A 72089-nucleotide genomic window follows, 5' to 3' on the forward strand; every position below is an offset into this window, starting at 1 on the left:
AATAAGTGCGTATTCTTTTTCTTCTTTTCTCACAACCAACTTTTGTCTTTTGAATTTCTTTACAGATCAAATATTTAACAAATTTCTTTCTGCTAGGACGTTTTCTGATAATCATAAAAGGCAAGCGTCTGATAAACCATGGAGTTAAAAAGTGCAGCAAAACAATGACCCCGAATCAATAACTAACTTGTTTAGCTTCTTTGGAAGAGGAAGGGACCATGTGGCTTACTGTTTTGTTGTCCTGGAGTCCCTGTCCCAATGTCATGTTGCCAGTCTCGGATCACATGAAGAGATAAAAGGGAATTAAACTGTTTAATTTAGACAAAAACTGCAGGTTCTGACATTTTTGGGATAACTTAACTGTGTGGTTGTACCTTGTTGCTGAAAGGCACCAAAAATCCTGTTTGCAGTTAAATCCTCTTACATTATAAATTAAACACAGCCCGTAAAGCACAGTAGATACTCATTTCTACACATTCAAAACAAACATTTTTATTAAATGACTTACCTTTCTGGTCTAAATCTCATATTGAGGTCATAATACACTGAATTAAGGACCATTTGATAATGGTCTTGATCATCTCAGTGGCAGTTACTTCATGTAAATGTACAGAGAGGTGTTTCATTTAAAGAGAAAGATCAATATTTTTTCCCCACCCTTATGATACCCAGCTGATCTGGAAACACCTCAGGCTTCCCCTCAGGGGTGCTGGAAGAAGTGTCCATGGAGGAAGTCTGAGCTTCTCTACAGGCTGCTGCTCTTATGACCCAATCCCAAACACGTATGGATGGATGGATGGATGGAACTTTTTTCCATTTTATATGCAATGATAATTAGCTGTCTCTTTTCAAAGCTCATGAATTTAGTGTTTTTGTTGTTTTTATTGTTTTTGGGATGTTGACACAGAAATTTGGATAAATGAAGTGTATTTTCCAACAGAGCTTGATAATACTAATTACTTAAAATTACACCGGTGATGTGTTTTGTAGGGTAGATTATCAGTTTTTTTCCACGTCTGTCACAAAACTGCACTGATAAGATCTTAAAAACACTTAAAGGGATTTCCTTTCTTTGTAGAGCTTAAGAGCAAGTCATTAAGTTGTGGACACAGTAAAGCCAGTATCAACACGTGGACATGTGGGAAAGTTAAATGCTGACGTAAGAACATTGTGGAGAAATAAAAGTCGCCCACCTCCTGTTGTTTCATGTCTAGGTTTTCCAGAATTTCACTGTATGACCTTTTAGAAAATCAAACTCTGGCATATGGAACTGATTGTGAGTCAGTCTCATTTCAAAGAACGTAATGTTTATTCTCCAGGGTTGAAATGATAATCAATAACATACGATAATCTGGATGTTGTTACTATGACGCATTTTCAAGCTGTTAGGATACTTCACTTCAAATATTTAACAAGCAAACGAAAGAGTCATACGTTGATGGAAAGATACAAATAAAAAGTGAAAAGTTAAAAAAATTTGGTCAAGATAAATAAAAAAAAACAAAATTGTGAACAATAACACTGAGGGTCAATAGTTAAAAAACAAAAAAACAAAAAACACCCTCTAGAGTTAACATAGAGTCACTAGAGACATTGTGGAAAAAGGGCTAAAACACCCAATCAACAAAAAAGCTGGTATAAACTGAATTGACTTAATAGAAAATTAAAACAAACAGCAAAAGGACAATCCAAAAAGCGCGCCAGCCTGAGTCGTCTTCACAGAAGTAAAAGGTAAAAAAAAAAAAAAGGCGCACTGGCAAAATCTTCACTGGAAAGGCAAAGCAGCAGTCTCAGTTTCCTGCCTCAGAAGAGGCATAACAGTAACCTGCATCTCACATATCAGCTGTGGAAAAGTGGTCAGCCGGGACTGCTAAGGCTGACTTAGCTATCACACATATTGATCATATATTGTTTGTCACATATGACTGGATCCACTGGTGGTTTTCACCTGATGTTAAACCTTTTAAGCATTGTTTATCTACAAACCTGAAAAGTTCTAACCTACCAGCGATGTCCAATAGGAAGGCACAGAGAAGGACAGCCAAAATGGATTTGCATCAAATACCAACATTTTCTTATGTTTAACAAGTGTAGGAGCAGTAGCACTGACCAAAACACAGAGGACAAGCATACCTGCAGGAGCACCGGAAGTCAGGTACGGGGGTGTGCCACTGTGTTTAGGCTGAATAGATAAGGGCATGATCTTCTGGAGGAACCAGTTGAGGTGGCTCGGGCATCTGGTCAGGATGCCTCCTGGACGCCTCCCTGGTGAGGTGTTCCAGGCACGTCCCTCTGTCACGTCCCTGGACCCCGGGGAAGACCCAGGACATGCTGGAGGGATTGTATCTCTCGGCTGGCCTGGGATTTGACTGAAATATCAAGATACCGAATCCCCATGTGTGGGAGCAACCATGATGACCACGAGGTGTTTGATTTCTGCTGCAGGGGCAACAGGGTTCAGGTATGCAGGTGTGCCACTGCCTTTAAGCTGAACAGGGCGGGATTCCCTGGAAAGCCTCAGCGGTTTCTCTTACCACACTTTGCAGATAAAGACTTTTAACGAATTTCCAGATGTGTATTTAAAGCCTTCAAAAAGGATTTGGACTCTTACAAACGTGAGCTGATGTTCATTTCCAAACCAGGAGGGTTTTTTTTTAATTGTCTCAAATTATGGTGCATTCTTCTGATGATACTTGGAGGTTTATGTCTGTCTAGGACATAAGAAAATCATATCTTGCTCTTAACCTGCTTCTATGTACGTTCGTATTTTTTTGCTGGATCTACAGACAGTGCAAATCCACAAGATTTACAATGTTTAATCCATTCAGTTTATTAATTTATTTCCAACATTCCCTCTTTTAATCCTTTTTATAGCTTTGTCTTATTGTGCATTTATTTATCCTGTCTGAATGAATCATCATTGCTTTTGTATATGGGCATCATTTTTAAGTGTTTAAGAATGTAGAAACTATATGTGGTTACAAATGTTTAACGCTAATATTATCAAAAGGAGATGAAGAAATTCCATCAGCTCCAGACAGACCTCCAACATGGAAAATAGGAAACTGAGCTTCAGCCAAAGTTCGAGAGTGCGTCTGATCCTATTGGCTGAAAGTTTCTCTGTAAGTGCTGCCCATGCGTTGCAAACAGCAACTCAGAGTTCTTTTTTTTAATTCAGAGTTTCAGAAGAAGAGTTAAGAAGGGAGAAGTTTTGGAGAAGGCAACAAAGAAAACTAAATGACAAAGTGGTTTAGAAACTGAGAAAGCTTCAGAGTTCATGCTGAGGAGAATGCAGGACTGACTGATCAAAAGAAACAATCACTGAGGGAGTGACAGGAAACCACAAACTTTTCTGTACTTGTTTTCATTTTTAATGTCTTTTTTAAACTAAGTTTAGCTCCTAACATGATCCTTTATTTACTCAGTCCACAGTCTAAAACAGAATTTCAACTGTATTCCTATAAAGTTTCCACTTTAGACGTGTATTTCATAAAGCTCTAGCATTTATTTTTGATAGTCCCATATGAGCTATTCTGTTCATCAATTAGCAAACATGATGATTTAATTACCTAATGAAAAAATTAAAAGTTATAAAATGAGGCAAAGTTAAGTTGCATACAGTTTCTTGACTAAAACTTTAATATTACATGTACCTGACTGGCTTCCTGGAAGACGTTTTCTCGGCCGTTTTCAAATGTATAATTCAACAGTGACTTGTGAAGGCTCTTTTTGATATACTGATGGGAAAGACTATCAGTATCCAGTAAAAGCTCAAATAGTTTGAACATTGCATAACATGCTCCAAGTCATTCTGCAGAAGTCATCCTCCTTTCACTGGCTGCTGCTGCACTTATTGGCTTAAAACATAAAACTGTACTGCAAGTACATTTTCACAAACACTTGACTAATTAATCTTTGTTGACATCTCAATGGTCCTGACATCCTTGCACATTCAACATCAATTCATATGTATGTATTCATTTACATGCAATTTTGTGAAGTTTGTCAAAACAGAAGCAGGCAGTTCCCAGACTGACTCATATGCTCCCATAAGTCATGTGACCAATCATTAAATATCAATGGAGTCTTGCACTGTACAACAGTCATACTTTAGAAAGTGATTTCCTGTCCAACAGGACACAGTCTGACTGAACCCAGCATACAAATTTTACCAGGGAATAATCATTAAAGAAATTCAATCATCTTAAATAAGAAAAGAGAAAAAGCTTCCAAAATCTCAGCTAAGTCAGCCTTAACAGTCCCGGCTGACCACTTTTCCACAGCTGATATGTGAGATGCAGGTTACAGCCTGGACAGATTGGCAGTGCATCACGCAGCCAAAACAGAGGGACAGCAACCCCTCTCACTTTCTTCTTAGGGAGAATTTGGAAACGGTGCATGCATGTTTTTAGTTAATGGGAAGAAACTGGGGGCTGACCACCACAGTATGTCTAGATTATTTTCCTCATTCTGAGACGTCACTCAGCTTTTAGTCATCCTAGATTTTAGGGAAAATGTTTATTGTTTGCCAAGGAACTTGGTCCAAAGCCCGACAATAATCATTCATCCTTGCACTCAGTCTTTTGTCATGAATAATACTCGGCCTCTGTTGTAAATGCAAGCAGGACACTGTAGTTCTCCGGAAACATTTCCTTTGATGAGTTCATACCTTATCAATGTTCAGATCAAATCTTTAACATGCTGCTTTTAAATCCCATTTACATCCATAAAAACTGAAATTTGCTCTCTTTGTCCCTTCTCTTGGAGGCAAAACAGACATCTGGCTCCAGAAAAAAAGAAAAAGTTTAACTGGATTATTGACGTGCTAACTTTCATTTTTGTCTATAACAGTTTATAGAGGGTAAGGGGGCATTAGCTGCATTTATCATTACCCCCTCCCCATAAAATAAAAAAGTGGAGCTGCTGTAAAATACTTCTACTCTGTCATTCAAAAATGTTATTATTAATCAAATATGTATTTAACTAGCTTCCTGTCTCCCATAGCATCTCAGACAGTGTTTTTGGGTGTGAGATGGGCAGAGGTAAAGGGGTGGATGTGTGGAATTGGAGGAGGGGGGTCAGCTAAGTGAGTAAAAGATGAGTCAACAGCACTTCACTATAAGATGTTCTAATGGAGCCTAAGGGTGGCATACACTCAATTCCCATCCAAGGTAAGCTCAATTTTCCAGACCATCTCTTTGCATGTCTTCACCTCCTCAAATCAGGCTTTAGATCTCATTAATGTCACCGCTATGTTTTCCTTTATCAGTTATCCACCTTTTAGGATGTTTCTTTACAAAATAAAGTATTAAAATATGTCATCAGGTAAATTGATGCTATCTGCTGAGTTTCTGAAAGCTCACCGATCCTGTTCTTTGAAGAGTTTTGTGAAATAAAACTTGAGAAAACAAAGAGTTAACTGGCATTTAAGATCTTTTTAGTTGTGACACAGAAATCAACGTTTCTATTACGAATACTCGCTGTAACAATCAAACATGTTGAGCAAATTACTGGAGGAAATGTTGTATATGTGTAAATTCAGAAAATAATTCATTCAAGCTAGTCTACCTGCAATAATGTTGCTCTTTTCTTGTGTCCTAGGGACTATTGCTCTTCTGCATTCTTATTTCCAAGGAAATACTACCATTATGTACTACACCCTGGTTCTCCTGGTCTCTCTCTTCCAAGTTTTAAGAGTAGTAAAAACTGCTCCACTACCAAAGGAACAGATCAATGTAATATCTGTATGTGAGTTGATTTCTCAGCTGCAGATTAGGTTGAAGGACCAGGAAGAGGGTTCACAGGTAAGTTTTCCAGTTTTTTTATGAATGTTTTGTGGTGTTTTTAAAAGTTTGTTTTTGACTGATTCATGTCCCTCTTGCTACACAGGATCCAGTGACATTCACTCCAAGTGAAAATGAAGCGAGTATGGACTCAATAACGAGGAACTTGGAAGCTTTAAACAACCTGATCGAGGAGAATTTGAGCGATGTGGATCAAATCAAGAGCGATATGTTCCAGCTGGTGAATGACCTGAGAACAATACAGATGAACTGCAACGAGCTGCAAGTAAACGCACCAAAACCTGCTTGGCTGGAACATCTGGAGAATCAAAAGAGATTTTCTATCAGTATATTCAACATAGTCGTCAAGAGAATGATGCACCTTCTTAAAGTGCTGGAACAAAAATTGAACCAGCTTGCAACTTGCTGACAAAATTATTAGAACCAATATTTGTAAGTCTTTGGCGCATTTATTGGATGGTTTGCAACTTCAGAATTTCCACTTGTTTAAATTATGGATTAGTTGTCTGAATTTTGTACCATATCAGGTTTGCTGCATCATATATGTTTTCACCAAGATGCTTATTCAGAACCTTTTGCATGCTTTGCACACAAGGGAATCTAAGAGGACAAGTACATAAATACATAAATTTATATACATAAATTTTATGTATATTCAGTCACAAAATTTATTCTGCTGTATAAGCCTTACTGTTTTGCTGGGAAATTTTTGAAAAGTGGACTGAAATATACCACAGATGCAGTTTTTGTGCAATATCAGCTGTTCAGTTCAGTTTCTATTTTTGTACCATTCATACTATTTCTTTTACTCCTGGATGAAACTATTTATAAATATTAAAGAATGAATTTTTCCCTATTTGACAGTGTTGTGTTTTGAGTTTGAAGATGTGCTGAGGAAAACAGAATAGAAAAGGTGATGCTGATACTTTTTACATTGTAAGAGCTTCATTTGTCTGGCTGCACTTGTGTCTTCCAGGTCAAGAACGGAGTGTTTTTATGAATATTAAAACTTTACGTTTCACTCATGTTTAAATCTAGAATGAATAAAATGAGCTTCATAAGGTAATAAATTTATCTGTGAATTTAGGGCAAATATGGTTTATTACAGCATTGTAGAGATTAATGGTAAAACAACTTTCAAATTTTTAAACACAAAAAGAGGTTTTGTACATATTCTCATAGTAACCATAGTAACTAGTTTAAAAAGATATAAACAGGCTTAGAAAAACAGGAATAGATTAATTTTCAGATTTGCAAAATTTTTGTCAAATAAACAGGGTCACTTCATTCAGTACAGTTTTGTCTTCCAGACACACACCCACACACACATATACACACACACACACACACCCACACACATAAAATTAACTTTCAAACCACTTGCTTCTTTTTATTGTTGGATTCTTGTTACTGTTGTCTATCAGTTTCTTCTTATACTGCTCCACCAGGCTCTCAAAACGGTCCCCATCCCTGTTCTTGTACGGCTGCCTCTTTGCAGTTTTTACCTTAAAAAAAAAAAAGACACTTTCTTGTATAAAATGTTTTTCACATTAGATTTATCAGACAGTTCTTAACTGTTTTTTTTTCAATTATCTGAAAGTTTACAGATATTGGAGCTTTTTAAGTGTCATAATGGTTTATGAGGGAAATCCTACATCCTATTCTCATTAAAGCCACTAAATCTCACAGTTTCAGCTGTTTTCAGAGATCAGTGCTCTGTCCAGAGCTTAAAGAAATCATGACATTTATATACCTGATTTCTGGGTTGCACAGGTTTCTCAATCTTCCGCCTCTGATGCTCGTTCCATTTGGTTCCAGGCTTTGCTTTCTTGGGAGGGAGGCCCTGTTGCTTCCCTTTGTCACGCATTCTACAAAGAACAGAAGTACATGATCTGTAGCTCCATTATGATGTTGTTGTTTGTTTTTTTTTATTTATTTATTTGTTTTGTCTGTTTTAACCCTCCTGACACAGTCATCAGTAACTTGAGTTCAGAACAGGGTTTGCAAAGTGACTTACTTAAACCTCACTGATCAAGCTCAGATACTTGTGGTGATTCTCAGACTAGAGTTTGGAGTGGATGAGTGTGTGTGTTAATCTAAGTATCATAGTGTATAAAAGTGAGTCCAAGAGGTGGCAAGCTAATTATTCCAGCTGTTTGGCTTGAAACTGTTCAGAAACAATAAAAAAAACATTGAAAAGATTTTCAAACTAATAACTCCATAGTTGCATTACATAAAACTTCAAAATGACAGAATTAACTTCATGAGGATTTATGAGTGGATATGAAGTTATGAAGAGTGCATTGTAAATAATACCTAATCTTAGGTCCCCGACGAGAGGGCATAGGTAGAACTTTCTTCCGTTTTTTTCCATTCTGCAGCTCTACATACTCAATTTCAGAGTTGGTCTGGAAACCCGAGTATTGTCCATCTTGTTTCTGCCTTTCAGGAATACCTGATGAAGAAGTGAAGTCAGGTCAAGTAAGAACAAGATGAAGAGTGATAGAAGAAAACCACTCAAAATAAAAAATCTTGTACATCTTTTGTAAAAGGATGGATAAGAAGATAAATTCACCCATTAACAGCAGATAATGTTCTACACAGGTCTGTTTTCAATCAGATTTAATCTAGAAAGCATTTTTTTAATGCAAGAAGTACCTTACCTAATAAAAGTAAAACTTCTATTAAAGCACTGTTTCAATTTTCTATAACAATGTAAAAGAAAAAAAAGTGAATAATCAATAGTGTTAAATAAAGTCCAGCAAACAGATGTCACAATGCAGAATGGAGAAAAAAAAAAACTGTCAATGCCTCAGAACAGGACAGTACTGCAATATAAAAAAGTCAAAATCTAAATGACTGATTATTAATCAACATCTTTCAAAGCATCAACTGTAAAATTTAACAAACTGACGAACTTTGTGTTGTATTTAAGGTATGTGTAGTTATGGCAATAACTGGTAATATTAGTCAAAAAACGTTGTGTGCTTATAATTATAAAAAATTCTTGATGAAAACCTTTCTGTGATCAGAAGATTTGGCACTGAAACAGAGGTTTTTATTCCAGCAGGACAAGAACCCTGAAGTTTATTAAATCCTGCATGAAAAAAAACCCAACAAAACATTGCAACATTTTTTTAAATACAGTACTTGACCTCAACAGAATATGAAATGATACTTTGTTTATTAGTGACATTTAGAATTTATTGTCATTTATTATTTATATTAATTCATTCTCTAAAATATTTATAAAATAATAAATAGTCATATTTATATTATGTAAATAGTGGTATCATTTTCTTTTCCTATTTATCGTAAAGAAAAACTTGCATATTTACATTACGTTCAAGCATTTAAGAAATTAATTTATTCTCCAGTGAGTGGAAACATATTGGATGACTCACTAACATCCACTGAAGTGGTTTATTTACAAAAATACCATCCTCATTCATGAATATGCAATAAAAAAAAAAAGGCTTGTAAATAAGTGTCCACTATATAGCCACTATGCATAAAAGGATGAAATCCGTTGTAACTGCCTAGTCAGAGTTCACACTTCAACCCAGATTGGGATTATGTTGCATGACTTTAAAAGTGTTGTATACGTTGTTATGCACAAGAAAAGGGGATATAAAGCGGAGGGGGACACTGTCACTGAAATGAGGATAAGCCAATAAAAAGACCAAGATTGGGATGCAACTCAAAAAGATGAAAGCAAAGGCAGAAAAAGAGAAACATCGACTTGATAATTTTTCTAAAACAATCACTACTTTTTTCTACCTTGCTCCCTCTGTGTGTCTGCTGTGTTCCCACCCTTCCTTGGTCCTTTTCCATCTGCAGATAGTTGGGACTGAGGTTTTGCGCTTCTTTTTAAAGCCTGATTTTGCAACATTTCCTGCAAACAGAAACAAAGCCTTACTTTCCATTGCAGAAATAAAAGAAGTTGTTGTGTTTCTCTAGTTATTTGAGAAAGAATTTTAGAACATTTAAAACTGCAAACACCTTGTTCTGTTGTTGTCGCTTTTCTTTGATTTTGAGTTTCCTTGAATCCTCCAGGGAAAACTCAACAATGGGCCTCTGCAGAATGACACAAAAGATTAAATTTACACTTGATGAAAACATTCTTATTTGTAAACATAGAAAAAGAAAACAAAATCAATACAAACAAGTGGCGGCAAAGACACTAAACATGATCTGGAAACAAATTGTAAAAATGTACCTTATGTGAGCCAAAGATGTCAGGGTTGTTGTTAAGGTAACGGAGAGTGCTAAGAGCATGCTCATGGTCCTGAAACTGAACAAAGCCAAAACCAAGTGACTGTCCCATCATCTGGCCCTTCACTGGCTTTTTATCATACATGACCCGGCACTAAAAAGAGAAGCAGGAAGCAGAAACAGATGTGTGAAAAAAACAAATGAGAACAACATCCCTGACAGGTCACTAAGACACAGTTTATCTAATCACACAGCTTCCAATTCCTCCATATAACCTACTCATACAAAACAACTGCTGAATAATAAATTGTCAACCACTAATGTAGAAGCTCACCTCTGTTATCCGAGCTCCCTTGACTCCCTTTAGAGCTTGAAAGCAAAGTGCTTTAAGTTTCTTATTGTCCACTGACTTTGGCAGGTTATGGACACACAGGCGAGTCTTTGACACAAACACATTAATGTCCCGAAGCTTGGCTCGCTTTACGTCTTCAAACTAGAAAAACAAGGCAACATCAGTAATGAGTCAAAGCGGGAGTTATAAAACAAGTCTAGAATGGGAGATGAAGCATCATGCAGGACTGACACACATACTCTTAAAAAAGTGTATTTGAAAAGTGTACTCACTCGAGCTCTTTTGGTCATGTCTGCTTCAGATACTCCCTCTGCAGCCTTGCTTCCAGAGCGGATCACTGAGCGTTCAGAAGAGAAACAAAAAAAAGAAAGATTTTGGAGCTCTTTAATCCTAAAAAGTCCTTTTTAAAGAAGTGGAACTGACTGGTAATAGGAATTTTGTCTCCTAATTTAAACTTTGATCTATTTATCATTTAAAAATAAGCAGCTCAAAGCACACAGACTCACATCCCTCTCTGGCCAGGTACAAGTTTCTTATCCCCGTCTCTACTTTTGTCTTATTGGCCTTCATCTTAACAGCATCTTCTCTGCTCACAGCTTCAACAATAAACAGCTTTCTACCATCCACACGGATGCCGCCATTCTGCAAGAGAACATCCACGCAACATATCACTGAACAGAAGCAGCTGATGAAACAGTGGTAGACACAAGACAAACTTTATACTCCATGCATGTCTCATGGTATATTACCTGTGTTTCATCTTGTGCAGCAAGCATGCATTTGTCCGCTGCCTCCTTTGTCTTAAACTGAGCAAACGCACAGCCTGATAAAATATTAAATTAAAAAAGACAAAGCTTCATCAACCAGTGTTCTGTAACAGAGGAGCATCTGACTCAAGCGCTGCTGACTGACCTTTTGAATGTTCTGTGTCTGGGTGGAGAACAATCTTTATATAGTTAAGCTCTCCGTACTGAAGGAGAACTTCCTCGAGACCCTCCTCGTCTGTGTCAAAGGACAGGTTCCTAGATTACAGATGAACAAATGATAACTTAATAAACAAATAGGACTGCTTGAAGAGTTTGTCTCATGTGAAATGGACATGGAAGAAGAAAAGATTGGAAAGATAAAGAAGAAAGCAGATTTACGGGTAAAACAGACAAACCTGATGAAAACTGTTCGGCCTTCTTTTACATCTGAAGGCAGAAGTTTCTTTGAAGTTTTCTTTTGCTCTGGAAATAAAAACCATTTTAAAAGATACAGTATGGATTTTTTTTTTCATTAAAGAATAAACTGTACTGAGAAGAAATATTAGGATTCGTACTGGACTGGTCTTCTTCATCCTCCTCATCCTGACTGTCATCTTGATCGTCATTTGAATCAAAAGTATCACTCTCCCCCTCATCCTCCTCCTCCACTTCCGACTCCTCCTCCTCATCATCATCTCTTTCTTCTTCATCCTCTTCACTGTTATCATCACTTGACTGAGACTCCTCCATCTGCTGCACCGCTGCTTCTGAAACAACTCTTGACACAGTAAAAAAACAGCGACGTTACTCAGTCTGTAACGCTGGCTGTCATACAAATTAGAGATATTTGTAAAGAATGCTTCACACTTTTTCTTCTCAGGCACAGCTTCTTTCTTTTCCTCATCCTCATCTTCAGTCTCACTTTCTACGTCTGCTTCTTTTGTACTTTTGATGCCTAAGAAGAAAATAAAATATATTAAGACAAACTTACACTTCCAACAGCAAAGTTTGTATACACAAACATATGAGTAAATATCCAGATGCAAAGGAAACATTGGAAGAAGACAAGAAAAAGGTTGGAAAGTGAAAATTCACACTTCATTCCAACTGTGTGATGGACCAAGCAAATTAATGCAAACAAAGTTTGTTTCTTAAGAATCAATGCCAATTAGCTGCTCTTTTCCATCCCAGTGCTCATGTGTGAAAACAAGGAAGCAGATTGTAGCATTAAAAAGAACCACATACAGCTTACAGGCTGCTGTCTGTATTCAACAACTGCACTGGTTTGGGAACATGGATGGAAAATCCACATATTGGTTCTTAGTGTTAACCAGTTAGTGCTTCTATGAACAAATGCAAAGTACAGTGTGAATTACAGGTGGACTTTAGTAAAAATTTACCAGAACTTGAAGGCTGCTGTGAGGTGGTATACTTGTCTTTTGGCACAGCCCAGTCAACTGCTACTTGACGACCTTTTAATCAGAAAAAAAAAACATGTAAAATAAAAAAGTATTAAATTTAACCTGCGAGTGCCTCTCACATACATCTGTTGTGTTGACCGACCTTTAATCTCCTTCAGATTCATGGCTTTAAGCGCCTTTCCAGCCCCCGACATGGTTTTAAACAGGACAAATGCAAAGCCACGCATCTTCCCATCTACAAAAGCAGGAGAATTTTTAACATAATAAAACTGTTCTTCTTCAGGATTAGGTAAGAATATACATGTTTGTCTGTGTGTGCTTTATGTTTTTTTTTTTTTTACCAGGTTTTAGAGGAATTTTGGCCTCAATGACTGTGCCAAACTTTTCAAATGCTTGTTTTAGATCATCCTCTGTGCACTGTAACAAAAGGCAATATCATCAAATATCTGTGTCACAGCTTGCATGTTACCATCATGCATTACACGTTACCTTAAAACTAAGATTTCTTATAATAAGTCTGGATTTCAGAAGGTTTTTCTTCAGGCCTTTATTTTCCTGCTCATTTTTATGTGGGACTGCTGTTGTCTCTTTATCTGTCAAAAGAAAAGATGTAAATGTTATTATATGTACAGAAACCAAGGCCAGATTCCTCTTCCTCACTCGTTATTACACGTGTATTCATACAAACCTGACTTGTGTTTATCATTACGTTTCTTCTTCGCCAAAGTCAAAGACAGCTTCTTTCCATCGTAGTCTTTTATTTCTTTCAAGGCTCGCTGTACATCTTCTTCCATGGAATATGTGACAAATCCAAAACCCCTGCATTTCTCTGTACCTAGTTTAGGAATTTAAAAAAAAATTACTGAGATGTTTTCTGAACCATCAGGCTCTGTATGATACATGCACACACACACATATAAATATATATATATGAGTGTGTGTGTGTGTGTGTGTGTATGTATATGTATATATATATATATATATATATATATATATATATATATATATAGTATAGTATATATTAAGGCTGTGACGATAGGCTTTTGTCCCGATTCAATTCCGATTTTTTTGGCTGACGATACGATTTGAATTGCGATTCTCAAAATTCTTCAATATTTCTGATTTTTGTAGATAAAAAAAAAAAACAAAAAAACTTTATATATTTATATATATATTTATATATATATATATATATATATATATTTATATATATATATATATATATATATATATATATGTGTGCGTGTGTGTGCGTGTATATATATAAATGTACAGAGAGAGAGAGAGAGAGAGAGAGAGAGAGAGAGAGAGAGAGAGATTCTACTGACTACAAGCCTAATATGTTAACGTTTGTTTCCAAACAATAGTAATAATAAAAAAAATGTGACAACAGTACCTTTTTCTCTGACCACGAAGCATTGTTTAACCGGGCCGATCTCTGAGAATATTTCTTCAAGGCGCTGGTTTGTAGCGGAGTCTGGTAACGAACCAACGAATATGGTCTGAGCAGGCATGGCTCTTCCAACAGCTAACCGCTAATGCTAACCGCGAAAAAAAACTCACAAACTAGTTTGTTAACAAGTCGGGGCAGAACGTTACTGTCAAATTATATGGCACCACACGATTTAGCGACAAGCAAAAACACTATGGACATTATTTATTTTTTACTTGAAAACCACCAACTACCAACTAAGTCGCATGTTTACATGTGAGGGCAGCCATCTTGAATACTAAGCGGAAGCTGAACAGACTCGTTCAGAAAAAGAAAGAGCCGCTTCGCCACCATAGTTCATATACGCCACCTACCGTCCCGGAGGTTACACGCACAGCGCTCCAAATAGCACTGGTTAAATGTTGCGCGACAACTCCTTTACCCCTTTCTTTGGTTGTTTTTCGTCATATGCAGAAATAATTACTAATAACAGCTGATGTATGTCATGTGAATTGCATCCACAAATAATTGATTTTGCAAATAGATACAGAAGCAATAAAACTATAATACTGTGAAAAGGTGAATCAAATTTTCCAAAAAATAATTCATTAATGAATTTTCTAATATTTAAAGTACTTTACACTATCCCATTGTACATTCTTACCAACATCATGTTTGTGCGTGAGTGATGTCATTGTAAGCGCTAAAATGATGCTCTAATTATATCTGCCACTAGATGGCGCCCACGTACAAGTCAAGCTTGTTAGTCTGGTGCATACATGGGAAAAGGTAGCTTTACACATAAATCTCTTTGGATTTACACTTACACACACTTAAATGTTTACATGGCAGCTTTTTAGCATGCCCATTACATTCATTAAAGTTTGTCATTACTGCTGATGATCAAATATAAACCTCTTCCTTCCAATAAATAGATCTGGAGATGTACAGCCGAAGACAATGACTGCAGTTTTTTTTTTTTGTTACTGTGAAATTATTTATATATACATAAATACATATATTTATTATGACTGCTTTTTAATTGCACAGTTTTCAATCAGTTTTAATCTGTCTTTTAATAATAACAAACAAAAATCATTAAACTATTATAATGAATCAGTTCATTCATCCATCCCAGTGCAAAAATTCAAATCTCTTAATTGTGCAATCATGTGTTTCAGTGTGTATTTTCTGGTTTTGAACAGACAGTCTCATGTGTGAGCAACGCTTCCTTATTTAATAGAAAAAAAACAAAGGCATAGAAGCACAAATACAGATTTAAACTGTCGTGACCCCTACTGCAGTGTATAAACTTTATTTTATTTTATACATTTATGAAATCACTGAGTTTACAGATTACAGATCATATAATTGTTTCACATATCAGAAATGTTCAAGTACGACACAAAGATTTACTGTAAAACATCAAAGGCACAACTTTAACATTTTCAATAGTTTTTCATTTGTTAAACAAGTGAGGTTTTATTAGTTTTGGTATTATATGACAGTACTCCTTAAGTTTACACATGCACTACTGAGTTTAATATCACTAAAATTACAATTAATAAATTATACGTTTGTTTCTCTTAAATGTATTATTACATATATATTATTTGTTATTTATTCGTTGGAATAATATGCTGTCTGTTTACTGGTATAGTTAAACACACAGGGACCTGACGGTTGTAAAATTCAAGTGCAAACTTGTGAAAATTTGCTTTGGTAAATGCCTGTGTGACAGGTTTAATTAAAAACTGTCACTGAAAGATATTTCAACTTCCCACATGTGAAGGCACAGAGTTAAAACATCAGATTAACAGCAGTGTGACATGATCATCCCAATGTTTTGTAGCATACAGCACTGTGAACAAATACCATGAAATGGAAACAACTAATCTAACCCCTGGTAAACCATCAGGAATAAAAAAAATCAATGGTACCTGGAAATATGAGAAGTTTTCTGTGGGGAAAAAAAATCTGTCAAGATGTCGTCAAAAAAAAAAAAAAAAAAAAAAAAAAAAAAAAGACGATTTCCAGTAATCTTCTCCAGTTTTCAGCATCACAACATCAAAGTGGTGTGAAATGTAAATATACTGAATTAAAGAGGAAGAAACTTAAAGAAAAACTTCCAAGTTTACATCCTGAGATGGTTAAAAACATTGTTGCGGAACTGCAGATCTACAAACCCTTTGTTACTAGCGACATTCATTGCATTTTTTCTTATTTTCCTTCTGTGTTTCGACCTGCTTACAACAAAAGTAACTTCATGTTTGTTGTTGATAAACTTACGGTTCACTTCACAATGCAGCCTCAGTGTTATAAAATTGTGAGGAAAAAAAAAACAACTGGGTACAATGATCATCAATTCTAAAGCTTATAGGTAAAGTGTGTACAAAATGAGTACCAGATGGCCTCAGATAAATACACACATAGTTGTTTGTCCATTCAGAGACACCATATTCAGGTCCAGTATTAATATGTAAATTCAAAACAGATAAATGTAAATAAATATATATTTAAGTGGTAAGAAGAGCCTAATATTCATTCACCTTTTCTTTAGGTCAGTACAACAAAGCAGCTACAAACAAGTAGACATAAATGCCTAATTGTACAAGAATAAAAAAGTATTTTTGTAGGGTGATTACATACCAATAGAAACACAGATTTCAAGGATATTTAACATTTTTCTGTCATTGATCTTTGAATTTGTTACATGCTGCATCTTTATTGATAACTTATTAAAGATGCTTTGAATTAAAAACTCATAAATGCAAGTTGCCTAATAAAAGGAGAACTTTGAACAAACTGCAATTATTAAAAAGCTGAAAGAATAGAAATTCTCACATATTAAGTGATCATCTCTGTTTCGGCTGATGTGGGAAGATGTTCATGTAAAACGTAATGAAATTTGTCAAGACAATCCATTATAATATTTTATCTTAAGTGTACTTTCAAAAAAGAGTAGGCTAAAAACTGATGGAATTTTGTAAATATAAGACCAAATGAAAGACAAAAATCCCAAGAATGCATAAAATGAACACATTCACAGCTTAAACCTTCTGTGTGCATCTCTTATCTTTGTATACCAGTGCAGTCATTGTAACGCACAATCTTCGAGCCTCACTGTCACCATTTATAACAAATAATTCCAGCCACACTCCCCAGTGATTTGTTTCGTTTTATTGGTACCACATTAATCATCTGAATGCTGATCCGGATGGTAAATGTGTCTGTGTAAACATAAAAACTATAAAAATTCTGACTTTTTAACAGTTTTATGTCAAATTCTATTAAACAAATAGTAAGATTAAACAGTCCCTCCTGCTTATGAGGGTTCCTCGCTGAATGAAATGGCCTGAAAGTAACTGAGCAGTAGCTGTGACAACTGCTGCTCGAATGTGAGAAATTCTATTGAGTAGATCTTTATCACCTCCTTTTAAAATCTCATTTAGAATAAGAAACATGAAGTAGCATGTAGTTCAACAAGATATGTTTTCATCACGAGGTATCTAAATCTATATTTTTGTAAAATATTTATAGAATAACAGTAGCTTAAGTGGGTGAAATCCCATAATTTTTTTCACATTTTCTCACAATTACTGAATTTCAGAATAATACGAAGGAGGGAAAAACACACAAAACAACGTGGAACCAATTTGGGGATAAGATTGTCGAGTTTACATCTTTGCCTTCAGTGGGGTGATATGGAGTGAGTGGAGGAACGTGTCTAAGGTGGTCAGATACTCCTGTGGGTACCTCCTTAAATGGCATGCATGTGCTGAATCCTCCCACTTCTTTGCCGTGACGTTCATCCCCCGCTTCTGCCAGTAAACCATCAATTCCTCTACAGTTCGTGGGTCGCTCAACACATCGTTCTCACAAAAGAAGAGCAGCACAGGAGTCGTGACTGGAGTATTCCAAAAGACATCGATGCCTGTCTTGAAGTAGTCCACTGTTTGCCGTTTAAATATGCTGAAGTATAGCAGGCTTGCTTGTTTTACTAATGTTTCCCAACGAGGAAATATAGTTTTACCCAAACCTAAAAGGAGAAAAACACTTTATCTGCAACAGATGACTTCTGTTTTTCCCCACACATATAGAGTTAGGTAAAAAAAATGTGAGTAGTGACTTACCTATGGCCATTTGCTCCAGTGAGCCCACAACCAAGCTGTCATAAACTTGACCTTTGATCCTGTTTGTGACTGCCTGATATGTCTGTTTATCCTGGGACATATGTACCAGCAGCTGAGCAAATGTATATCCGCCAATAGAGAAGGCATGAACAAGCAGGGGACGGGACATAAAGCGCTCACTTTGGAGCAAGTCCAGCAGCCTCTTTCCACGATCCAGACCCCAGCGAGGCCACAGGAAGTCTTTCACCTAATTGGAGAGAAAAGCAGCATAAGCTAATCAGACCACTATACGTTTTCAATGTAGGAATGTGTTAGCTTTAGCTACAAACTACTACAAATTATAAATGGTCAAGAAGGTTTTTGTAACTTCTATGTTCACTAAGGCTGTGACGATATGCTTTTGTCCTGATTTGATTCGATTCAGATTTTTTGGGGGTGCCGATTCGATTTAAATTGCATTTCTCATAATTCTTTAATACTGCTGATTTTTGCAGATTAAAAACAAAAATAATGTATAAAACTTCTTTTTTGCTCATCATTTTATTTCTTTCAATGAGGAAAAAAGAACCCAGTAGTCAGACCATCATGCTGCTATAACGTCCAAGAAGACAAGTGAAAAGATCAATAAAAACAATAAAAATGACTAATTTTATAATGCATTATTTTTGTTTATTTGAAAAAAAAAAAGATTTTTTAACAAAAAAAAAAAAAAATCGATTTTAAAATTGTGACGCAAGAAATCCTGATTTTTCGATTTTTCAATTTTTCCACCCCTAATGTTTGTCGTTTTCCAAAAATATGAACCAGACATTACTCATTATTTAAGTAATCATTCCACCCGATACTTTTATACTTCAGCAATTTTTTAAACTTGTTCTTGAGTATTGTTTTTTTTTTTGTTTTTTTTTTTTAAAGTAAGGCAAGGGAAGTTTATTTGTATAGCGCATTTCATGTACAAGACAATTCAAAGTGTAAAAACATTACAGCATTACAGAGATGGCAGAGAGCATTATAACAAGCAAACAAACAAGAAAAGTTAACAAAAGTGATCAAATAAAAAGAGAGGGAATGAAAATGCTTTGAATAAAAATGACAGTGTGAGGAATTAACAGTTGCTTTGATAAAAGTCAGCAAATAAAAAAGCTTTTAATCTTGATTTAAAGCAGCAGAGAGTTTCAGCAGACCTGCAGTTTTCTGGGTGTTTGTTCCACAAGTGAGAAACGTAATAACTGAACGCTGCCTCTCCATGTTTGGTTTTTACTCTGGGAACAAAAAGTAGACCTGTTCCTGATGACTTAAGAGATCTAACTGGTTCATAACAAACCAGAAGATCCTGAATGTATTTTGGTCCAAAACCATTTATTTATAAACTAACAGCAGGATTTTTAAGTCAATTCTTCAGACAGGGAAAGCTCTGAGGACTCGAGTTATATGATCCACTTTCTTGGTTTCAGTGAGGACTCAAGCAGCAGCGTTCTGGACAAACTGCAGCTGTCTTATGTTTTAGGGAGACCTGTAACGACAGCGTTGCAGTAGTCTAGTCTACTAAAGATACTGAAAATGCATGGACAAGTTTTTCTAACTTGACTAATGAGACGTGAGTCCCTTAATCCTCGATATGTTCTTTTAGTGATAAAAGGCGACCTCACAACTGTCTTAACGTGGCGGCTGAAGTTCAGGTCTGGGTCCATCACTACACCAAGATTTCTAGCTTTCTCATTAGTTTTAACGTAGCTGCCTGAAGCTGATTGTTGACTTTTAATCTTTCTTCTTTGGCTCCAAAGACTATCATTTCACTTTTGTCTTCATTTAGCTAAAGGGAGTTCTGGCACCTTTCAGGTTTTAATTTGATCGATGCATTTGATCAGAGTTTGGATTGGACTATTCTCTCCTGGTGAAATGGTTATGTAGATTTGTGTGTAGATGTTAAACAGCAGTAGCCCCAAGATGGAGCCTTGGAAACTCCAGAGGTTATTTTAGTTCACTAGATTTATAGTAACGTATCGACACAAAGTAGTCCCTGTCCTTTAAAGAAGACTCAAACCACTTAATTGTAGTCATCGAGTCCTACCCAGTTTATTAGACAGTTTAGTGAGACGTTATAGTCAGCTGTGTCACTGAGATCTTGTAGTACAAGGACTGAAATTTTGCTGCTATCTGTGCTTAAGCAGATGTCTTTTAAGGCCTTAACTAGAGTTGTCTCAGTGCTGTGGTGTGGCAGAATATACATAGGCAGTCCAGGATATATGTATGTTCTTCTGATTACTGCGTTTAATGCTCCAAAAGAGCTTCTGCTACTAAGTAACCTTAGCACCACTGGTTGTGTATACTGCACTTATTATGTGTAGAAGGGTTGCAGCAGGTCAGGCAAAATTAGGTCATGCCGAATGTTGGCTGTGAGGGACTTACAAATACAATGCTCTTACTTAACTCACACAGGTTAACATGCAACTCTTTATCTTGTTTACATGTGAATGGGGAGTTTAGATGACCATCATAGTCTATTGTCCAGAATCCAACTCCGCATGCATACATAACACACTCCCCTATAATGTTATATTCCAGGAACAATATGAAAATCAGAATGATTTATGAGACACAAAAGAATAATATTAAGCTATAAATGATCTACAGGATATACATTTATATAACTTGTAGAAAGTCCTGTTTGTATGTGTGGTTTATTAATTAAATCTACAATAAAAATGAACCATTCTTCTTTCTATTGGTCTCACCTCGCTCTCCACTACAAGCACATCAAAGCCAGTACGGAAGTAGATTTCGCAATATTTGGCCACAGCTTGGGGTTGTGAACCCAACCACGGCAGCATCAGCATGAGGGGTTTATGATCCTCAGAGATCTGGCTCTGGCTTCGGCTTCCTGCAGACTGAGACGTTAACTCATTCATGTAAAAGGTGACATTCTTACAGAGGCGGTGGGCACGGATGCCTTTGCTAAGAGCTGTCTTCATCATATTGCAACTCCTGCTGGCGGGTCTTCCAGCAAATCAGACTGGTGGATTGAAGATGAAAACACTACCTGCAAGAAAAAGAAAGAAAAAAACCACCATAATTAAATCTGAGCATGGCTGTGCTTGACTATTATCCTTTTATTAAAACATTATCTCGAGATAATAAGAAGATTAAGGGTTGGTCAAAAGTAGGTAGTTACTTTCTTACACTTGATTTCATTAATTAAAATAGACCCCATGGCAGCTGGGGAGGGGCTACAGTCATGGTCTGTTATGTTATTCTGTGAATGAGTGATTTGTACAATTTAACAGTCAGACACTAACAATGTCAGTCTTTGTCAGGCTTGATGAAAATAAAATTAGATGCATTGGTTAGTGATGGATGATCCTAAATATGATGCAAGCTTGTGTCTTTTGCAGGCTACACTGCACTGGGGCAATTCAGTAAAGAACAGCTCTGTACTGGGATTGCTCTTTGGACCCATTAGCTGGGGTGTTAGGAGAGAAGAAGATAATGGCAAAGCACTAGAACAGTCTTGCATGTTCTTCCCGTGCATGCGTGGGTTCCCTCTCATAGTGCAAAGACATGCAGCTTTGGCTGATTCGAGTCTGACTGGATGTTTGTCTGCTATGTTACTTCTGTGAAGGACTAGAAATGGACTCACAAGAGTTTGATATAGAAAAACCATCCTGTTAAAACGAGTGTTAAAAACACACAAACACACGCACAAAAGAAATACACGAACGAGTACAACTGGCTTCCGTAAAAATCCACCTTAAAGCAAAGTGAATACTGTAGTCTATGGTAGAAACTGAACTACGTGACATTTTACTGACGTCTGGCGCAAACGTCAGTAAAATGCATTTTTAGTTAGATTTCCTCAGGAGGTGCTCAAAGAAAAGTTAAGTATGACTAAGATATTAGTTACATGTTTTTCAGAACCAATCAGAAAGCTTCTTTTAGAGATAACTTTAGGTTAAACTTGTCGCTCATTTGGATAGACTCAAAAAACGCGTTACTTAACGTGAAATGATCAGTTTAAAAGGACTGGAAGAGTGACTGACCTCTTCTCACTTTGGTCGAAGATGCTTAGATAATAAATACGGTTTTAACTGATCACATCGTTACCAACAGGACGAGGTAAAGATACATTTGACACGCATATGGCAGCAAACATTATTGAATTAGTCAAACTTTTGTCGTTTACTTCTCTTTGTTCCGCTGTTAAGGTTTTCGTGTTGGCTTCTTCTTCTTCTTCTTCGTCTCCCACTTGTTCTTCTTCTAGTGTTTATGATCACTGTGTGGTTCTCTTTACTGCAGGAAAACAAGGAATTGGTGAATTACTGCCATCTACTGCTATGTATATATAAGTAAATATATATAAATATGTATGTATGTATATATATATATATATATATATATATATATATATATATATATATATATATATATATATATATATATATATATATATATATATATATAAAACTCCACTCTCACCCCTCCCATCTCCCCAGGGCAGGGCGGGTGGCAACTTTCTAATATTATTGCTTGTTTCATCACTTCTAGGTTGTCTAATCATTGTCCATTTTTTATGTTCATTTTCAAGCCTAGAAATCTATAATTCTGTTCTACTCCAATCAAGTATTTTTTTTTTTTAAAGTAATGCACATCACTAGCAAATAATAGAAAAGCAAAAAGTTAAGAATATACGAGAGAGAGAGAGGGAGAGAGAGAAGTTGAAAGTGAGCCTTGCATGGCACCCTGCGACTACCATGCTTTATCTTCTCTGTCTTTAATGTCATCATGTAATAACACATGTGTAGCTGTTTAGATTTGACAACATCGCGACATAAGCTGGGAACAGAGTAAGGAAGACATGAAGTTTCCTTTTTTTAGCAAATGTTGTGTAACAATATTTGTGTTGTGAGTTAACATAGCTGTAACATGATCTGTTATAAAATCAGATTGGTCGCTAATACCAGCGTGGGAATGAGAATGATTGCTGTTGCTCCTGTTAATGAGTCCTCTGACTGTATAAAGATGTAAATGGTTAATATGAGTTTTCTCCCTGCAGTTATAATATCCATGAACTACAATTCTACTTTTATGATTATATCAAGTTGCTCAATGGTTTAATTTTTTTCCACTCCCACATCAACCACAGTCAACAACAAGTTATTTCTCAAAATGCAGCATTTTTTTGCATCAGTTTATTCACTACGGTGGCATTTTCCTCATTGTAAGAGCTCGAATAAGAGTTTGATACTGCCGATTGCCAATCCATTAGGGTCATAATACACCCCTGAGTTATTCTTGCTTGGATTGAAGTATATGAACATTTTATATAATTTTATATTATTCTACATGTCTATTCTCCATTTTTCTTGTGACAAGCACCTCATCATATGGACTTTCTAACCAAAAAGATAACGGCATAACAAAATGAATAAATAAATCAATAAAACCGGACAATGCATTATTTGTTTGAAGATGTTTGGTTGGACTGAGTGTAGCCTAAAACTTTATCTTATGCCTTTGAACTTCATCTCTTGCAGGGACATGTCTTTGTCCTCTTCTTTGCTTTTGCAGCTTTGTTTCTGTGTCTTGTCCTGACTGTCCTCTTTCCCAGCTGGGACCCAATCCCTGCTGACTTTGACTTGTTGGAGGATGATTTGTCTAAACAGTAACCTGTTGCTCAATGTATTCAAATAGCAAGTGTGAGGCGGTAATAATTTGGCCATGTCCCTCACTGAGCTCATATGTTTGCCCTGTCATTGTTCCTCTGCAGTCCTTTTAGTTACGGCTGGGTTGACGCTTTCCTGATGCTTTCAGACACCGGGTTAATCGGACCCCTGGGGTGGAAGTTCCTATCTGTACTTTATGAATGGTTCAATGATTTATAATGGCCTTTACAGTCTCGCAGGCTGTAGCTATGTGAAGGTAAATTATATTGTATGAGTAACACATATGTTTTCTAATCTGAGAATTTTATAGACAGGTAAGGTGAAATTTGAAAGCTGGTTTAGTATGTCCATCCCAAATCCAAAGTTTTTAAGTCAAATATGTATTTTTAATGGATTGATTGTCCTGAAGTTTGATCTTTACACATTAATTTTTTCTCTGAATACAAGTATAATGAATGTGAATTTTGCAGATTATCCTTACAGCAGTCACCACCAGTAAAGAGAAGCTTTTCAGATTCTTTCATCAGACAGGCATAAAAAGTGCACAATGTCTGTCTGTGCTTCAAAGTCACTGTTTCCAGATGCTTCCAAAGGTATGTGGATCAGAGTCTATTTTAGAAGTATCCATGGAATTGAATTAGGTCACAAGGTTACTGGATTTCCCCCACTGGGTAAAAACAGCTCACGTGAACAAGTCTGATAGTATTACACATGTTAAGATGACACTCTAAAAGTCTTGCAATAGACTTTTATAATTTGCATTGAGTCATCTGAACAAGAAAAACAAACAAGCGAAAAAACGAGAAAAAAAAAACAAAAAATTTTTTTAAAGACTTAAAATTCTTTATGCCTTAATAGGAAATCAACTTATGTCCAAGAGGCAGGAACTCAGGCTTTGTGTTCAACTAGCCAAATCTAAAAATAGTTTTGTCTTTACTTAGCATTTGCTGCAAAAATGTTTTATTGGTTGTTTGTTTCTCTGTGCTCATTTCATGATTTGAATGGCAGGGTTTTTTTGTTTATTTATTTTTTCAATCAAAGGAAAATTAAAATTATTTCAATTCAATTCAGCTTTATTTGTATCGCGCTACTTCACAACAATGTTGTCACAGGGCACTTTACATACACAAATCAACATACACATAATTTCAAGCCAATTCATAAATATCCTATAATAGAAAGCAACTGATTGCATCGAGTCATGACCTTGATCCAATCCCCCATCCTGAGCATGCACAAGGCGACAGTGGAAGGGAAAAAAACTCAGGGGGGGCAGTCATCTGCCTCGACTGGGGGGGATGGAAATTTGTCAAAATTAAGCAAAAATGCACAAAAAGTGGATATGCCAGCTGTTCATCTACACTAAATTCATTCATGCAGTAATTTTTCGATGAGTGATACAAACTGAATTTTCCCGTTATTCTTTTATTTTATTTTCATTCAAATTTTTTAAACTTAAGGTTTACCACAAAATTACACCCATGCCAAAAAAATAAATAAATAAAAGCAACCATATGTGTAATTTTCCAGACTGGAAAACTAATTACATTTTATAAATTTACAAACTCACGTAACCCATATTTCAGTGGGCTCTCATGATGAAGAGGTTAAGTTTTTAATCTATGCGAAACTGCAACTGCAACTGCAACTTTATTTATATAGCACTTTTAACACAACCACAGTCGACCGAAGTGCTGTACAGAATAAAAGTGGTTACTGTGCTAATTTTTTAAATATATTTACCAAACATGGGTCAAAAAGCATACAATTTGCTGGAAAGAGTTAGAAATTTGTCAAATCAAAACTTATTGTTGAAAGAATTTTGTGCACTTAGCTTCTATCATCCATAATGAATAAATGCTCCTCAAACAAATAATGCAATGTTTTCTGCTTTACAGTCTGAGCTGTTTGTGTAATGGTTAACCAACAGCTGCAAATTACATTCACCAGGATAAATTGATCCATGGCACAGGTTAGTTAAGCCTGCTGGTTGGATGAAGAGCTTGCTCAGGCATTATGATATATTTATGCATTTTCTTCTCTTCTCTTCTCTTCTCTTCTCTTCTCTTCTCTTCTCTTCTCTTCTCTTCTCTTCTCTTCTCTTCTCTTCTCTTCTCTTCTCTTCTCTTCTCTTCTCTTCTCTTCTCTTCTCTTCTCTTCTCTTCTCTTCTCTTCTCTGTATCCGTAAAAGAAACATTACTCAAAATGAAGGTGCCGTAAACAGCCTCCTGTCAGATTCAGATATTGCTGCATGTGCGATGGTGGGGGGTTGTCCAGTGGAGGTGGGGTCTGTCCCATGTGTCGACTGCTTGATGAAGAGAAGAGGGGCACAGCACAGTGAGCATTAAAGGACACAGAGTGCTGTGCAGATCGAGACTGCAGACATGCAGCAACACAGAGCGGCGTATGTGTTCAAAGAGGTTGCAGCAGAATGCTCTTCTGATGAGGTAAGAAAGCAAGAACAGACAGAATAAATGCAGCAGCTATTTTTCTTTATGTACCGGCGTATTTATGGATTTTTGTGTTGTAATATTGAAAGAAGACTTTCTGGGATGAATGTCATAACTATTATCCACTGGATCCTTGTAATTCTTAGAGTATGTACATGTTCGTACTCACTCTTCATGCTGGAATTTAAATTGTTCTCTACAAACGTCAAATGAAACACATTATTTGCACTTATGCTGTCCTGTAAATCATATATTCCTAAATTTTTCTCCAGGTGTCACAAATGAGATTGCTGGAAACTGGATATTTGTGACCTATCGAACATGTGACCAGACAAAAAAACTCAACTCCAAGTGACTTTTCTTTCAAGTTTCCCCACCCACATCATGGTCTTGCAGAGGAGTGTCTATCTTCTTCTCCCCCTCTCCTTGTCTCACTTTCTTTATGTCATAGCTTTAACTGGAGAAGATGCCAAAGAAATGCAGCAGACAGACATGGACGAACCAGTGCAGTTTCTCTCACAGCCCTTACATAAACCACATGGATCTGGTTCAGCACAGACTAATCCCATATTTGGATCTGAGAATGTTGACTTCCTGAGTCAGCCTTTGACCTGGCCTTCGTCGTCATCTGAGGATTCAGACAGACAAGGAGTGATTGGTGAATACGGGGATTTGCCAGAGAGCACTGACAGGTCTCCTTTGCACCCTAATGACATGGAATTTATTGCCAGATTCACAGACAGTATCACCTCCAAGGAGAGTATGAAAACAATTATGCCTTCATTAGGAAGTAAATCACAAAAACCTACTCATAAACAAACATCCAATTATCAGTCAACTGAGAAGACCGCTGATTCTATATTGTATCACACACAGAGCAAAGAGAGTGAGCCAACATTCAGAACACTGCAGAATGAGGTGACTCATAGTCTTTTACCTTTTCTTCTGTCTGGATCACTCACATCACGCAAACCTGAGAGGAATTCAACTTCATTCCTGTTTGCTGGATCTGGGGAAAATCCTGAATACCCCACGCCACCAAATGACAGAGACAACTGGGGAAGGACTGGGGATATTACTGTCTCTGCACAGGGGAAACATGATGCTACAGATCATAATTTACACAAAGGAACAATCAGCACACAGACAGCCAGTGGTAAGAGTCCTTTCCTGAGTTAATTGTAATGTATTTAAGAGCATCTTTCATTTAACTCAATTTGATGAAAATCAGCGTTAACAGTTCCCATTACCAGCATTGTTGTTAACAAAAGAGGTGTCAAAAAATTCCACCCATAGCCTCAAAAGACAAAGTTTTGCTCCACTGCAGTGTTTGCGATATGTATTCTGCTGGCAGATAGAGTTGCTTTATATTCACAGAAGGGTTTGCATTGCCTCACTCCACAAAGCTTTTCTTCTCTTCAGAAATCTCTCCCTAATTGCCTCTTTCCCTGTCTTGCTTTCATTCTTTTTTTTTTTTTTTTAAATCCAAGATTACCCATTTAATCTTCCTCACCCTGGAGACATTTAATTTATACTGCAGACATTGTCCCATCTCCAAAGGTTACAGGATAATATGCTGCACACATGCAGGCACAATATCTATTATACACACTCACAGTAGCATTCACTTGGCAAAGTAATGTGTTATCAAACATGGGGGGAGTATACTTTGAAAGAAGGGGATACAAAAGAATCTTTTTTTTTCTCTTTGTACATGTCATTTTGTACACTTGTCAGTACCTTTGTTATAGTATTTGCTGAGTAACAAAAACAAACAAAAAAAAAGTAACAATGCAAACTGTACATCAACATTTTTAGACAAGATCATGCTTGCCAACTCCATATTGACACAATAGTTTCCCTGCTGACTGTCGTCTGGAAATAGGACATATTCCATTTTTAACCAGTAGGTTGCCTGATTTCCACTGCTGCCAGCACTGCGCATGAGCATGAATCTAGAGTGAAGTGCTTACATTTTTCTCTGTTTATACAATCACACTCAGTTATAGATAGCTGAGTATAGTTGCAGCTTCTTATGGATAGCATAACAATTCTTGACCATGCTTGATAGCTGCCACAGAAAAGAAACACAGCAATGAGATCAATACTGGCTAATCAACACATATATCTCTTTCTCACGTATGTTCACATGAACACATATACACACAACAAGCGCTTGCTCCCACTCTCTCTGTGACCCACTTAAAGCTTCCCAGTTCCAAGCCAGCTCTGTTTTATTATGGATTAACTCTACACACAGCATAGCCCATCGTGCTCTCATTTCCTGAATAGAAACTGGATATAATTTACTTTGGCCTTAATTAATTGCTGAAGCTGTAATGTTTATTTCACAGCTAAAATAAATGAGTAATTGTTTAGATCAGTTGTTAATAACATGGGGTAAACTAAATAAGAATGCACATATATAAAATGAGGTTTTACCTGTGGAAACGGCAATGCTGTGATCATACTAACAGTTATATCATGGTGATTTTCTGTGAGTAACATTCATGTTGTGGTTGTCTTTGTATTCACATTTACAAACTAAAAAGTTTAAGTTATGGAGTATGTTATGTTGACATTGAAGTTTTTTTTTAACTTTCCATTTTAGCTGACACAATAAATTATAAGCAGAGTATGTTTTATTAAATCATCTATTTATCTTCCAGATGACTCCAGAAGACAAAACCTTCACGTTTCAAAGGACACTGGTACAGTCATGCTTGGCAGTAACATGGACATATCCACCACACCATGCAAAGCATCAGAAGAGCCCTGGACTCCAAACTACCCAGATGATTTCACACCCAGCGAGTCCTTAGGCCCTCCTCTCGCTCCCAACCTTGCACTGTTGGTTCCTCTGTATTCAGACTGGAACTCTGCTCTTGCTACATGGGGATTTGCATGGGAAGCACACATATATGGCCTGGGATCCATCTTCGCTCTGTTTGGTCTGATCTCTGTGGTATGCCTGTTAGGCTTGCCCCTGCGGTGTCCCCCTGGAAGCCCCTATTTCACTATGCTACACTTCTTCATTCTGGTATTTGTAGGGATTGAAGCTTTTTGTTTGCTGTATGATGCTTACAGCTCCCAAGATCATATCCCCCCCTTGATAGCGCTGCTGCTCTCTGAACTGACATTGCCTTGTTTGATATCTGCTTTCTCCCTGGCCTTTCTCATTCTTTCTTTGCGCTCTCGCAAGTATTTTTCACTCCCATTTGCTATGTCTACTTCATGTGTGGCCTTGCCCAAGCCTTGTCTGTTGCTATGCATGTCTTTGTTGCATTTTACAATCTCATTAGGGTGTGTTGGGCTCCTTTATCTCCTTCATAACCTTCCCACTGTTATCTTGCTACTACCTCAGGGTGTGTTTGTCTGCTCTACCATCTTTCTGTCATGTTCTTACCTCATCTTCTACTGTTTGACGCAAATAAACACCAAACACATTTACAGGCTGAATGACAATGGAGAAAGTGGAGGCTCTCCTGAAGTGATGCGACCTGCACTTTGCCCCTTTTCCAAAGCAGAGGATTGGCACAGAGCAGCAGGAGCTGGAATAGGAACTTCCTTGTGCCTGTTAGGATGTGGGAGTCTTCAGCTTTATGGGATCCTGCATGCACTTGGTTTTGGTGGGGTTGATGGTTATGGCTTTCGTGCCTGGCCCTGGTGGGGCTACCAGATAGGCTGTAGACTCTGTGAAGTGGGTGTGTGTTTGGGTTTATCTATCATTGGAACACATCCACTATTATGTCGCAACAGCTCCTCTGTCAAAAACTTAACTAATCCTCGACCAGGATCTTGGTCCCGTCTGTCCTGCAGCTCCCCCGTACGTGTGCTCACCCTGCCCTCTCAGGATGGAGTTAATTCTCCCGTCTTCTCCTCTCATGAGTCCTGGTCCCAGAGTAAGCAGGAAAAGTTGGTGGTCTGTGATGTTGCTCCTAACAGGCAGTCAGAGTCTCTTCCTCTTTGTTCAATGGTGGATCCTTCAACAAATGGAGTGGACCATTTCCACAAACAAAGCCAAACCCAGATTCAGCGACCTCTACCTACACCTCCAAGCCCACCACACAAAACTAAAGACATTGTTGAGCCTCAGCCATCATCACTGGATAGTTTAGGTGATGAGACTGACTCCACTGGGGATCTGCGGCCCCCATCGCCTATAGACTTGTCCCGTAGTATTGACCAAGCTCTATTCAGTGAATCACTATTCTCTCACAGCATCTTTGGTCTACCAAGACTCTTCCATACTTCCTCAAGTGTTTCACTGAGCTCTCCTAGCCAAGGTACATCAAAGCAAGGGCCATGCACTGTGGGAGATACCCTATACCGAACCTCGTCTTGTGGAAACGTGGATCAAGATAATCCCCATTCCAACTCTAAAGGTTCTCAACCACTCAGCAGTTTGACATCTCACAACAAACCACCATTACAAACAGAGCAATGGGATTGGAAAGGAAGCATTACTGGCTCAACTCAGGGTTTGTGTAGCCACCCTAAAGGAACAGGAAAGGTGCGTTCACATTCCTGGGCCAACCGGGGTCAACACTTTGCTCAAAGCAGCCTCCCACGAGCAATCCCCCACCTGTCTTACAACAAGCGTTACCGAACCTTGAGCTTGGCCTCCCAGGACAGTCAAGCCTCTGGCCGATTAGCGGGGACTAAACAGCTGAGTGAAAGCAAACAGCTGGAATGGGATCTGGCTGTTCAAGCAGAGTTTGTCAGTGTGTGCAGACAAATTGATGCACTAAGTGTTTGCAGTGATACCATTGAATTGTAATTTTATTGTCATAAAATCCCAGCTACTGCAGCCTACATTGTCTTACACAGTTTAATCCAATTAGGCTAGAAGGTGTGAAACTTTAAATCACAACAAAAATATACAAGTTAATTACTTACCTCAGCTAATTAAATGTGAATAGATATTATTGATTCAATAAGTAAATCAAAGAATTTCTGTAAATAATGTTTATATTGTATGAACCCAAAACCAGTTTTTCACATCCTTCCTCATTGTTACATGATGCTTGATTCATAGGCCCAGAGTTAAATTTTGGTGCGACTTTAGCCTTTTTTCCTGACTTGAGCATTGTTGTTAAGCATTTTTAGAAGGTGAAAATTTGAGACATGAGAACAAATGTAAAAGAAGAATGAACCCAAAAGTTTTTTTTTATCCAACTGCATTTCCTTAGTGTAGGAATTTATTTTATTTTCATTTCAGGCGTGCAACACATTAAAAAAGAAATAGATAAAAATAAAAAAATAAATAATTAATAAATGGGCACAATAAAGCTTTTACCGCCGTGTGTTGCCCAATCCTTTAAAATATGATCTTGTACGGATACCAGTTAATGAAATGTTTCAGTTATTATTTTCTCAGATTCTTGTTGCCGAGAACAATGCAGAGTCATTGTACTCCACAAATTTTCTACAGTCATGTGTTTGCACTGAGTGCAAAATGTGGTTTAATGTTGTTGATAAATGCATGGATGTGCCTGTAGAATAAGTTGCCTTTATCCCAAAGGCAGCTTTAGTTGTCAGCACAGCAGAGGTGGGAATTGGTTTTGGAAAGAGCTTTGATACAACCCTGTTAAGTCACAGAACCAGTCTTTTTGACTTGTTGCTGCACGATAACTTTTTATTTTTATTTTTTGCTTTGGCCTGAAGCATGAGGGCACCTCTTAAAGGAAAATTATATGTCCTGATTGGTCCAACCCAGACTATTTAGAGCCCAGAGATGTGATGCTGCCTCTCACTCTTTAAGTAGCAGTTGTGAAAGTAATTTCATACTATACTGTGTAACCAAGGTCTGCCAAAGTGATGGCTTGCTAATGGGAATAGCTTGGCTACTGATGAATTAAGTTCTGGATACAGAGCCTGAAGATCACAGTTGTCCAGCTTAGGTTTGCATCATTACCATTTGCTCACTGGACATCCCCAGACTTCTTGCACTGTATAATATTATGCTTTCAAAAGAGACAAACATGCAAGTCTCTTCAAGTCTTTACTTTGAGTAGGATTGTTGTTAAAGTTAGACTTTTTTTCCACTTTTATTAGCAAACTGAAGATTCATGGTAAGTATTTGCTCCTTGAAGATTCAGGCTGCTTTGCAACCAAATTTTGATCAGTCACCTGTTGACATCACCTGTCTGAAATAATTTCAATATAATCTAATTATTTTGTTTATGATGATTTGATGTGCTGCAAACCTAACATAAAAATAAGAATATTTTTTATTAGTTTTTTTTTTTTCTTTTTTTTTATGCAATTCTATTTTCATTTTTTTAAAGATTGCAATTAGCCTATCTAGTTTGGTGTGCAGGGCACAGTCTTTCACATTAGCTCCAAGCTTTTCATATGTCCTATAATTTTGTTTGTTTCTTTTTACTTTGTCAGCTTTCACAGAGCTTAGTTTTATGGTTCATGATAGCATCTTTTTCAAACACTTTGTAAAAGGCGTGTGATTGTAAAATGTCATGATAAAAAATAATGAAATGTTAAATTATTTGAAATCTTTGATGCTTGCATTAAAGCTTCTCTTCTTTTCATATAAGAATTTTTTTATGCTGTGAGATAGATTTTTTGACTCTGACATCATGAATTACCTGTTATTGGCTTGAGCAAGGTAACTGGACTCCAATGGCAAAGGCAACTTATTAGGTTGTACATATTTTTTTACTATTAAGAGAGAGAAATAAATAATTGAAATGAATGAAACTGTTGTAAACGATTGGATCCAGCACATATATTAGGCCTCAGCAATTTATTTAACAATATGAAAGTTCCTGCATGACAGAAGTCATGGTAGGGTTAGAAAGTTTTACTTTTTCTTTAATGCAGTTTGTTCTGTTTGTTTTAATTTTTTTTTTTTTTAACATAGGTTGATGTATTTTTAAAAAGCAACAGAAAATTAAAAAAGAAACACTGAAGCAACCTGTTGTACATTTGTAACTAGTGGTTGTCACAAATAAAAAGGAAACAGAAAACAAAGCTACTTCCACTAAAGTGTCCCAAAACCTTTACTTCTTTTCTTTCTAGATGTAAAATGAAAATGTAACACAAATTCTTCTCAAAATGCTTTTTATTCTCCAACTATTTGGCATTCATATAATTCTGTCTTTAGAATGCAAGACAGAAGACGAGGATTGTCCTATTTGTTTAGTCATGACCTTCAGGTGACCAATGAGGAAGAAATTTTCTGTCAGCCACAAAGGCCCATTAAGTTGAATTATACCAAATTATTGCCAAACATCAGTTCTTTACCATTGATGGAAATATTTTGAGTATCTCACAGTGCACATTTTTAAACTAATGTAAAAACTTCAAAACACTGAAGTGATGGCCCAAAGAGGTAAAAAATTAAGATGGTGAGCTGGTTTCTCTGTTTTGTTTTTCTTTTTACCGGAGTTATTGTTTCACCATAAGTGTATTTTGGGGACTCACTGAAAAATAATAAGTTTGATAAAAAAGAATAATTATAATCTATTTTATGTATTATAATAGGATTTTTGACATTTTTCACAATAAATTAAGTCCCAGTAGATAAAACCATGATGTTTTTTTCAGCTATAACATAATAATAAAACTTAGGCTGATGTTTGACCGTTGTAGATGATCTCTGGACACAGAAAAATACTTTTTTAATTCAGTATTTTCTAATTCAAACGTTCAACATAACGACAATAAAAGCTCAGGCTGCACATGACTGCCACTTATTTCAAAAGTGCTAATGCTAAACTTTGGTTCTTGTCTGAAAATTGAAAAAGAAGGGAGCGTTTACGTGATTTCTACCCAAAATGAACATTGGAATATTGAGCTGCATGTTGACAAAACATGTTTTGACTTTACTGGTGCATTTTAGGTTCTCTTAAGGTATTTAGAAACATGTGTTTGCTGACTGAAAGTGGCTAGCATGATACAGATACAAACAAAAACATAAACATCTTAACATTGGCTAGTGTAAGACAGAGACCAAAGGAGTTCATGTGCTCAAATATCTGCTGAACTGACCATCTTCTGTGACCCAGCCTTTTGACTTGGTCATCTTTGGCTCAATCAGCTGAAAAAGCTGATTTTCTTTATCTTTGGAGAAAAAAGATTTGACATTTCTGAAGAAATGAGGATGTCATACAAGTTTTTAGATCGTAGCTGTGGATGCAACAGCAGGTTCGGGCCAGTTGATCACATTCGCCCGTTGCATCTGTTCAAAGCAGCGGGGGATGGGACGTTAGGTCCTGATCGTGTGTTTCCTTTTCCTCCAGCCTCATTGCAGCCACTCCTCATAACTAGATTTTTAATAATAAAGAAATAAAGAAAGAAAATTATACATATCTATCAGACAGACAAACAGACAGACAGACAGATAGACAGATAGATAGACAGATAGATAGATAGATAGATAGATAGATAGATAGATAGATAGATAGATAGATAGATAGACAGACAGACAGACAGACAGATAGATAGATAGATAGATAGATAGATAGATAGATAGATAGATAGATAGATAGATAGATAGATAGATAGATAGACAGATAGATAGACAGATATATAGATAGATAGATAGATAGATAGATAGATAGATAGACAGACAGACAGACAGACAGATAGATAGATAGATAGATAGATAGATAGATAGATAGATAGATAGATAGATAGATAGATAGATAGATAGATAGATAGATAGATAGATAGATAGATAGACAGATAGATAGATAGATGGTTCACATGAACTACAGAAAGCTACAGAAAGTAGAGTATGGAAATGCAGAAGAACATGAATGTACTTACATGGCACAAAGGAATATCTGTGATTACACAAGTGGGAAAAGAAAAAGTAAAAAACATGAAAAAAAAAAAGTACATTTGTCAATGGTTCAGCAACAATCAAGTGTTAAATTAGGATAAAACAGGAAACACGAGATGGCAGACATACATTTCCATCAACCAAATATTGGACTTGTAAAGGGAAATAAAAAAACAAAACAAACTATATGGATGAGGAGAGGTTGTACAAGACGGTGAAAGACCAGACTTACGAGTGGAGACCATGAACTCCTCCCTCCATCTGAGCAGACATAGTTCGCTTCTCAAACTTCAACTCTCCTGAGTACATCATAGACCTAAAACCAACACACACTTGAAATAAAGTCTCTACAAAGCCCCCGCTTGGTAAATTCAGTTTAAATACAACAAAGTACACAATTTTACACTTACCTTAAAATGGACAAACTCTTGGCCCCTATATCCTGACAGCCATGTTGTATACCAGCAATAAGATAGGGAACAAACTTTTGGATTGAGCCTTTATCTTGTACTGATCCTGATACTCCTTGAGCCACCTTCACCTTATCTCCCTCACTGGATGATTTATGTACAGAAAGAGATGACCATTCTGCATCACATTTTTATAAAGCAAGGGAAGCTTGTGAAAGACACTATACCTAAAATAGCGTTTTTGACTGTTATTCTTCTCCATGGCGTCCAAAGAGCCCATTCCTCTGTACTTTTTCAGCCGCACTCCGTCTGAGAAAAAATATTCTCCCGGGGCCTCAGTGGTTGCAGCAAGTAAAGACCCCATCATCACTGAAAACATATGAATGGAAAAGGGAAGTGAATGCGGTGACTGCAACTTGTAGCATCACACGCCATAAAATGAATCAATCTTTTCCTCTTAAAATGTTTGTATGTGTTAAAAGTAACACACTCCATTGATTAATCAAATGAATGACCAAAATATCAGCAATTAAATTCGAAGACTTCCTCTACCTGTGGATGCTCCCAGAGCAAGAGCCTTTACCACATGCCCTACGGTTTGAATGCCTCCATCAGCAATTACTGGGACTCCAAAACGTCTGGCATACTCCGCAACCTTGTAGACAGATGTTCCTTGTGGCCGTCCACATGCCATTACTGAAGAACAAGTGCAAATCACAGTGACTAAAGTAAAATATTTCCAGTACAAACAGATAGAAACACCATGTTATCAAAGTTATCATACAGAAAGTCATTTTCTGTAAATCTGCTAGAGTAAGCATTGATGACTATATCCATGTGGCATTCACTTGGCATTCACAGTGCCACATGCTAACACGTACCCTCCTGGGTGATACAGATGGAGCCACATCCCATGCCAACCCTCAGAGCATCTACACCAGCATCTATGAGGTTTTTAGCCTGAGCAGCTGTCACCACTAGAGAGAGACAGAGGAACACAAAAGAGCTGGCTGAGGAAGGAAATGTTAAGACAAGATTTCTATGCAGGTCGGCAGTCAAAAGAAAGGATTTTCAAAAAATAATATATGGACTCACCATTTCCTCCAACCACTTGTAGGTCAGGATATTTCTGTTTAATAAAGTTTATCATGCTGATCTGATACACTGAGTTTCCTTGGGAGGAGTCCTGAAAACAAAGATGCTTTAAATGAAAGATGATGTATATGTCTATTCATATATATATATATATATATATATATATATATATATATATATATATATATATATATATAGATAAATATATATATATATATATATATAGAGAGAGAGAGAGAGAGAGAGAGAGAGAGAGAGAGAGAGAGAGAGACAGAGAGAGAGATGACATAAAATGACATAAAAATCTGTTCAATAGGATCTAAATCTAATAACTTTTATTTAACCAAGTAAAAACACAAACATACAGAAGTTCAGATATGCATACCCTGATTTGCTGAATCAGGCTATTTTTTGTTTTTAAACATGTAAAGCTGAGAACAGTCAAAGGTTTGCTGCTGAAATTCATAGCTGAAATCATGACAGCATTTGACAAAAAGATCTTTGTGATGATAAAATGTAAAGTTGTCACCACACCTATGGGTGAAGTGTCACAACTTTGTGACTTTTCTGTTGGGACCTGTGGTCAATAATTGACTGAAATCTTAATCATAAAGTATTAAAACGTACCAGGACGACCACATCCACCCCAGCTTGCACGAGGAGGTCCAGTCTGTATTTGTCATCTTCCCTGGTACCAATGGCAGCCCCACACAGCAGCTGTTTGTGCGAATCCTTGGAAGCCAGAGGATAATCTCTGTTCTTCTTTAAGTCAGTTCTAGCAATAATGGAAACCAGCTCATCATTGTCATTTACAATGGGGAGCTTACCTGGAAGAAGCAGATCGTAAAAATAGTGAAAGAGTAAAGCCAATATAGTGAATATGCTGATTTCTTGCTTCACAGTAGCATCTCTTTATAAACGATTTACCTTTTCTGCTACGTTGCAGTATATCATTTGCTTCTTTTAGTGTGACCCCAGCAGGTGCAACAACTAAGTCTTCCCTTTTTGTCATGGTCTGGATCAGAAAGTCAATGTTGCATGTCAGACATCATGCTTTTTGCAGCGTACTCTTGTTCATAAATACAAAAAAAATTTCTTGCAAAAGCATGCAATCCAGTCTCACCCACCTCTTCCAGACTTTTGTCGTGGTCCTTCTCAGACAAAAAGTCTATATCTCTGGAGGTGACTATGCCAACCAGCTTGCTGCCCATCTTTCCCGTCTCTGTCACTGGAATCCCTGAAAAACCATGACGAGTCTTGGCCTCAAACACATCCCCTACTGTGTGATGGGGACTCATTACCACTGGGTCGGTAATAAAACCCTGTTCAAATTTCTGCCAAAAACAAAAACACAAATATGAGTCATTCATAAAACTCCTGCTTTCAAACTTCCATCTCACTAACCCTTTCATTCATGAGAAAAGAAAGCAATATTTCTTTAAATACAGTAATTTACCTCTACAGACATATGCAATGATACTTTTTTTTTAAATTTATTATGATTTATGATTTATTTGAATGTATTCTATAAAAAATTGTATAAAATAATGTATAATCACAATTGTATTATGTAAATCTGCCATAAATTATAGATGTATCATTTTCTTTTCAGAGTTATCGAAAAGGCAAACTTGTGTAATTACATTATGTTTAAATACATTATAAATTAATTTATTCTCCAGTGAGTAAAAAACGTATTGGATGACTCACTAAGATCCACGGAAGGGGTTTATTTACAAAAACACCATCCTCATTCATGAATAAGTAAGAAAAAAGTTTGTAAGTAGTTGTCCACTATATGACCATGATGCATAAAAGGGTTCATGCCTCGTGTTTCAGTGTAAGATTTCTTTTTTAACGTATTGGAAAAAAAGGCTCTGATGGTTTCCATCTTACCTTGACTTTTCGCACCTCATTGGCCTGGAATTCAGCAGTACAATTATGATGAATTATTCCAATCCCACCCATCAGCTGAAAGCAACAAAATTGGAGAAAGGAAAAGGACAGAAAATCCCACAATAAACAGCATTGAAAGGTATATTATTCCCTGTCCTGTCCTTGCTAAGCAGATAATTATGATGCATGTGTCACCGTGCAATGTTTGTACTTACTGCCATGGCAATGGCCATGGATGATTCTGTGACCGTATCCATAGGAGATGAAATAAGAGGCGTCTTCAGGGTGATCTTTTTTGTCAGTGCAGAAGTTAGATCCTTTAAAACAGGATGCAGTTAAAAACAATATAGTCATCCAAAGACAGTGTGACCCCCTTAAAGCAGAATAATCAAGATAAGGGACATTACGCTGTGCCACAAAGCATATCACATGAAAAGATGGTAGTTGCAGCCTAAATTAAACATATTTTTAAAATGAAATATAAATTTGTCATTTTCCAAATTAATATGTTTGAAAGCCAGTTTTGACAAACTAAAGGCAGTCTTGCTGAATTTGCCTGCTGAGAGTGAAGTGACACTGAAGTGTGTTTGTTTTGAACACCTGCTATCCAGGAACTACGCGTGTGACTCTGGTATGAAATTAATTTAACGTCCCAGCAGAGCTTGAAAACAAAGCAAGACCAATAAAAAAAACCTTTTGCTCATGCACTGTTATTAAGGAACACAGCAAATATATATATATATATATATATATATATATATATATATATATATATATATATATATATATATATATATATATGTATATATATATATATATATATATATATATATATATATATATATATATATATATATATATAAATATTTAAATACATACATAAAATAATTTCTGCCAGAATCACACGCGTAGTTCCTGGAAAGCAGGTGTTCAAAACAAACACACTTCTGTGTCACTTCACACTCAGCAGGCAAATTCAGCGAGTTTGTCAGATGTAAAAGGTATTTAACAGAGCTTTCCATGATACCACTGACTTAAACTGGCACACAGAGAGAACATCATAGTTAGGTTCCCATCATAAATATCTGTCAGGAAAAGACTGTTAACACTACTGTGAGTGATGACACATCATGTCTTTTAGTGCAATAATACTCACCACTTCGTCAGAAGTGAAATCTATGAAACCAGGAAGGATTACGAAATCACTGAAAGCAAAGAGGAAATGTGGGGAGTAGACCATGATTTTTCATGAGAATTGTCAAGTATTGCTCATAAAATTATTCTCCAATGTCCATCAGCCCACCAACATATTTGTTTGACCAAAGTACAGTTTAAATCAGTGGTGTTCCAAAAATAAAGAAAGTATCTAAGAAAAACTCATTACAGAGAATTTCACATTTATGTGTGTTTAAGAGATGTTTAAGAGATGGTCTTTTATGTGATACTTTAACATGGCATTTAATACTGAAGTGGTACATTTATGAATAAACTGTTTATTCTAATTAAAGCTTTCAAGTTTCTTCTCTTGCTGTTAATACAAGAAAAAAAATGTGAAATTTAAATTAGCACCAAAGCAAACTATTACAGCAGCTCTTACTTTAACTTTTAAAACTAAAACCTAAAGAGATATTTGTTTATTGACTACACATTCCAAGTTTATCAAATATAATTTATAGCGATGTATCAGCCTATCGATCTTATAGGCATTAAAATGCAATATCGGAAGTTGATGTATCTGTTTTTACTTTCTTAATTCTATTCTATTTTATTCTACAGTTATTTACTGTAGCAGATGCTTTTATTCAAAGCCACTTACATACAAGAGTGAGAACAACACAAGCAAGAAATCAAACAGTAGAGGACATCAGAGATACAGTCGTCCTAAAAATTTATTCATACCCTCCCTTTAAATAAAGGGGAAAAAACAAGTGCCTGTGAAAAAAGCTGAAACTGACAAGACATAATAAATAAAAAATTTTATGAAAATCATCGTATTATTTTTTAATTCTGTTTCTTTTTTAAAAAGCAAACAAATAAAATAATATATGTTACATCACTCATAAAAATATTTGAACATTCATTTAGTGTTTCCACCACAGTCAGGCGTTTTCTGTTCCTCTAAGTCAGATTTCTGCACCTGTCGACAGGTATTTTCATCAGAAAATACTCTAATTTGTCCAGGACCGATTTGTTTGTTTAGTTGTATTTTTAAATAAACATCTTTTTATACAACTAAATTATAATTTAGCAAATTTTTAGTTGTTCCTTTTTTAGTTTCCAGTTATTTGAGTGACTAAATTAAACCTTTTCTTTAATAAAAGGGTATGATTACATTTGAGGATTGCTAAACAGCCTGCTGCGAGTCCAGTTGGATGTAGGTGCTGCCACATAGATTTTTTTTTTTTTCTTTTCCATGCCCTTTTCTCCCTGCAGTAGTCTGTTTGTTAAAATACAGAAACAATAAATCTCACAATTCTAGTTGCAAAGAACTGGGCTAGGTTCGGCTAAGTTCTCCAAATAGCAGAGTGCTCCTGAAAGAGCCGATGCTTCAGTTTGATGGACAAAGACTCTGAAAATTGAACAGAGTTGGCAGAGTTTGAACAGAATTAATTATAACTGTTCCACAAATATGCATATGTTATGTATGAAACTGTTCAATTATGTCTCCTCTAATGCAGAAGGACAAAATGTAAGTGATCTAATGTATAGTTTTTCAGATTTTTTCTTTCTTTGGTACAACTTGCTCCAAAAATATCAGTATCAGTTGATATTGGTATCAGAAATACCAAAAATATCAGTATCAGTTGATATTGGTATCAGAATTTAATAGTTGGACAAAATCAATAAATTGAATGTATTTCTAAGGAAAAAAATAAAGCCAATATCAAACATCCCTGAACATTTAGAAAGAGTACTGCATTATTTTTGGATTATTTGGCTGATAATTAAGGTGAAATTTTAAAGGGCAGCTCAGTTTATCTGAAAAAAGTGTAGAATAGTTGACAGTGAAGTGAAATAATCTGTCACCATTTCAACCCGTTGAAGTGCTCCGCGTTTATCCTCTGCTAACAGATAAACCCCACACATAGCCTCCATTAAGGAAACACCCATTAACACACTGATATGTGCTCACACAAACACACACAGGCGCACTGCTTTTAATGTCTGTGACACCACTCAGAATCCTTGAAAGTAGTATTACTCATGATAATCCTCCATATAAAACCAAAGCAGATCACTGTTATTAATAAACATTTAATGGAAGACATTGCATTAGTCTATTGGTTTCTGTGGATGCACATGCAGCAGTGGTGCACATGCTTCTGTCTGAGCATGACGGCATATACATAACAGTAAATGACTGTTTTATATTATTTTCTTACTTGTATGTCAGCCCATCACCAATAGCAAAAAGCTGTTGAGCAGTGAGTCCGTCTTCAGGAACGTAACCTGTGCCACCACTGATTAAGTAGTCAGCCATGCTGAAATATGAAAATACACACATACAGCTGAAAATGTGAACATCTGATTGTCAAATCTTAACTTAGAAATGGGACTCTTTTTACTTGTGACCCTTTTTTTTTACCACTTAAGACTGGATATAGCTTCAAATTTGAATGAATATTTTTGTTGTATGAATTTACTATTTTGCTCATTCTTATATATTTCTCTGTCCGTATCTTCTTCGATTTTCCACCAGAATCTTTAAATCAACAGCAACTGTACTGTGTACAAACACTGTGTTTGTTAGTAGCCTCTTATTAGTTGTGCAGATTATGAATGTTGTTTGTCTCTGTCTCGACCTCTGCTCAACCTTTGCTGCTGGCAGATCAGGAGAGTATACAGGAACTACTAACAAAAGGAGCATGTCCTTGTCAATGGAAACTCCTTCTATACACCTATGACGGCAGTACAGTAGGTAAGAGGATTTGGTTGGCTGCCCAGGTTGCCAATAAATGGGCTTGTAAAGCATGTAGCCATCACTACTAGAAAGTGAAAACATCTTGGCTGCTGCATGCGCTAGATGTTATTTTTAACATAATCACCCTTTCAGGCCATTTCCAATATTTGGAGAATGTGTTGAACTGACGTTGATACTGACCTCTCTGGTTCATAGCCAGCTTGAATACGTGTGGCACTGTATCGCTGGGCTGCAGTCTCATGCCCGTGTCCATGTGGCAGATGGGCATAGGCCACAAAGGGTTGAGGTTGCTCCCCATCTCTATTTGCAGCGCGAGGCCATGCTGGTTCCATGTCTCCTACAATCCTTCTGTAGTCGATCTGGTAACCGTCCCTCTCGCCATCTCCAAATCGGTCATAACCATGACCATCCATCTCAGTGAAATCCAGGACGCTTGACTCCTCAGCCTCCCTTCACCTCCTACACACACTCTTCAAGCGCTATGGAGTTCTTTCATACAGACAAATTGAATCACACCCTTGCACTCAAGTAAACAGTGACCTCAGCAGGTCTCGAGAGATGCTCACTTAATTTGCTGCTCTAAGCGCTCACAAACACAGGATGCTTTGAGCGCATGTTAGCACCTTTTGGATACACCTGACATGAAAGAAAGATTTTCTTGCCATCTGTTTTTGTTGTGCAGCAGTTGAAATTAAAAAAAAAAAAAGTTTGAAGGGGTATGCTTGCAGGTAAGGGTCCCCAGTATGATAAAAGAGCTAAACCAAAAGCAACAGAAGACCCTCAAACTGATGCTGTTTGTCCACAAAGGTCAAGTTCCAGTTTGACAGCACTCATCCTTGGAAGTCATTAAGGCCCTAATCCTTGGAGAAAAAGTTTTTGGTTCAAGTTACTTTAGTTCAAATTAAAAATTTCCTACATTCTGCTGAGTCAGAAGAACAAGCAACCACTAAGGAGAGGCGAGTTTAGCTTGGAATAAATTCGTCCCAGAGGAAGCCCGGTGCAGCTTGGTTATCCCGAGGGCTGGGTGCTTCTCTCCACTCTGTTTTCCTGGTGCCTGCTGAGCTTAACTCTGTTTCTGACAGTAGCAGACGTCACTCTCCCACAAAGAGGATTGGGAGCATTAAAGCAGGATAGGGTGGGGTGAGGTGGGTGAGTAGGGTGGAGCGAGGAAGTAGGGCTGAGAAAAAAAAAGGATAGGTCAAGATGACACTTTGCTTGGTGTGAATTTATGTGTGTGTGTGTCTTTGCAGTATTCAAGCAGACAAAGCCATGAATGAAACTAATTAAGTAATAAAGTAACAATGACAGACATTTGTGTGTGCGCATGTGAATGCAGGCATGACCTGCTGTGTTTCAGGCTAAATACCTCGTATAACACAATCAGGGTTCGCAGTTGTTTGCATGAGTGCACATGTACTTTGTATTTTCTATTTAAGCAGTTTTTCACATATTAAATTATACCAGTAACGTAAACACAAGCAAATCTATAAACAAGTTTGTTCTCATGGAAATCATTCTTCAGTCATTGACCAGCAGACCTGTAAAAGAAACCAAAACATGACTTTGTTTCCTGTGACACCATCATCTGCAGGTGACTGGCTGACTGCTAGTGACAGTTACAGTACTCAGGGATTGAACCAGCAAAGCCTCTTACACTGTCGCTCCCTCTCTAGTTCCATGTCTCCCTCTTTTCCACCTACGGGAGCAAGAAAACAATACCCAACCCCACTCTTCTATCAACAATAACCATCACTGATGATTAAACTACAACCCATTAAATAGAAAATATGTGAGGAGACGTTATTTTTCTGCAGAAAAACAAATAAAAGGAAAAGCATTTAGTTAATTAATTTATTCTCTGGATCCCCAGTTATTTATTGCATTAATTCTAAAGAAATATTCTTCTTTTCTTTAAGCCACCACTTAAAGCAGTGCCATATGACTTTCTAACCTGTGTTGTGCATGAATGTGTTCAAAAGAACGTGTTTAATGAACATGTTTTTCTGTCATCACTGAAATCGATGAAACATATTTGCTAATACAAAATTTGAGTGGGAAATTGTCCTGACACTGCACCAGTTTTAAATGACATCACCCATGATGGATTCCACATGAGTTAACACTGCTATAATGGTGCAAATCTATACTTAACTAATGTATGACTCATAATTAACTAATGAATTAATTAATCCACAAATTTGTGTTGCTCTTCCGGAATTAATATTGATGTCAGTGAAGATTCATGTGTTCACATCACACTCAGACACACACTTCATTCACTCTTCAATATTTCAACAAAGTTATTACTTTAGACCAAAATATGTAATTTCATTTTGTGATGGTTGTTTATTATCTAAGACACATTCAAAACACACATTAACTAGTAGTTACTTCATACTGAATTTGATGTGACAATATTTGAGAGTACACATTTGTCTTCAACTGATCATGTAGGAATGATGAAATCTTAACGAGTAAGGAATTTCCTGTTATGTTTTGCTATTTCTACTGATGCAAAATTGTTCAGTTTATTGGGCATTTTATGGGTTCTCATCAGAAAGAAATATTTGCTTCCAATGGTAGATTTTTTATTTTATTTTAAGAGAAGTTATTCTTGTTAAGCTACTATCATGAGGACATCAGGGTAAATGTAGGTATTGATGTCTTGACCAAGAACACTTTGAAATGCTGCTATAGGATGCTAGGAACAAACAATGCTCTTCATTTGCCACAGCTATACCAGAATAAACTTCTTTAAATGCATCTTACATTTAAAAAAATGGCAGGACCTAAATAATACCTTATTTTTTTGTCTAAACTGTCAAATATGTCAATATATCAATAAATATATGAATTAACACTGAATTAATGTTATTTAGTTGATGATCTGCTAAGTGGAAAGTGATCATATGAGTCCACATGGACATCGACATTAATTCATGACAAGGAAAAGGAATTCATGATAGATTATGCATCATTAGTCATGACTAGTCATGATGACGCAATATTACTTGCATCCTTTTAAAGTAAAAACACTATAAAGCGTTGTTGCAAGGCAAATGTATTTGTGTAGCAAATTACCTGTACAAGTTAATTCAAAAGAAAACATTAAAAGCCTCACAGCAGAGTGCAGAAAAACTGAACTTTCTGTTCATCGAGTGACCATAGAGATGAACATGTATTTTGGCCCTAAAACATTCAGTGTTTTATGACCTTACAGCATAATGCTGAAGTTAAATTTTTGATTAGCAGAAATTGTGTGTAAAGATCTGAGGACTAGAGTTATATAGTCCACTTTCTTGGTCTTAGCGAGGACTCGAGCAACAACAGTTTTGTTGGCTGGTTGGGATGTTGCGCTTTACTGATTTAACTGTGGCCACCAGGGGGCATCTGTCAGAATGTACAAGGATGACAAGTTCCTTCTTGGTCTGGGTTGCTTATTACTTTAAAAATGGAAATAACTGTTTGGGTTGACTTGTAGGTGTGTGGTTTTCTGCAACAGACATATAGTACACAATAAAATGTTATCTATACATATTTAGCTGTTAGAGCACTTCACAACCACTCTAAGAACAGAAAAAAACATATCTAGGTAAATACTTCTACATCATACAGTAGCAAACAAAGAGATAAGAAATACAATAAAGATAAATAAGTAAATAACTACGTCCAGGACCAGGGCCATGCTTTGCGTGCTGCAACAATAGCAATATCAGGCCTAATAATTACAACATTAAAACAGGTCAACTAACAAACTTTAATACTCACTTGTTTTATGAACGCGCACAGACTTGACAAAGAAGAAAATAACCCAAAAACAGGAACAGACAGTCATTCGCTATCTTTTACTAACAGTCCTTCAACTGCTGCACTCGTGAATCAGCTGCATTCTTCTGCCATGAAAGAGTGCTGTAGCTGCACCCGCTTGTTAAGGAGCATCAATTTACCTGCCAATAACGGGCACTCTTTGTTACAGCAACTTTGTTTTTAGTGTTTTAATTGAACTTTTTGAAGCTTAGTGCTGACATTTAATATTTCCTCCTTAGCTCCAAAAATTATTTCAGTTTTGCCTTAATTTAACTGAAGGAATTTCTGACGCAGTCAATCTTTAATGTGATTATTGCATTTGACCAGTGTTTGGAGCACACAATACTCCCAGTGACATGGTAATGTAGATTTGTGCGTCATCAGCATAGTTATGGTTACCTTTTTAATTATTTTCAATTTGATGCAGTGAGAGCATATACATCTGGAATAGTAAATGCTCCAAGATGGAGCCTTGGGGAACGCCAAAGGAAATTTTTGCTACTGTCACGTCAGAAAGCACGCAGACAGAGGATGCAGGTGCGAGTAGTGGCAGCTTTATTCAAAAATAACAAAAGATGTCGCTGCAACGGTGAGAAAAAGGGTTAGAAAGTCCCTCCTGGTCTGCTCAGGGGAGAGAAGACGATAAGTGGTGCTTGCTGGCTGGAGAGCAGTGAAGACTGCAGGCTGAGCAGCGAAACCACACTGACTGGTAGATGACTGGGACTGATATACGGCTGTGAACAGGTGAAGATAATGCCACGGTGCACAGGTGTATGTGACCAGGTTAATTAGTAGGCCAGTGATGTGGAGCGCTGGAAGGGAAGGAGGAGAGGGCATTATAGCTACCCAGGTTCATCAGCAGTGCCAGAGAGCCCTTCCCAGTTTTTCAAGCGGTCTAGTAAGATGTTATGATCGACCATGTTAAAAACAGCACTGAGGTCCAGTAGTACAAGGACTCAAATGTTAAATACCTTAACTAGCATGATGTCGCTGAAAACCTGACTGCTAGACATAACAGTTATTTTGTGGTAGTGAGTTGCATTATATCTTCTATATTGACTTATACAAGCTATTGATGATGATGATGATGATCATGTCATTTTTGTCAGGAATGATGAATGCTGTTTTGAAGGGGAGGAAGAGAAGAGAGGACACCTGAAAACACAGATGCATTTCTGAAGCCATGCACTCTGAAACATATTTAATAAACCCTGCTCATGTCTCCTTAGAATGGACCCAAAATAAATATAGAACTTAAAATATATAGATACTGATACATCCACTGGAAGGGATGCAACCTGACAACCACAGACTGAGACAAGACAGTTCATGAGGATAATAGAGTTTATTAAAATCACAAGTGGAAATTCTATGGAAGCTGTGGGAAAGGAAGGGACGTTTAGTTGTGCCAAAGCAGTGAAAACAATATAACGAAGCAAAGCCTAACCCAGGGACTACTCTAAAATCCAAAATCAAAGTACATAAACTCCTAACTAACCTATCGAATAAACAGAACTTAACCAGAACACATACAGTGAGTCGCAACAACCTCTAGCCCTAGTGTGTCTATCCACATTTCACTATGCGCAGGAAATGTAAAGGGCACCCCAGACTTAACTAGTCCACATCCTCCCACCACAGCCATGTTCTAAGCACACATGACAAGACAGACGAGAAAAAAGAGAGAGAGAGTAAGCTTCCAGGTGTGCTGCTTTTGAAAGGTCACCTCCAGGAGCGATTGGAGCATTCGATGTTGAAACAGCCAATGAAAAAACAGGGTATTTAATTTGTAAGATAAGACAGATGAAAGCAGAAGTGTTCTGAATGCAACAGATACATAGATTTAATTTCCTCTTGGGTTTGATAAGGGAGCATTTCATTTCATGTGCCCAAGAAGACCGTCGCTGCTCTGAAGTTAGACATCTAAGGAGAAAGAGAGAAAAATGAAAGAGAAATAAAATAAATCAGAGGGACTTGTTAACAAGAAATCTTTGTGAGATCTTTAAAAGCAAGTTATACCAAGCATCTTGATCAGGAAGGGTTCATGATTTTCTAGAGCATTGTAGAAGGCTGCTTTGACCTCAATCCCTCCTGGGCGTAATGACAGATCATAGATCATTCTTACTTTTGGGGGGTTGTCCCTACGATTGATGATCCTCGAGTAAGCTTCGTTGTGAATCATGCCTTTGCTTTTGAGCTCGTCCACTATGGCATCTACAGCTGCAGCGTTTTGTACTATGGCTGGCATTTTGCTATCAACAAACTTTGCTATTTGGAGAAGGAAGATAATGAAAGCACATGAAAATATCATGAAAATACTTATTTTCTCAAACTTTCCTTTTGTTTTATGACAAGCAGAATCATAGTAAAATAAGAGAATATGCATACCCTTTTCTTCTTTTGTTAGAACCTTTGTATTAACACTGACAGGTGTCTGCTGAAAAAAGGAAAAGAAGGTTCAGCCACTACTGCACAACATATCCGTGACAATATTGGCAGACCATGTACAAAAATGTAACTTTTTGGGGGTTGTTTACTTTCATGACCAGGTGACCTGTAGTTCAATGTGAAAAAATTATGAACAATACCTTTTTTGCATATATGGGATGATCCACAACATCATCTGACATTGATGGTCCTAAAGAAAGAGGGGGCTTTGTGACATTTTTGTTGGACATTAAGGAATAAGTGGGAACTTACAGAGCTACACAAAAATTTACCTGGCGCCACCAGAGCAAAACTGGATGCCCAAGACTGAGAATCTTGGCTGCTGGTTTTTGGCCCCTAAAACAAGAAAGAAAATTAAGTTTTTGAGTAGAAAAACTATTCTTTTTTTCCAATCAAGCCTCATTTCTTTTTCTTAAACAACAGTTCTTACCAGTAGTTCCAACACTTCACGAACAGCATTTGGAACTCCTTCTTCGTGGTCTGAGAACACTTGATCAGTACATGTAATGATGTCTAAAACAAAGTCATATGTTTTAACCAAAAAACCATGGCATTAATAAAGTATGTAGATTCTGATAAAAGCTAAAGTCAGTCTACAATCAAACAGCAACATGCAGTAAATTGGTCTGAAACAGGAACTGTATACCACTGTATACCACTGAAGAGAGGCCTCATGGATGCTTCCCCATCCCAGCACTTTTTCATGAGTTCCACCAACGTTTGCAACCCCTTAACGTCTTTCCTCTCAAGTTCTTCAACTGGAGGTCTGTCTCCTCTGCGGATTCCTATTTCCAGAAGTGCACAGGTATGGATATCTAAAATGCATTTAAAACAATGAAAACACAAAGAAAGAAAAGACAACATAAAATTAAAAACTTCAATTAAAATAAACTTCTGGATAGGTCCAGATTCAACCTATCCAGTGCTTTAAGTGGTTCTCCCTTTATTACTTGCTGTCAGTTTGTCATGCAAATATGGGACAAAAACGTGGCTCATACTTACATGTAGATCTATAAATTGATCTATAGATTAATAGTTTTATAGCACAGATATGATAAAAAACAAACACAGCAAGTTCTAAATCAAATCCACATTTGCCAAATTCAAAGCGCCATGGAGACACGTTTATGAACTTCAAGTCTCATTGCATGGACATTAAAAATAACACTGAAAAGTAAATACATAAACTTAAACTTCATTAACTCTTTCATGCATGAAAAAAATGCAACATTTTTCTAAATACACTATTTCACTTCTACAAATATGCAATTATACTTTTTTGTTAATTAGTGATATTCAGTATTTTTTATGATTTATTTTAATGTACTTTTCATAATTATTTTATGAAAAATCTTCTATAAAATATAGCTGCATAATTTACTTTTCGTATTTATCGCAATGGCAATGTTGCATAATTACATTTCGTTCAGTTGTATCATTATTTATTCTCCAGTGAGTGGAAACGTATTGGATGACTCACTAACATCCAGTGAAGTGGTTTATTTGCAAAAATACCGTCATCATTCATGAATATGCAAGAAAAAAGCTTGTAAATAGGTGCCCACAACAGGGCCACTATGCATGAAAGGGTTAAAAACAAAAAAGCTTATTACCAGACTAATTTAACAGTGTGTTACTATTACACTTTTCCTCTGTGAAATGTTTTTCCCAGCATTAGGCCTGGTCTGTGCCACTGAGAAATATTATCTTATCTTTAATCTAGAAATCTTCAAAAACTCAAAATACTGACCAGCCATACATTTGTTTTCCGCATCTGACCTTCATTGTCTGGTGTAGTAAATGACTGGTACTGTCATCACTCAACTCTGCTCCTGTTCGTGTCCTCAAGCCGTTTTAGAACCAGGCTAACATTACAGCTGCGATAGTTTTTTTTTCTCCGCCTTTACTCTCATTCAAAGCACGTCCACTTCAATGTAAACACAGAAGCGCGTGAACAACGTGAAGTGCGGCATAACGTTGTGGGCTACAGCAAGCGTTGTGCGTCTAAACCGGTCTTAACAATACATTTCTTTTGAGGTGACTTTTCTTTTTTTTTTTTAATTAAAATCAACAAATATAAGTTGTAATATGTGGTGAAGTCATAGGAGGGTATACTGATTGCTGAAGAAAGCCGGTAAAAGTCCCGGTGTGCAACATACGCTGTAAAAAAAATAGTCCCGGTATGCAAAGGGATAGAATTTAAAGGTGCCAGTACTGCGTACCTCTGCATACCAGCCCACTTAAAGCACTGAACCTATCTAAACTTCAATCAAGTATTGAAGAAACAACAAAATAATGGATGTAAGGTGATACATTTACTTAATAAAGATCAAGAATTAAGAAAATTTTATAAAAATAAAATAAGTTCTACCTGGAAAAGGTTCTTCACCATTAAGGATAGACCAGAGGAGGATACCATAGCTGACAGGAAGAGAAAAAAATCAACAGATTTTAGATTACAGGCCATCTTTATCCAGATAGAACTTGTATTAATAATTAGTCAATGTTTACCTGTAGATGTCAAATGTACGAACAGGTTTATATGATGTTTCAAAAGCCTCAGGTGGCATGTACTTCTCTGTGCCTCCAACCAATTCTTGTTTTGCTGTATTGCTCTTCAAACCACTTGTGGAAACCCTGGACAGTCCAAAGTCTGCCAGCTAAAGAAGAGAAATGGCAAAACATTAAATCACATTTTACTTTTAACATGAACTAGAAAGGTTAAGTGTGTGCATGTTTACTTTGGCATTAAGGCCATCATCCAGCAGAATGTTGCTTGGTTTTAGGTCCTGGTGCACAATCTTCAATGAATGGAGGAAATTCATTCCAAGGGCTATTTGATGGGCCAAACGGAAAGCCAGCGACCAGGGTGGGGGGCCAGACAAGTCCTTCTGCAGGGTCTCAACAGTTCCTCTTTCCATGAACTCCATTAGTATTCCCTCTTGTATTGCTGTTCCTATGCCAGGTGGGCATCCTTTATAAATTCCATGAAACTTCAGCACATAATTACATGACGCTAGGTCCATAAACTTGGCCTCCCGAGATGCTGATGGAGCTATGGAGCTGAAATGAGATGGCTTACTGTTAGTTGTGTTAGTACAGATAGTAGGAGCAAATTCAAATAACTGTAAAAAAAAAAAAAAACAGTGGTGAGATAATTTACCCAGTGCAATGATAGCCCAGTTTAATGGCAACATCAAGTCCCGAAGTCTTCCACTTGGTTTTGTAGACATTACCAAAACCCCCTGAACCAATACACTCCCATTTCTCTTCCAAATCTTCATTGCAAAACTGCTTATAGCTCAGCAGTGCCATCTCCTGATGAACTCAGGTCAGTCAGCTTAGAGCCACAAAGTCTCCTGAAAATAAAGAGCAATAAGATACTTGGGGGGAAAAAAAAGCACAAAGTTGTAAAAAACCTCATATATCTGTACGGAGCATAAACCTGTAAATCTTTTTTTTTTTTCTATAAAATAGGATCTTTATCCATCATAACGTAATTGTTTTGTAATAAAAACGTGAAACATCATGTTATAACAGAATAAGTTTTTGCTAGTAAGAACATGAAACACAAAGTACTTAATGCATTTGTTGCTGAAAACTAGAAATACTGGAGCAAGATACATTTTATGTCAATTCTCCTCAAGCACAAAACATTTCACTTCTTTTTTTAATCAGGGGTTAATTGTTCTGCTGTGATTTATTGTTGTAGGAATGAGGGGCACTTATGAGCAAAACAAGACTTTACCTGCCTGCACACTGTGAGACGGCCCATGTGTGTCTGGATGTATGGGCTAGTTCCACTGACATCGTGATTGTTTCTGAAAACTGAAATTAAAATTATAAACCCTATATGCACCACTGGGACTGGGAGAAAGAAGCTACTGATTTGAAGACATAACCCAGTAATCCAGTGCAATGTCAAAGATTTCTCCTTTACCCACTGAGAAACAGGGAAGTAAACCTCCCTACACGAGTTGGAGTAATTTTTTTTTTACCCTGTCAACCACACAGTTCTAGATCTACGCGTCACCTCAGCTCTCTGAAGAGGAATTCTGCAAGTATCTCATTAATTCCACTGCTGCTTTCCATCATACCCAATCACTCCTGATCAAGTCGTTCAGATTCTCACCTCTGTACTCACTTCTTCCACAGAAGAGCCAGCTGCCAGAACCCGACATTGTTCATAGAAACACTTGCCTGCATTTTTTTTTAAACCTTACTTGTCTGATCCTGAGGTCTCAGATCTCCATCAGGCTCCATCTGCAGAGTTACAAATATGAAGTTGGCTACAGCTAATCCCAAAAGGGAAATTTATTTTTCTTATATACTGCATGCACAGTTTCCCAATTAAAAGACACTGCAGTCAAGGCAAGACAACAGGTGTCCTGATAGGTTTACGTACTTATCGGAATGACATACTTTTTTGGTTAATGTGCATCCGTACCACAAAGTGACTAAACTGCGCATGCGCCGAAACTGACCAATATTTAATCATATTACCTCCAACTAATCACGTCGTAACCAGTAACCACACTGCCATCTGTGAAATTACACATGTTCACTGCAAATTGCTCAACTGCAGCTTTTTTTTTTTTTTTAATCACTATCCTGCCTTTGAAATGCTCATAAACCTAAGACGATAGACTAATAGAATATTTTACATTTGCGTTTGGTTTACATTAGGTGAATGTGAACTTCCGGGTATACTCTTCTTATGAAATATGCCACAATGATGACCGCAAGGCAAATTAAGTTATGTAAAGTAAAAGTTTCATGTTTCTGCGCCCTGTATTTCGGAAATTTTTCAGTTGGTCAATATATAAATAAAAAAAACTTTTACTGTGAAATCTTTTCCCACATAGTCATTAGATTTTCGCCACGACGAAGAATTTGAGCCTGAAATAAATCTCTTTACTTGCGGTGGATTTTGCAGATGTTTGCAGAGGTTTATAACACATAAACCAGCATGCAGATCTGAACTGTGGCTGACCAAAACTGCTTCCGACCACTGTCCGCAGTTTACAGACAAATGACGCTTCTATGTCACGTTTTTACCGCAAAACGTACCACGTTATAACGTAATAAGTTTCACGTCTTTACTATAAACTATCAAGTTGTTACCCGGAACGTTTCACGCTTTACAGTAAACCACGACGAGATTTTACTGTAAACGCGCAAAGTCCTCCGCTTTTCATGGGGGACAGCTACATTGTAAATACTTTTGGCATTTCACTTTTGTTTTCACACTGATAATAAAGCAAGATACTGAAATACATTTCCCACAAATGTTTTCATTTTGTTTTAAAAACTTACTTTTTGTCCCCTCGGACCACTAAATGAGATGAGTAGTTGAAAACCAAGCCGTGGCAACGAGGCTGAAGTTAGCTTTCGATTCGTTGCTTCCGATTCGCAATATGTGTAAAGGGCAATTCCACTGAATTTTTCGGAACCACCACATTAGACCAGGTCCTGACAAAAAACTACAACACGTACACTCTTCAAACCTGGGCTAAAATATTCCACATACTATGCAGATTCAATAAAACAGTCTGATTTGTGAAACATTTTTTCATTCATTTTGTGACAAGCGAAATTATGAATTTTTTATATTGTACAAACTTTAACCCATTTGATATTTTGTTTTGCAGATGATCATCTTGTATCCAATTACAGTTTTGTAATACAAGACAGTCATACTTTCCCGTTCTCATTCTTAAACAAAATTAAATGTAAACGTTTGCATTATGTGAATCTTGAAGCATGCTTGTAATATTTCCCCATTAGCCAGCATGTCATTTTTTTATACAATAAGTAGTTTTTTTATAATTCCACTGTGTAACACACAGTAGCTGTGTGAGGCAACTGATGTTATCACTCTCTTGCAGTACATTGAAGACACCAGTCTTTCTTGTAGTTAAATGTGTTTTAAAGTTATGAGAAAATTATATGAGTCAAATTTCATTCTTACTTGTTTGCCCCAGTGTATCTGGAACCGTAACATATTAAAACATCTCTTATTTATCTTTAGAGCTGCAATTGGAGAGCCTTATTTGCATTTTCACAAATAGAATAAAGGTTTCACAAATCAGACACTGTTTTTTTAAATCTGCATATTATTAAGAATATTTTAGCCCAGGTTTGAAGAGTGTAAGTGTTGTAGTTTTTTGTCAGGACCTGGTGTAATGTGGTCCAGATGCCAAAAATGTCATGAAATGTGTAATGAGTTACCCTGAGGATCCTTAATACAGCCACACACAGGGAGTTCTGGACAAATGACCAGTTTATTGGTGGAGGAGTATGAACAGAAGATCAGTCCAGGGGAGTGGTCTGCAGAAGAAACCAGGCAACAGCTGGGAGGTAAACAGGATGGCAAAATACTCGTCCAGGCAACGACAAGGCTCAGAGATCCAAAGACAGGCAGGGTCGGTAACCAGAAGATCCGAAAAGTTGCGGTGTCCGTCGAGGGCAAGGCAAGGAGGGTAATCCAGGGGCATAAAGCAGAAGGTCGGCAACTGAGGAGCAATCCGTAGAACGCTGGAACAAAACTAGACATAGGTCTGATTATTATCTGGGAGAGAAGGAGGGATTGGAGGGAGCTTAAGTAGGCAGTGAGAGAAAAGGAAACCAGGTGAACTGAATGAGGTAGCAGAGGCAATTAGGAAGCCAGCAGGTGGATCGAGTAATCAATGATGAGCGCCAGGGGATCAGGGTGGCAAAAACATGACAGAAATGAGCCTTATCTGCATTTTCACAAATAGAATAAAGGTTTCACAAATCAGAGACTATGTTTTGATGAATCTGCATAGTATGTGGAATATTTTAGCCCAGATGTGAAGAGTCTAAATGTTGTAGTTGTTTGTCAGGACCTGGTGCAATGTGGTCCAGATGCCAAAAATGTCATGAAATGAGCCTTATCTGCATTTTCACAAATAGAATAAAGGTCTCACAAATCAGAGACTATGTTTTGATGAATCTGCATAGTATGTGGAATATTTTAGCCTAGATGTGAAGAGTCTAAGTGTTGTAGTTTTGTGTCAGGACCTGGTCTAATGTGGTGTTGTTTCCGAGAAATTCAGTGGAATTGCCCTTTACACATATTACGAATTGGAAGCTAACTTCAGCCTCGTTGCCGTGGCAAAGGGAAGAAACAAGATTAAGCTTCCTGTCTTAGAGTTTAAAGCACGTTTTTTTTCTTTTGCAGCAGTTGAGGGTGGGATTTAAAAAAATAAAGTGCTGTAGGTGCAGTAGGTTCACACTACAAACCACACCATGAAAACAGCTGTTTTATCCATATAGTCCTTTCCTTTTGTTTTTTGTTTGTCTGTTTTGAGCGGCTAGTTGTTTAAAGAGTGAGAAAGGTAATAAATAAGCTGTTAAAACAACAACCAAATTAAAAAAAACAAAATGCCAAAGCGAAACTAGTCTAACAAAAACCAGCTGTACCACAACACGTGTCTTTCATTTTATCTTGGAATTTCTGTCAGTATTACTGAAGTCTTATACTATTAAGTAGAAGGAGAAGCTAAAAAATACATGCATACAAGAACGTTTGAGAAAAAAACTGATAAAAGAAGAAGCTGGAAATGCAACTCGTCTTTTATTCTGGTGCAGAATCATATGTCCACCCAATCAGATCATGAATTCTGTTTCAAAATGTCTTTTAATATGTCACAACCATAGAGGTCACAACCTTAACTTCACATATAGCAGCTTCTCTGCATCAATATGAAAAGAAGTGTGTTTGAGAATACACCCTGAACTGATCAACAAGTCTCCAAGAGGAAAAGCTTTGGAGCGTGATGCACATTAAAGCATTGTAGACTTATCTTATAATTGTTTTCTTCCATATTGAAGAATAGAGGCATTAATGACATTAGAATGGAAAAGAAAGACAAAAAAAAAGTGAGAAAAAGCACGGTTTACTGGAATACAAAATACATAGAAATGGTTTTTTTTACGCATAACAGCAGAATCTCTTCTTGTGTCTGCCTAGTATGAAGTACAACTGCATCACAAATTTTTAATAAACAATAAAGAAATGTGGAAAAAATACTAAAATTTGACAGACTGTAAATAAGAAAAATTGTTCATACAAATGTCAAAAACTATTAGATTTAAAAAAAAAAAAAAAATTTCAATGGAAAAATAAAGGAAAGCGTCTCAGATCCTTTAAAAATACATGGATTATGTTCGCTTTCAATGTTCTTTGTAAATATGTTTAACTTGTCACCTTATTTGTTCTTGAATCCTAAAAATGTTGCCTTTTAAAATACAGAGAAAGAAAAATTTAGTTTACTGGAAGAGATCAGTGTTTTGTTTTGTTTTGTTTTGTTTTGTTTTGTTTTGTTTACTTTACTGTTGCTGTCTTCCTACATGTATTACAGAAATACTTTGAATTAAACCTTTTTCATTTACAACAAACATGTTGTCATTAGTTAGAATAATCTCAACCTATAAAAAAGGGTTTGGTTGTTTATTTGCATTCATTTGCATCCACTTTTCTGTGCAAATCAATTCATTGTAAACTGACCTTTAAAAGAAAAAATCTAAACCACTTATTTGTATCTAAAAAGCTTTGCAACTAAATATCACACCAAAACACAAAGAATGAGCCCTTTTCATTAAGCCTGCTGATAAGTATTCATTCACATCCCATTTTGCCTCTCTGCTTCAACCGGCATCGATAGGCGCGGTCTGCTCTCTGCATTTCCATCCCTCTCTCCCCCCACCCACCTTCATTTACACTCAGTTCAGTGTGAACCTCTCTCACCAGTGGCTGCTCACAGCGCCACATCCCTCCTCCTTTCTATTATCCTGCATCCTTCCGAAACAGTCTACCACATTCTTCTTCTTCTTATGCTTCCCTCTGTGCCGGTGTTCTGTGCTGATGACACGTGAGGCTGGGGATCAGGGTAAAGGGGAGCTCTCTGCGCTGGATATCTGAGTGGAGAGCTGAGGTGAACGTCTACCTTTCCACCAAAGTGGGAGTGCTTTAGACTGGGGAGCATCACTGATGCAGCTGTGTTACATCCACTGGAAGAGTGGAAGGATATCATCGGAGAAAGCAGGTAGACTGAAGAGCCACGTGCATGCCTGGATGTGCTTTGTGTTGTGAAGATAGCAGACGTAAAAAAGGGAGGTAGAGGGCTGCAACAGAGGGAGGGGAGGATTCAGCAAGACCAGTAACAGGGGTTTTGGAGGAGGAGGGTGCGGGGTCCGCAGGGAGGGTTTTGAAAGTGAAAGGCGACGTGAGGGGGGGTGGGGGTGGGGGGAATCTGTGCTCTCACATCAACGACTGGAGGAGGAAGGATTGATTTTCACACAGTCTGAACAGTTTCAGAGACTGGGGAGCCTCAGCATCTCCTGAGAGTGTGGAATTACAATTGGAGCAAGACACAGTTCACAGCACTGTCAAAGCGACGTGGTGGGGGGGGGGGGGGGGGTGATTATAAGGACACAGAGTGGGAAGATCAAAGGTCTGCAGTCCTGGACTAAGTTGAGTTTTATTCCTGAGGGAATATACTCAGGATCAGAAGAACGACGAGGATAAAGAAGGCGTCCAACATTACATTTCAACTCAAACCTAAAGGAGGATCCCACCATGGCTGTCCAGCTCATCCCTGAATCAGCTGTGTGTTTGCTTATGGTAAGTCTCGAGGGGGTGGGGTGGGGGGGTCAAACAGGCTACTTTTTTCAGTTTACTTCTTTTTTCTTTGTCTTATCTCTCTCTCCTCAAGGAAAATGCCCATGCAGTCACTAAAGCAGGAGAGTAGCTGTCATCTCTTTAAAAGGCATATTTGCTCGTTTGCTCCTCCCCTTTACTACTATCTGCAAACATGAGATCCCCTTGTGAAATACTGAACCCACTTTCTATTCCAAAGATGTATACATGCGACGAAGCCCCTCCTTGAGTTAAAGTATGTGACAACGTTATTCCGAACAAAGTGTTGGCAGATTTTGGAGTTGGACGGCAACTGCATGTTTTTTTTTTAATAAGGGTTTGTGAGGGGAAAGACTGGTTTATGCCTCTGCAGCAGAAATGAATAAGTTGCTACTGCGCTGGGCTTTCTGTGTTATGCAAGGTCAGCATTTATTTGTTCCTCCATATCCAGGACCAAATTAAATCATTGACAAATAAATGAGAAAATAGTTTTGCTGCAACCCATTTGTGGAATCTTATTAGTGTCAAACCCAGTCCCTTGCTGACATGAAGCAGATTGGCTTATCTTGTGTTTATGATCTGGCCATAGAGAGTGATGAAATAGAAACACACAACATCCTGATATCCGTTGAACCCCTCTCTCCCGTATGTCCAGCTAAGCAGTGAAACAATGGCAGAGTGGCTTTGCTGCATGGGTAGAATACAGAAAGGGCTTGAAGGCTCAAATGCATCTTTCAATGATTTGAATGGAAAGCCTAGATGCTGGGTGACTTTGTATGAGGGAGCATGTTCTGTTCATTTTTATTCTATAGTGTTGGCATTCTGCAGTCCCAGGGGGAGTCATGCATCGCCGCACTACCTGCTATCTCCACCTGTCATGACTGTCTGTTACTATGGCGATAGGCCATGGAGTCCATGCTGAGGTGAGGCAGCAGTGTTTAGCGGAGAGGCTGGAGAAAAGTGAAAGAGATGATGGACAGGGCATGAAAGGAAGGTGACAAATGAGGTGTCAGATGAGAGCATGAACAGAGGACAAAGAAATGGGGAAGGAGGACATGTAGCTTAAAAAAAGAGAGAGATTGCTTCTGAAATGCTTTCAGCTTTAGGTTGGTTCTCAAAAAATAGATTTATCTGAAAGATTTTTGGATTTATGCAAAGAGCATTGTCTCATCTATTTGACAGTTTGTGTCCGTTGACTCCATTTTACTCCATCTCAGTGTATGTAGACATTAGCATGGCTGGTGTTGCCAGACAAGTATTATTGCTGTCAAATTTGACAGCCTTAAAATGCTTTCCTGTCAAACCAGTTTCACAGTCACTGTTCCATTTATGATTAATGCTCCACGTCTACATTTTTCACAGCCCTCAAAGCCGTTCAGAGCTGCACTGGAAGCCAATAAGCAACACACTTCTGTGTTGACACCATTTGCTCTTTTGACATCTTCCTCGGAGAAGCTTTCATCACAACCGCCACAATGTCTTTGAATCTGCTCCTGCGTGAAATTTTCCTTTCACTCCATGCTGAGCAGAAATGGCATCTAACTATTTTCAGAGCTCCGTGATTTGTTTGCAGAAGCCGTGGCATTTACATTCACGCTGACATGTTAGCTTGAACCCATCTTAATTATTGATGGGGATTTAGTAGACTGTGTGTTTGTGTGTGTGTGTGTGTTCCAGTGGGTTTGTCTGTGAGCCAAGATTAATATTGATCATATTTCCTGTCTCGGTGTGAATTAATATTTCAGTTGAACGACTGATTATCCCCTTGAGTAATTACAGGCGCAATCTAGATCTATAGATAGATAGATAGATAGATAGATAGATAGATAGATAAACAGACAGATAGATAGATAGATAGATAGATAGATAGACAGATAGATAGATAGATAGATATATAGATAGATAGATAGATAGATAGATAGATAGATAGATAGATAGATAGATAGATAGATAGATAGATAGATAGATAGATAGATAGATAGATAGATAGATATTGACCCAAAATTGGCAGATTTGGTACAATGAAAACCTACTGAAGTTAAAACAGATGTGCGAACCACTGGTTGAATTTTATCAAGACCTGATCTAAATCTGTGCCTTCTTATAAGCACAGAGAATAAATAACAGCCATGATTAGAGAGGCAAATTTAACAATATTTCAAAGGCTTGAGTCACAATTCCTCTTGATGTGGCTAATCCAGGATTTAGCATAAATTTAGCACATGCTGACAAAGCATCACATGGAAATTTAATTAAAGAACGGATAATGCCTTCAAAAACTGGGAACATAGTTCCGCTCTGCTTAATATTTCTTCATTTTACAGACCTCTTGTCAGAATGGTTGACTTTTTCCACATTCATGCAGCTGATCAATATGCATCCTGATATCTCTTACAGCAGGTCTCACACACAGTGCTGAGAAAAGCAGGGTAAATTGGCAACTTGACACACATGGAAGCTAAGTGGATTATCTGCATAATGCTGTAGGGGTCTGCTCTGCTTACAGTAAAAAAAATAAAAATAAAAAAAAGACAAATAACTGCTTCCTGATCCCGAAGTGATATAGAAGCATGCTTTACTGTCTATTTCCTGCATCAGGCAGATCTGGTGTGATACGTGACATCATCACACGATTAGTTGCTGCATGTTTGTAGTTTCCTCCATGGTGCAGGGGTCATGTTGATGAAGGCACAATGCAAGCATTATTCATGCTCAAAAAAACATTGCACTTGAGAGAGAAAAGGCAAAGACCCCATGTTGCCCTTCGTGTTGCTGCCATGTCTCTTCATTACTGTCCCTCATTCAATTATCCTGCCACTGATGATGGAGGCCAGATGACTCACTGTGATCAAGCCAGGAGATTCATTCAGCCAAAATCAAATCACTGCTTTATGATGCGATGTACTGAGCGGGTGTACACACATGTGCCTCAAGAGTAGCGTGTATGCATTTAAGTCAGTACATGTAATCATTTATAAGAAAATTGTTATACAAACAAGAAAACAATGGGTGACCGAGGGTGTTTGAAAATAATAATTCCAAAATAGGATAATTATAAGATAATTCTGGTTTTTGATCAGATGCACACAGCAACAGAGCAGCCAGTGTACAAATGGAAGAGGCCTGAGGAGCATGGGGGAGGGTTAGCAGAATGACATCATACAGAGATAATTGATTACTCCCGTGAAACAATAGCAAAGGGGGAGAGGTAGATAACATCATCTTTGTATTTTGATATATAGTTTTAAAAATAATTTGCTCCTCTTTTGGGAACCTTCGACAGAAGGTTACCAAATCGATAAAGTATTCTGAAGCAGTGGTGACCATTTCTTTATTGCTAAATATAAATCTACATCCACAATCCAGAGAAAAGGGTACAGGCATGCAAAAACATCAAATTCTTACATAACACACACATTAGCAAACAGCCTGGTATCACTGACACCATTGGCAGTAATCTCAAGCTTTTCCTGCTGAGCAGCCATATTTGTTACAGCTGTTTAGGAGGAAGTGCAATTCATAACTGCCACTTCTTTTATCACAACGTCTCAGTATTGTGTTATTGCTTTCCAGCATAATTTTTTATACATTTTCCCTGTTTTCGTCTTTTCATCTTATCTGTTTGATGTTAGATCTAATATGGCATCAATATGAATCATTTTACAGTATGTTTTTCTCAAAGCTGCAGTCTCCCTGCAGTACAGTCATGCTTGAGTGATGTTAGGAGCCAGTATTGCTGACAACAGCTAAACTAAAGCTCGGAAGTTGCTGCAGGCTAAAACTGTTTTACTTTTCATCGTGCAAAAAGCCACACAGCTTGGCACATGTCTGCTTTCTTGCTTTTTTACTTTTGTTTTTAAAAAAAACATGTTCATTTGACAAACTTTTTTCAGGCAGCCATGAATAAGAAACATGTTATCACAGAAATAGAATCAAGAATAGCATGTTTTAAATATGCTCATACTGGATCAGTGTGTCTGTGATATTTTTTTTAGATACCACAGCTACCACAGCGCATGGATCCATGTTTTAGTGTTGAATGCCACTCAGGAATATCATAAATATGTGGAACAATCTGAGGTTATGTCAGTGCAGTTGTCACTTTACTTTTGCTCTACATTGGAAACAACAGAGTGTGCATATTTGCTTTGAGTTGGAATTAAATTAAATTTTCCTCAATGAAGATTGTCAAGTGCAGCTGTAGTCTGAGTTTTTCACATTGTATTTGTTTATTTTTGTTTTTTATTCTCTCTGGCTGTTTAATCTTTGTTATAAAACTGGTGACAACCTTTTGTTTTTTAGCCAAATCAGCATTTAACCAGGACTTGGTGTCAGATCTGAGGACTATGACTGTTAGGTTTTCTGAGGACTGCATGTCTCTCTGTGGTGCAGCTGTGAAGTAACCAGGCTGAGACCATCGTTTTAATGGTGTTCTCCATGGGTGCTGTAACAATGGTACTGGTAGCAGCTGGGACAGGCTCCACACCTTCAAAGCCCTAAATTAGGTTGAGTACTGAAAATGGAAAGACTGAAAAACATTTATATAGAGAGTAGAATATAAAGCTGTTTTTACTTCTTAGAACTTTTTTATATTTCTGTACATCACTGCATCTCCCAGGTAGGGCATTATTTTTATCATTCTGCAGCACACTTGCTAAAATGATGAGACACGTCATTATTAAAAGCTAATTGCTATTACACATTGTTTTTTCTGTGTTAGCATTGTTGATTAAGGCAGACTTGCATTGTTAATATACATAATGAGCTTTTTAGGGTTCATTTATATCCATTTTCTGAGTCTACAAAGTAATGTCTACAGCTCAGGTGATTATTGATTGGAGCTTTGATTTTTTTTTCGCCGGGTAGCATCCAAAGTTGTCCATGATCACAGCATTGACTGGCCTGTCTGAGATCAAAGGAACAACATGAAAATAAATCTCTTTCAGGGTGGATTTGGTAGTAATCTTTTTTTAAATCAGCTGATCACACATGTTTCTTTTTTCTTCTGCATTTTCTTCTTTTAATTTTGGTCGCAGAGCTGTAGCAAAGAATCCAGCTTTCATCCGAAAGATAAAAAAGAAGTGCAAGACTGAGATTAATTAGGAGAAATGTAAATGGAAAAATGAGTCCAGCTCTGACAGCATGCATTACCCTTAAATCTTCTGTTTACACTGCAGCCTGTGTGAGGACTATTGATGAACTGCTTAGCTGAAGGTGCTTGAGCTCTAATGGACTACAATGGAATTGCTTCTTGCTTTGCTGTGTTTCTCTGTGTATATAGGAAAAGGTCTCAGGTGTGAATGTGTTAAGGGTTTGCAGTGTGTGCTCACTGTGCACCTCCTCCTGCATGTTAATTTGTATTGCAGTTTTCCGGTGAGGTGTGACATGGTTCCTTGTGAGTTTGATAGACAAAGTGCAAGTCCAGGAAGAGGTTGCTGTGAATTGTGTGAAGAAAGAAATGACACTGCATTTAACTAGAATTAGTTTGTGCACCTTGCAGATGCTCATCACAGTCTATCAGTACTTCCATGTGTTCTGCATTTCCCTGTTTATGAGACTTTTCCATCTGCAAACTGGCTACTTCTGCAAGTGCATGCACATGCAAATTTATTCAGATGAAGCGAATGTTGCTTTTTCTGCAGTAGCTTGTTTGATGCAGTGGATGAATTTGTGAACCATTATTTGTTTATGTTAAAATCACTTTAACTTAAAAAAGTGTTAAGAATCATAGAACAGCATAACAAAAATACTTGATTTTCCTCTTTGTTGCACTCACTCACCCTTACATTTACACATTTGCCATATAAGTACACAGTACTGACAAAATGCAGTGAGTTCATTCAGGTCAGACAAAATGTTTGTGGATAAAATTTGTGCATTTTGTTTTTTGTTCATACGGCTTACAAGACATTGTCCTCACTGAAGCTCACATGTGACATTTATCAGATAACTGTCCCTTGAAAAAGGTCAAGCTGCCGTGAAAATAAACCCCTCAGAGCAGACGAATGGGGCCTTTCTATTTGCTGTCAGAGCATCATAACAGTATAAGCTCACAAAATTCCAGTTTAATCAATCATGGCAAAAACTATAACCTATATATTTTTTTGCATATTTGCTGCATGTTCATGTTAATAATGGGAATAAATAAATACTCCTTGGTTGATGGCAGTGTCACAAAATGACAAGATGCCACCTGTCAGGATGTGGGTTTACTGGTGGGGCAGCGGGGTTTATATGAGGGGCGGGCGTGGAGTGGCAGAGGCAGCAGGCGGTCTGATTGGCTCGCCATCTGTCTCTGGGACCGAGCAGATGTCTGAGTGGAAAGACCCATCTCTGTTTGCTTCCAAGTTCACTTTTCCTCCTGTCTTTGAAGGCTGAATGTGACTGGGGTTGTGTATGGGTGTGTGTGTATTTTTTTTAAGTGTGTGTGCTATAGTGCTTTTGCATCTGACATTTCACACTCCAGCTGACACAGGTCCCACTGGGGCTCATTCTCCTCCATATGGAGTAAGTTAACAGAGAACAGGTCTTTGACATAATGAAGAGCTGTCTTGTTAGCAGCACTTACAAGACAGGCAGAGACAAAAAACGTGACATGTGAATGACTAGACATCACCTCTGGATGAAATCTCCTTTAAAATAAAAACACCATTTGGTCACTTTAGTTAGGAGATAAAATTTTCATTAGCCAAGACCCCGTCAATTCCTTGTTAGAATGGTCTTTTTAAAGGCTCACACTGATAAAATGTTCACTCCACACACATACACACACACACACACACACACACACACACACACACACACACACACAGCCATGAGGGGTACTTTTCTATTTAAATACTTAATAATTTATTTTACTTCCTCCAGTCTTTACACTGAAAGAGAAAAGCTCGTAGCATTTGTGCAAAATAGTCATGCTGGGTCAACATTTAATCTTTATCAGTTTTTGTGGGTTGTGGGATGAAATAGCAGTTTTTCTTGTAGCCTGCTATTATCCTCATATGCTCCTTTGTGTTCTATATTAGTTAATATTGTTATTTACAAATCTGTCTGAGTGAGAAGACAAGTTGGTTTTTGTATGCACATGGATTTTTCTTCTGTTTTTCTGATAAATATTTTTAAATACTTTGGCTAAACTAGCAAATGATGTTCATATCATTCCTTTGAACCAATCTTTTCCGTGTAGTCTCACCAAAATAAGGGTGTATAAAGACACAAAAAGCAGAAGCGGTTTGGGCAACAACCCACTTCCTGTTTGCAACAAAACGCAAGTTGTTTTTTTTTTTTTCTTTTTTTGTGGAAATGATTGTTTAGTGTCCTATAAATGGAGAAGTTTCTTTAAACTACTGTAGAATTGTACATTTATGAAATCAGTGGTGTCAGGATGAAAGTTCAAACACTAGCTCATTTTGAAGATGATGCTTAAAATTAAAACTGTAACCATAAACAGGGGGGCAGGCTGTACCTGAATAAGATCAGTCCAGAAGCTTTCTGTTCAATCTCACTTCCACAGACCTTGGTTGCCCTAGCAACTCTTATCCTACTGCAATGGTTTGTGAAACCAGGTCCATTTGTCTCAATTTCCACTGAATACAAACAACACTAGGTAAGGCAAGTTTATTTACATAGCACAATTCAACAACAGGGTGTTTCAACGTGCTTCACGGACATTAAAACATTAGAAAATAAAAAAATTATAAACAAGAAAGGAAAAGGAAAGACAGATCAGATTTAGAAAATAATTGGAAACATAATTAAAATTAAAATAAAAAAAAGAAGCTTAAAAGAAACGGTGCAGATCTGGATTTTTAAATAGAAATGATCGAAATGCTGAGAAGAGGTAGTTCTGTGTTTTAGTCGATCTGAGGCTTTCTGGAAGTTCGTTCCAGTTGTACTAATGTACAGTATGTTATATTTAAAGTCTTTCTTCCTTATTATGCTATATTTCTGGGATATGTACAAGACATTTAAATCATCCAGATAATAATCAGTTTGAATGCAGCTTTGCTATAAAGATCTAAGTTTGTTCACATGGATATAGACACAACAGTGTACACAACATGAGATTCTGCTAAAACATGATGGTGAATAGTCTTGTGTGAGTGGGTTTATAACTGAGGTATCAACATATATGACACATCCACTTTGCAGAAGGTTCAATGACTTGAAATTGACTTAGCAGCATTGTATCAGTTTTGTAGATGCAAAACATCTGCACTTCACATAATTATTTATTGAACAATAAGTTCGAATTGATGTATTCCTGACTCTGCTGTTTGTTATTGTTCAGTAGCAGTTTTTATTATTATTATTTTGATTATTACACAGCCCTCCTGAGCCACAGAAACCTGGTTCCTCTTTTAAGTTTGCAATAAGATGTTGTTTTCACATTATGGAAGTACAGAGCTGTAATTAAAAAAGAATTTGGACCTTATCACATTATGATGCAAGAAGAAGCCAGATTGGTTTAAGTGTTCAATCAGATACTGTGGATGTCTATTGCTCAATAAATATGAAATTCAAATATTCAACAAGTTTTTGAATTTTTATTTTAATGGAAATTAAAATAGCTTTATTTGAATTCTTCCCAGATTCCATAAAAGTTTGTTGGCTGAGACTGGGTGGGATTTGTAGTGCTATATAGATGGACTAAAACAGGATAGCATAAGATACCACACATAAACTGCTGATCATGTACCACAGAATAAGAATAAGAGAAGAGGAGGACACAGCGGGGAAAAAAGAGGAGGGAACACTTTATTGTAGTTTCTTATGATGACCACTAGAGGGAGATGAAGACTGTTTAATAACTCTTTGGTAAAGTTTTGTCTTTCACAAAAAACAATCTTACTTTTAGCGATGCAGCCAGAACTGTGCAAAGCCCAGATCTGGAAGCAGAATTGTATAGAAAGGAGTATGGTGGATTTTTTTATTTTTTATTTTTTTTTTTAGGATGCGTGAGCAGTGTCAAAATCTTCCAATCCTGCAAGATTAGGTCAGAGAGCAAGAGGTGAGCCTCATCATAATGGCTTTGTGCCCCTCATGTAAATGACAGAAACTTACAAGTCTCCGTCTGGTTTGACTCACAAGCATAAAAGCAAAAATATAAAATAACCGCAAGGCTTAAAGCAGCTTATGATTGTCACAATGAAACTTGTGACTTGCTTTTCCAAGTCAACAGTCAACAAAGAAAATCTGTGTGTACATATCAGCTTCAGATGTTAAATACACTCACACAAATCACTTTTTTGTGTATGTGTGTGTGTGGGTGGGTGCATAATATAATGCAATTTTAGGAGAAGATCAATAACATTAAAGATTCAATAACTAAAATCATATATTCACCGCTATAAAGCTGACAACTTCACTGATGAACAGTGGGTCAAAATACCTGACAAAAAATGCAGAAGTCAGATTATGAGTTAAAAAAAGATGCTTGACTGCAGTGCTTGTCTCAAAAGGTTGCTCAACAAAATATTTGTTTCAAATTGATGTAAACTATATTAGTTTTCATGTTTGTTTGCTTTAAAAAATAGTTCACCAGCATTCAAAAGCAATTAATTTTATAAAAATAAAAATAAAATATGTATTATTGCTTTAGTCAGTTTAATCTTATTTGGGTTAGAGTTGCAAGTAACTGAACACAACAATAAAATACACTGATATGATGCATGCTATGGCAGATATTAAATGTATGTTTGATCGGAGATACAAAACAACAAAGAAAGGATAATAATAAAAAGAAAAGAGGATTTTTGTATTAATAAATCAGTAAGTGATGGGAATCCATCTCCCATTGGCACGGAGATAAAAGACTGAACTGTTTATTGAATTTTTTCACATCTATCCGATTTCTACTACATCTTTTCAGCATGTGCTCTGCATTATTCATGACCCCAGTGGAAATGCTTGTCAGTTTCTCATCCAACATGCTGCTAGTTTGATGTAAAAACCTTTCATTTACTCACCATAGTAAGTTTATTGTCTTATTTACTTATGGATTTGTTTATTTGTTTGTGTATTCTTTTGTTTGCTTTGTATGTTAGTTTTTTTTTAATTTAGTTTGATCCAGGCACTGTCTTCATGTTTTACTTGAGGCTTTCCAATAGAGGGCAGTGTGTGAATGTAGATGTGTCAAAACTTTTCTATGCCAGTGTGAGTCTCCAACCATGATTTGGGCATCTGTGTGAGCACACAGCATTAATCAGATATATAGAAAACAGGTCAAATTTTGCCAGGTGTCAGTGACTGCAAAAAGTAAATATATAAATAAAACATGTAAAACGCACAAAGCAGAAAAAATAGGATGAGCTTTTCATGAGCCATTGCATAATCTGTGATACATGATGGTGTTGTGAATCTGGGTTATATGGGTGGTGTTGCTGTTAACCACACGAAAACACACCAACAGCTATTTAACTACGGTTGACTCTCAACCATGCTGTCACTCTCTATGTGCGTCTCTCCCTGGAAGACTCAGTGTGCTGCCTGCAGAGAATGCTGGTTGCCCCAACAACAGTTGCTAGGAGACCATTTTTGGAATGACTTCATAGCATCGGGCAGGCTTATACCAGGGCTTGCAGTGAATATATCAATTCCTTCTCACACAAATATAGTTTAAATGATGAATTTTTTAACAGTGCTATTACAACATTCATTCAGACATATGTGATGGGCTTAAAGTGCTGTCATATCAGCCCTGATTTGTGGCTGCAGTCGTATCAGGCACAAGCCAGAGCAGCTTTGAAATGTGTATTGCTGCCAATGTTTCCGTTGCATCTGGTATAAAAAATGAATTTCCAATTACTGACGGGGACCACAAAGACTGTTTCTTTGGCACGTTAAACTTTACAGAACTGAGGGTGATTAGATATTTTCTTTCGCTTTGTGTCTTTCCGCTGCTGCTTTTTCCTTGTTGGCCGTTCTCCCTCTCGCCCATATGTCCTTTCCTGCAAAGCCCTGCTCACATTACGCACTCCCATCCATCTTTTTTCTCCTCTTAATTCGCTGTCTCTCTGCAGTAGTGAGATAAGATGTCCCTCCTTCTGAGCTGTGGTGAGGTGTGAGAAAGAAAGGGCTTTCCTCTCTCCCTTCAACCACCCCCAGCACTGCAGGCAGTCATGCAGGGCAGCCACACATGCACTGCAAATGTATATATGTACATATTGGTGCAGGATATTTTCTCTTTGTGAATGTGTGTGTGCGTATAAGTGTGATCTCGAGTTTAGTGGCATGTCAATGTGCATGTGCAGCATGTTTTCTGAGATTGCTGTATAATGAACTTTAGATTAGATGTCAGACAAATTCCCTCTAGCAACAATCAACCCGGCTCTCTCAGACGTGGCCAGGACCCTTGGCTCTGGAAATGGGTTAAACTAGTTTCACACTCCAATATATCCCAGTAAATCTCAACATAGGCCACCAGTATGACACCAAACACCAGAAACCAATCTTGCTAAAATCTTATTGAAAGCTCCAGGAGCAGAAACAAACCAAGATCAGGCTTCAGATAAGCGAGGTTTGCGAAGCTATCTCCCTTTCAGTGTATTTATTTATTCGCCTTAACAGCTTTCTCCAAATACCCAGAAGGAATAAACATTTTCAGTATTTAAGAACGATTATGTGGTTAATTGGTTAAGTCAGTGATTAACACTTTCCTCGGATTACGTCTTTAATAATCCTTCAGACGCACCACAAATCTGTTCATAGTAATGTAGCAGATTGCTCTTGTCCCGCTCCGGATGCACTAATCTGTATGTTCAAACAAAGATAGTAGCAGGAAAGACCACAAATGATTTTGCTATTTTAAGGCACTGAAACATGGATGCACTTAAATTTCAATTTGCACCCGAACATGTAAACTCCATACCAACATGTTCCAGTCTATCTGTTTCTGCCTGAGACCACCCTCAGTATTGACAGTGATTGTTAACAGGGACGGATCTTGTCTCTCTAACTCCCCCCCGAGTCGATTGCTGTTAGTCTGTGTAGAGAAGAAGTCCCTGTCCACCATGTGAGAGGGTCAGCAGCAGCTCCCTCTCTGGTGACATCGATTTAGCTGTAATGCTCTGACGGGGTCGAGCATTGACTTGTGGGTCCCCTCTGTTCTCGGCCGGGCGAGAAATGATGAAATGATGAATATGATTTCTTGCTCTTTCTTTTCCTTACTTTTGTCTTGCTCTCAGCTTTTTTCTCTGTTGCGTTTTGCAATTAAGCTGCCAGTCCGCTTTAGATTTCTAATATGGCAACCTGAAAAACTGGACTAGTTTAATTTTTTTTAAAGAAATAAAATGTAGACAGATGAAAATCCCTGATCAAAAAGAAAAAAAAAAAAAGCATGGAGTTGGAGTACCTCTAAAAAAGACAGAACCTCTAATGGCCCTTTTTTTTCTGTGATGTAGTTTAATTGCTAATCATTGCAATTAATTCCTCTGTTTCCCCATGAAGTTACAATCTGTTTAGCAGCAGCTAATTACCTCAACCCATTGGATGTCTGCTTTTTGCAGTGTAATTGCAGCTCTCAATAGAAACACAAACAGCCAGAGAAAATTACACACCATTCTCAAATTTGTCCATGTGGTCTTGTATACTAAAACAGCCCGAATGCCGTTGTGTGTAGAGCAATATTTGAATTCTGCAGATGGAGCCAGAGGGTATAACCACAACTCAAGATTAAAGAAATAAAAAGCATAAACGTAAACAAGAACCACAAGGAATCAGAGCAATAAATCAGCACACTCATTGGACCAAGTTGTGTTCATTTACATCTGTGTGATGGAAAAAAGTCACAAGGGATTAATTTTAGGGTCCAGCTGGGGTGACAGAGATGTGTGTGAGGAGGAGAGGAGAATGACTGAAGGGGGATGGGGAGACAGTGGGGGTTGGTTTAAGGGCAATGTGCAGTACAGTGCTATACACACTGCACTGTGTATTGTCCTGTAATTGTAATGTTTATCACCCCCCTGCATCCCATCCACTCATTCTATTCTTCATGTATGTGCAGGTTTAATAGTGACAGGGAATGGTTGGGGGTGGAGATGGGGTATGTGTGTGTGCGAATGTAGGATTTGCTGACAGGTTCACTGTCAGCAGGAATGTGTGATGGTGATATATGGGGCTGTATGTCACAGTGGCTTGTCAGGTACATGCACATCCAGTCTGGTAAAAAAATAAATAATTTCTTTTAAAAAAGCACCTCAGCCTTGCATCACCCTTAAACAATATTTTCTTTCTTGGCAAAGATACAGCGCAGTCAAAGTATCTCCCATCCGCTGGACACACATGGTGCTCATTTAAAGCTCCAATTTTCATTCAGGTAACATTAAGAAAATAGACTGACTAGAGTAGAAAAAGCAGGAAATAAAAACCTTGTCTGCTGATGAGTAACGGGGCTCTAACTTTTAAACAAGCATACAGTTAGGAGACTACCTTGGCTTTGCTACAGCTTGAAGGTTGGAGGTCAGCGGATTAATGAGATCTGAGTTCTTTTCGTTGCCTCTGGGGCACATGTCCAATTCAAACTTCATCAATAAGGGTGTATGAGTAAAATTAAGGGCTGTTGCAGTGCATCTGTGTATCTTTCATGTCTATGTTCATTGATGCTTATGTATGTCTGTGAGGTTGTGCTGTAATACTATCATATTGTTTGATGGCGATGTTCCTCGCGAGACGGCAAGTTGTCTGATGTAAAATCAAGCAATGAATATTCTCCTCGGGGAATTCTCCAATTTAAATATGCTTTATAAAAGAAATACATAACTATGGACCTTGTTCATGGAAATTCATTTTAATTACATGTTAATTAGCTCAATCATTATGAATATTGCGT

General features: G+C 37.3%; 5 protein-coding genes across 8 annotated transcripts; 1 reads left to right on the forward strand and 4 right to left on the reverse strand.

The window, feature by feature from the left end:
• Nucleotides 1–6897: 6897 nt before the first annotated feature.
• rbm28 (RNA binding motif protein 28) lies at nt 6898–14240 on the reverse strand. The gene is made up of 20 exons (XM_079248723.1): nt 13935–14240; nt 13227–13373; nt 13028–13131; nt 12880–12955; nt 12681–12773; nt 12518–12589; nt 11985–12072; nt 11693–11895; nt 11534–11600; nt 11284–11393; nt 11121–11194; nt 10878–11013; nt 10644–10708; nt 10354–10512; nt 10024–10173; nt 9807–9881; nt 9585–9699; nt 8121–8259; nt 7558–7672; nt 6898–7309 (listed from the first exon to the last, which is right to left on the reverse strand). The coding sequence occupies exons 1-20, from the start codon at nt 14050–14052 to the stop codon at nt 7169–7171; spliced, it is 2247 nt and encodes a 748-aa protein (XP_079104849.1). The 5' UTR covers nt 14053–14240; the 3' UTR covers nt 6898–7168.
• Nucleotides 14241–17378: 3138 nt separating this feature from the next.
• Nucleotides 17379–22348, reverse strand: LOC306765516 (transmembrane protein 53). The gene is made up of 4 exons (XM_079252997.1): nt 22284–22348; nt 20839–21143; nt 18104–18350; nt 17379–18009 (listed from the first exon to the last, which is right to left on the reverse strand). The coding sequence occupies exons 2-4, from the start codon at nt 21076–21078 to the stop codon at nt 17648–17650; spliced, it is 849 nt and encodes a 282-aa protein (XP_079109123.1). The 5' UTR covers nt 21079–21143; nt 22284–22348; the 3' UTR covers nt 17379–17647.
• A 4357-nt stretch (nt 22349–26705) lies between these two features.
• Nucleotides 26706–30993, forward strand: prrt4a (proline rich transmembrane protein 4a; the record flags this gene model as incomplete). Its single annotated transcript, XM_079257821.1, has 2 exons — nt 26706–26973; nt 28883–30993. 2 exons carry the CDS (start codon nt 26706–26708, stop codon nt 30991–30993), a joined length of 2379 nt encoding a protein of 792 aa, XP_079113947.1.
• Nucleotides 30994–34394: 3401 nt separating this feature from the next.
• impdh1a (IMP (inosine 5'-monophosphate) dehydrogenase 1a) lies at nt 34395–42764 on the reverse strand (the record flags this gene model as incomplete). 4 transcript variants are annotated; one of them, XM_079250234.1, is made up of 16 exons in its annotated part: nt 34395–34498; nt 35004–35020; nt 35252–35335; nt 35430–35573; nt 35657–35798; nt 35982–36125; nt 36311–36406; nt 36525–36615; nt 37152–37351; nt 37452–37539; nt 37652–37858; nt 38421–38495; nt 38636–38737; nt 39577–39625; nt 41804–41902; nt 42523–42764. In XM_079250234.1, the coding sequence occupies 16 exons, from the start codon at nt 42753–42755 to the stop codon at nt 34395–34397; spliced, it is 1875 nt and encodes a 624-aa protein (XP_079106360.1). The 4 variants fall into 4 exon arrangements, with proteins under 4 accessions (XP_079106360.1, XP_079106357.1, XP_079106359.1 ...); XM_079250231.1 differs by lacking the exons at nt 34395–34498; nt 35004–35020; nt 42523–42764 and having other exon boundaries at nt 35248–35335; nt 38436–38495; nt 41804–41901; XM_079250233.1 differs by lacking the exons at nt 34395–34498; nt 35004–35020; nt 38421–38495; nt 42523–42764 and having other exon boundaries at nt 35248–35335; nt 41804–41901.
• Nucleotides 42765–48064: 5300 nt separating this feature from the next.
• LOC306769267 (receptor-interacting serine/threonine-protein kinase 4-like) lies at nt 48065–51912 on the reverse strand (the record flags this gene model as incomplete). Its single annotated transcript, XM_079257833.1, has 11 exons — nt 48065–48072; nt 48169–48417; nt 48538–48586; nt 48738–48787; nt 48870–48933; nt 49028–49110; nt 49254–49412; nt 50969–51018; nt 51109–51257; nt 51339–51660; nt 51761–51912. 11 exons carry the CDS (start codon nt 51910–51912, stop codon nt 48065–48067), a joined length of 1335 nt encoding a protein of 444 aa, XP_079113959.1.
• Nucleotides 51913–72089: the final 20177 nt, after the last annotated feature.

Source organism: Telmatherina bonti (genome assembly GCF_933228915.1).
Source record: "Telmatherina bonti genome assembly, chromosome: 2".
NCBI lineage: Eukaryota > Metazoa > Chordata > Actinopteri > Atheriniformes > Telmatherinidae > Telmatherina > Telmatherina bonti.

Excerpts from the sequence above, each read along its gene's own strand:
- rbm28 (XM_079248723.1), bottom strand. The coding sequence starts at position 14,052 with ATGCCTGCTCAGACCATATTCGTTGGTTCGTTACCAGACTCCGCTACA. Across the intron at positions 11,394-11,533 it reads GGCCGAACAGTTTTCATCAG|GAACCTGTCCTTTGACACAG; the intron begins GTTTGTCTGTTT and ends TCTGTAATCTAG. Across the intron at positions 7,673-8,120 it reads CGTCGGGGACCTAAGATTAG|AATGCGTGACAAAGGGAAGC; the intron begins GTATTATTTACA and ends TGTTCTTTGTAG.
- LOC306765516 (XM_079252997.1), bottom strand. The coding sequence starts at position 21,078 with ATGATGAAGACAGCTCTTAGCAAAGGCATCCGTGCCCACCGCCTCTGT. Across the intron at positions 18,351-20,838 it reads TGCTTGTAGTGGAGAGCGAG|GTGAAAGACTTCCTGTGGCC; the intron begins GTGAGACCAATA and ends CTCTCCAATTAG. Across the intron at positions 18,010-18,103 it reads ACTGGAGCAAATGGCCATAG|GTTTGGGTAAAACTATATTT; the intron begins GTAAGTCACTAC and ends TTCTCCTTTTAG.